The 72,089-nt window shown below is 35.6% G+C and overlaps 2 protein-coding genes across 2 annotated transcripts; one reads left to right on the plus strand and one right to left on the minus strand.

Annotated features, from left to right (window-relative positions):
* The first annotated feature begins 48,784 nt into the window (after positions 1-48,784).
* Positions 48,785-50,272, plus strand: LOC131874877 (F-box/FBD/LRR-repeat protein At1g13570-like). The gene is made up of 2 exons (XM_059218809.1): positions 48,785-49,702; positions 49,967-50,272. The coding sequence occupies exons 1-2, from the start codon at positions 48,785-48,787 to the stop codon at positions 50,270-50,272; spliced, it is 1,224 nt and encodes a 407-aa protein (XP_059074792.1).
* Positions 50,273-51,293: 1,021 nt separating this feature from the next.
* Positions 51,294-53,384, minus strand: LOC131056815 (uncharacterized). The gene has a single exon (XM_057991087.2). The coding sequence runs from the start codon at positions 53,382-53,384 to the stop codon at positions 51,294-51,296; it is 2,091 nt and encodes a 696-aa protein (XP_057847070.2).
* Between the last annotated feature and the right edge of the window lie 18,705 nt (positions 53,385-72,089).

The raw sequence follows: 72,089 nt of genomic DNA on the forward strand, positions 1-72,089 counted from the left end.
AAAGTTGGGAGGACTGGGTGCAAATTCAACTTGGGCCCTATCTTTTTTTCCTAAAATTTTGGGAGATTGTTATGACTATATTTAATTACTTAAATCCATAAAATTGGCTGATTTTGTTGAATTTTGATTCCTGGAAATTTTCAAAAAAGTTGGGAGGACTGGGTGCAACTTCAACCCGGTCTTTGGCTTTTTTCTCAAAATTTTGGGAGACTGTTATGACTATATTTAATTTCTTAAATCCAAAAAATTAGATGATTTTGTCAAATTTTGATTCCTCTAAAATTGAAAATTTTGATTCCTCTAAAATTTTGATTCTCTTTTAGATAATTTTAAATTAAGAGGTTTTTTTTTTTTTTCACATAATCCTAATTTTAAATTTCAATTTCCTAGGAGGTTGCATTATTATTCTTTCAATCAATTTGTTCATTTAATTGAATAATCATTTTTCCTAGAATTTTGAATTATTCAGTTGTTTTGCAAGCTTAAAATTTCAAATTCAAATTTCACAATTTCAAATTCAAATTTCAAAATTCAAATTTTTAATTTGCAATTCAAATTCCATTTTCCCTCCTTTATTCAATTTTCTATGCATGTATGGTGTGAACATTATTATGGTTAAATGACATATGAGTTTCTTATTTTATCATAAGTGCATCTGGAGTTATTATCTTATTTTTGCTAATTCAATTTCAAGTTACATTAAAGATGTTCATAATGTTCCCTTTCATGCATATGATGATAATTTAGTTCTCTCTTTCAGTCATACCTATGATTTACCCTCTCCCAAAATTGATCTCATTAATGAGGGCTCATTGGTGCAAAAAGGGAATACAAACACTTCTTTCAAAGATCTCCCTCCTAAAGGTGAATATTTATAGAATCGTATTGCTTCTTCTCCTAAAATGTACCTCTCTCATAAGGATTATTTGGTGCAAGTGGATGATATTATGGCTACTTATCCTAGTGATACCATACCTTATTTTCATTATCTTCCCTCTAAAGATGAAGCATTAATTACATATGATAGTCCTTTTTCCTAATGAGTGTCATGAACATAAAGATACCTTAGAACAAGAGGATGATATTATTTCTCGTCATAATGCTCTCTCTCCCAAAAATCAAGTGCCTAACAAAAATCAAATCGATTCCATTCATGTTCCTAGGAAACCAAACATTCTTCCTGATTATTATGTTATGCCTTACACATATACTAATGAGGTAGTTGATGAGAACATAAGTGAAGCATCATATGATTTCTTATTTCCTACATTCCTCTCTTCAATTCACTCATATATACCATCTCCTACCAAAGAAGTTCCTAAAAAAGAACTCTTAGAGGATGATTGGGGGTCCTTAGATTTCACTCCTACCTTTTCTAGAAAGTCTAAGATGTCTGGATTTCATATTTTAATTTTTTCTCTAACACAAATATTGAAATTGATTGGGCCTCTTTAAACTTCAATCCAATTCCTCCTAAGACTAAACTCTCTTTTGAACATACATATGGATGCAATGGACAAATTCTTGAATGTGAGCGACAAAGTCATGAGAAATCACACTTTCCTCTGTCAACATATTCTTCTCCATTGTCTTGTAAATCCACACCTTCTCATTCCAATTTTGAGTTACAACAAGAAAATGTGTTGACCAATCTTCTAAATTCCAAATTAATATCTCTTCTTTGTCCTAAATGAAGAAGAAAACATAAACAACATTCTCAAAATTCTTCTTTTTATAAATATCATCAAACCCATGGCCATTCTACTAATGAGTGTCAAGCTTTGAAAACAAAAATACAACATTACATTGATTCGAGCATGTTAAGAATAACATCTGACAATGAATGGCATATTCATTATGATCATTTAAATAACATTCAAGTTACTATTATGTTTTTGATTATTGGAAAACGGGTTTTGAAGGGCCCATGAAACCCTTTACAACATTAGACCAAAACATAGCCATTAAATCACAACAAAAAAGAAAGAGACAACAAACATAGGAAAGACTATTGACCAACAAATAAAAAGCCAACAACAGAAAGACAAAACAAAGAGGACCTACAAAAAAAAATCCAAGGCTAGGTAAAGTTATTAAGCATCTTGGCAACTTCCAACTCCAGTTGCTCCATGTTCTTATCAGATCGCTTAATTTCCTCAATCTCCCTGCTTTGGCTTTTCTCTTTTATGGTGCTTGCGTGAGTTCTTCTTCCATGACCGGTCTCCTTATCTTAAGGGGTGTCTTCATTCACCTCAGTGGTGTCCCCTAAGGCCTTTCCCCTTGATCACTTTCAAGCTTGCTGATAAGAACCTAAATGCTTTCAGAGGCAGCCTTTAAGATCTTATGATTCTGCTCCCCAATATTGTTATTATGTTCCTATTATGTTCCTATTAGGTTGCATTTAAGTTCCTATTATGTTTCTCCTTACTATGTGACATAGTTAGCCTACCTAATGGGGGCTCCTTGTCATTCATGGTGGTACAATTTCAGTTGCAAACATACTTAGTAAGCAATGCAATAGTCTATTTATTCTTGCCTCTATGCTTGTGGGGCAAGAACATTCCTTTTCCTCTTTCTAAGGTTTCACTATTTTCTTTATGGAGCACATTATTTATAAACTTGATGTCATTTCTTTCCTCGAGTTCTCCTTCATGCGAGTGCATGTCTATTTCGTGAGTGGGATCTTCTCCTTGCTTGAAATGGTACGTCTATTATGAACAATCTCTCCTCAGAGAACTTTTGTGAATCTTCTTCTTTCTCTCTCTTTACAAACTACCTCTTCTATTGTGTTGTTCATAACTTTATCTTATTTCTTGAATGGAGTTATCCTTCATGTGAGCGCATGTATGATCCTTGGTTAGGATGTATTCCTTTCTTGAAATGGTATATCTCTTACGAGTAGTACCTCTATAGAAGTTGTGTAATTATTATCATTGTCCTACACTTGGGGGACAATGATCTCTCTCTCTTTCTCTACGGATCCACTCTTTCCTATATTGTGGATGGTGCGAGTTATATTACTTGATGTCATTGTTTGTGTGGAATTGTTGTGGTTCACTCAAGGGTTCTCTCTTATACAAGAGGTGTAAGTCCTTGACTACATTCTCTTTCACACTTGGTACTGTACATCTATAATAAATTCACCTATCCCCATTGGGAGAAAAGTGACTCATCCTTCATCAAGAATACCTTTCACTTAGCAATAGGAGGATTGATGGAATTCTTGCTCTCTTCTTTTCTTCATTATAGAAGATATTATATTTGTCTAAGACAACTCCTCTTGGAGGTAGATGTCTTTTGAGCAAAGATCTCTTCTCCTCCAAGGATCTCCTTTACACTTATACCAAGATATCTCTTTTCAACTATCTTATCCGTTCTTGAAGAGTATTCCCTCTCTTGCTTGGATTTATGACATTATTGCATGTTGGATATTTTTTTGGCATCCAAAGGAAGGTATCTTTGTTCTACTTTCCTTAAGATATCAAGATTAAATTATTTTGACATCTTAAGGGGGGCACCCACACTGCTCCTTTTCTATTATATCTCTCATGCATTATATCTCTTATATAGTGGGTCATTCTCATGATGATATTTCACCACTTTTCTCTTATACAGTGGGTCATTCTCAGAATGAGATGTGGCCACTTTTCCCATATACATTTTGTCATTCTTAGAACGAGATGTCACCGCTTTTCTCTTATACAGTGGGTCATTCTTAGAATGAGATATCGCCACTTTTCCCTTATATAGTGGGTCATTCTCAGAATGAGATGTCACCACTTTTGTTTTATACAGTGGGTCTTTCTTAGAATGAGATGTCACCTCTTTTCTCTTATACAGTGGGTCATTCTTGGAACTAGAGGGCACCCTCTTAGATCGAGATGTCTCCAATTTCTTGACATTTGTACTATACATCATATACAAGTTGTAGCATACTCAAGCATAGACTCCTATGAGGTGCTTTGAACCTCACTTACACACATGCACATGAGGTTGAGTGAAACTAATGGTGTTCTCACTCTCATCCCTTACATGGATCACCTAGATAGGATCTAGGGGCCACTTTTCCATGTCCTTTTTTCCTCCATGGATCACCTAGTTCTAGGGGAGAGATGTCCATTGTTCCTTTTGTTTGCATTTCTTCCCATGGATCACCAAAGTGTGTATTCATGTTCTCTCTCATCTTCCTCTCATGAACTCATAGTTTTACTATTGATGGTTCATGGATGATATTATATTTCCTCTTTTATGTGATTATATGTGTTCATGTGATGGCATTTTATGTTTCAAGAATGATATTAGTTAATTAAAACATTCTTCATATCGAGGTCTCTTAGGATAGTTGACTTGAGGTCCTAAGATATTAGCTTTTGTTGCATGCCTTTTTATGTGCAGTTGCATATATTTGAGTGAGTTAAGATCCTAAGATTGGGGGCTTGGGTCCTCGCAATTAGCGATGTCTTATATTCCTTGTAGTATTGCTCTGCATCTCTCATCTTCATCTCTCTCTTTCTTCTACTTTACCACCAGTATTGGCATAAGCCATACTCTCGCTAAAGTGGGGGCTAAATGTAGTATTATTAAATTGTACCCCTTGCAATTTTGATCATGTTTTAGGCTACTTACCTTGGCGATATCATCTCCCACGCTTGATCGGGATCCATCTATGTCTCCACCATGGAAATGGGTCTTATTTCTATACTTTACAACATGTTTAGACCCTATTTCAAGCCCCAAAAATAGGCAGGACCAAGGCATGGCGCCCTGGTCCTCCTTAGGAAAGGGGCATGGCACCCTTGTCCTCCCTCTTTGTGTGGCCCCAAAATGGGCCCATCTGACCCTTGATCCTAATTTTCTCTTTAAGATTTAATCTCCCCTATGTTGGCCTTCTATGAGATGAAATTAATCCCCTTAGGAAAGTATCAAAATGGGTAAAGAAGCAAAAGGTCTTCATTATCATCATCATGCATTCAAGTCTCCAAACATTCATCAAGTCTTCTTCTTCTTCATGTGTCTTCTTCATCCATCTATTGGAGGAACATTACAACATTCATTTTTAATAATGTGTATGTGTTAAGGTTTCTTCATGTTACATGCTATTTCATGTAATACTTGTGATTACATTCAAGAAGCAAAGCAACCATCATCAACAAATCACAAATCTACAAGGTATACATTTCCATTATCTACATTTAAGAATTTACAATTACTTTCTTTCAAGGTTGATTCCTCAACCAGGGTTTGACTAAGGAAAAACCCTATCCACAACACTTCTTCCCTTCTTTTTTATGTGTAGGTTGTAGGTGAATGATTGTAATGTCTGATTTAGGCTTCATTTATAGAGACGGAAAAACCCTTTCCGACTCGCAGATTTTTCATAGTACTGGATGCAAATTCAACCTGGTCCCGATGAATTTTCTCCAAATTGGTAGGGTAGATCTATATCAGTCTAAATATCTCAGATATGAAGTTACAATGCAATCCCAAATCAGTAGCTCCTTATTTCACCCATTTTGTCTACATTTTTTGCATAGTCAACAAGTCAACTCTTCCACTTACAAAAGAGGATAAATTGCATTGCACCCTTGCAATTCACTTAGTATTTAGATCCTTATTTAGTCTAGGATTTGGATCTAATGAATTCAAATTCTCTTTTGAATGGAAAGTATCTCCCAAGTGAAAATCATCCTAGTGATTTCCTTTCTCTCTCCTAGGTGGGGAATCACTAGGGTTCAATTTTCCACTTTATAGTTATATATATATATATATATATATATATATATATATATATATATATATATATATATATATATATATATATATATATATATATATATATATATATATATATATATATATATTGTACCACCTGCCCCAAGAAGTTCAATAATTTTATTTATTTAATTATTCTTGAGGAGAAATAGATGAATGAACTCAATGGTTTCATCACCCTTGTTAATCTATTAAGTTCAAGATTTTTGCCTCAAAAAAATGTTGACATGATTGGCATAATTGATGTTGATGGACAATGTTGATGAACTGGTAAAGGACTGTTGGTAATGATATAGTGATGAAGAGATTGAGATTATTGTTTAATAACTTTGATCAGATATTTATGTTATCTTTGATGGAAAATTATGAGGCAACTATGTTTTTCATGTTTATTTTGGCATCTAAGTCTTTTTGGTCTACCAAAAATGTCTTATCAGTAATGAACACAGTGAACTAGGAATTAGGATGTTAACCGGTAAACGTGAAAATGTTTTAATTGGTTTTGGAGATTGCTGATGAGTCAAGTGTTGAGGTTTGGAACATGTTGATGAGTTAATGATGAACAATTAGTACCAAACTGGTATTGAGAGGGGGGGGTGAGTCAGTATAGGCAAAATACAAACTTTCCTTGAACTGGGTTGACTGTAAAGACAACACTTTGACTGGCAAGCAATAACACCGGTCTAAATCAGATTTCTATCGGTAAAACATAGTGAGAATGTGAAAGACATAAACTGATAACCCTTAGCTTTCCATACAATCTAATACCTCATTTCTGCTTCACCCTTATGCATAAACAGGTAATCTATCATCAAAATATAATGACTGCTAAACCATCACATGAAAGACATCACACATGACACATTGATTTTTCACATGGAAACCCAACTGGGAAAAACCACGATGGGGATGAATACCCACAAGCTATTTTTGAACTCTTTTGAAGTCTGCTCTGTTAGGAACCTAGTTCGCTTAGAGAATTTTACAATAGGTTCTGCTAGGAACCAATCCTGCTGGGGATCACCTGGTTAAGGGATGGCTAAATACCTGGTTAAAGGTTAGAACCCTGTTAAAGGTTACCTCGCAAGAGAATTTGAAGAACTCATTGAATTGAGTCACCTTGTTAAAGGATTTACACAAAAGCCTATTAAAGCTACTCGGTTAAGGGATTTTCCAACTCCTAAAATGGTTAGAAGTCAATAGGTAATATACTGATCTGATATCAACACTCAATGCCAAGGCAGATCCACTTTAGCTCCTTTTCTTTTACAATCACACTCTATAGGTATCAACACACTTCTTCGGTCTGGCAAGAATCAAGTATCACTCTCTGGGATACACACATACCATTTTCCAACAACTTCAAAGTAAAAAACATCATCAACCTTTTTAGGAAACAGTTAGGTTGGTAGCATAAACCCTAAACCCAAAACATTTAGGTTTTACAATCCAGTTGGTTCAATCCTAACCGTTAATCACACTGCATCGAATACAATAGTTTTGAACAGATCTCAAGACATTCTCCAACATTCATTCTTTGCCACTTCAGGAAGCTGATAACTCATCATGCACTCTCCATCATTTACAGAGACTTTGCACATTCCTCAGGTAGATAAGATCAATCTCCATGCAAGATCCTCAAGGAAATCCTTCACGTGCACAAGGCTAGCGTGGCAACACTTATCTGGTCTTCATTACAATGCTAACTCATCACAAGATGTCATCGGTTGAATCACACAATCTTGGAATGCATCAACCAGAAACCCTCAAGCTGAGACTACCAACCGGTAGTAATGCCAAATGAAACCCCGATACAAAACTTCCATTTACCAGTTCTCATTCCAACATACCAGTTCACCTTGAACAAACATACTGCTTCAATTTTTTCACAAATACCGGTTTACATCATCATACCGGTTCTCTTGCCAGTTTGCTTACTACAACATACTGGTTCATACTTCAACATATTGACATCAATGACAACATACAATATCATCATGTCATCATGCTCTGCACATATGCCAACAATCTCCCCCTTTGGTATTGATGGCAATATACAAAGATATCTTTTTGCTTCTGCTTCACATCTTCTCCCTAATATTGTAGATATCTTTCCTGCTTCACATCTTCTCCCCCTTTGACAATAATGCCAAAGTGGAGGCATACACATCTATGTGCCACTATGTTGCTCCCCCTAAGGAGTAGCATCCTGCAACACACCAATCCCGAAAAAGATATATCAATGTAAGACCTGACTAATGTGGAACACATACCTTTAGTTCACCTCTTGAAGGGGAAGCACCCCTAATTCACCTCTCAAATAGGTAAAGGTAGCCTTCGGTAGAGGCTTGGTGAATATATTTGCTAACTGCTTCTTACTGGAAACATTTTCCAATACAACTTCTTTGTTCTGAACCCTCTCCCTCAAGAAATGATACTTGAGTTTGAAGTGCTTGGTTCTAGCATGTAAAAGCGGATTCTTGAAGATGTTAATTACACTTGTGTTGTCACAAAATATACTTATCAGTTCAGATATAGGAACTTTGAAGCCATTTAATACATGCTTCATCCAAATTGTCTGGGTGTAGTTCATAAATGCTGCAAAATACTCTACTTCTGCTATAGACTGAGAGATACAACTCTACTTCTTACTCATCCGTGAGACTAGTCTACCACCAAGAAAGAATGAACCACTGGTTGTGCTCTTTCGGTCATCCACATTACCAACCCAATTAGCATCTGTAAACCTTTTCAAGTTGAAATCACTACCGTATGGATACCATAATTCATAGTCAATAGTTCCCTATAGATATCTCAAAATCTGCTTGACTGCTACCAAGTGGGATTCTCTTGGTCTTTTCTACAACCGTACAATAATTCCCACTATATGTGCAATGTCCGGTCTACTATGTATTACATAGTGAAACTTACCAATCATTGATCGACATTCCTTCTCATTTACCAATGCTGAGTCATCCTCCTTTGATAGTTTACAACCGGTCACCATCGGTTTACCAACCACTTTACTATCTTCCATGCCAAAGGTCTTCAACACCTCTTTGACATACTTGGACTGAGTGATAAAGATTCCATCTTTCATTTGTTGAATCTATAGTCCAATGAAGAACTTAATCTCCCCTATAAGTGACATCTCAAATTCCTTCTTCATCTCATCTGCAAAGTCATGACTCATCTTGTCATCTACACCAAAAATTATCTCATCAACAAATACTTCACAGATCAGAATCTGATCTCCTTCTATCTTTACTTGTTCTGTCAAATCCAATCTTTACAAGATGGGAGTGCAAGCATTCATACAATGCTCTAGGTGCCTGATTTAGTCCATACAAGGCTTTATGTAGCCTACACACCATGTCAATGTCTTCTAATAGGGAAAGCCCATCTGGTTGTTCTATATACACCTCCTCTTCTAGTATTCCATTCAGGAATGTAGATTTTACATCCATTTGATATACTTTGAGTCCCTTGAAGGTTGCATATGCAAGAAGCATACAAACTCCTTCCAATCTGGCTACTAGAGCAAAGGTTTCTCCATAGTCTTCTCCTTCTTCTTGAGCATATCCTTTGCACACCAGTCTGGCTTTGTTTCTTACCACTGTGCCATCTTCATTCAGCTTATTTTGGAAAACCCATTTGGTGCCTATGACAATTTTATGCTCAGGTTTGGGTACCAAAGACCATGTACCATTCTTTTCTATCTGGTCAAGTTCCTCTTCCATTGCCTTGATCCAGTCTTCATCTTTATGTGCTTCTTTAAATGTTTCAGGCTCAAATTCAGAGATAATGCAAGAATTTTCTCTGACCTTTCTTCTTGTAAGAATTCTTGCATCCTTATCTCCTATGATCTGCTTTGGATCATTATTCATCTTTACATACCTAGGAATGATCTTGTTTGTTTCTTCTTTCTTTTCTTCTTCATCCTCATCTTCATCAGCATCAGCATCTACCGGTGTAGGAGCACTTTTATTGGTGCTAGGCTGTTTTGCAACCGGTTCCTAGAAGGTTACTATTGGTTCCTCTCCTACTTTTTCACTATTGATTTCCTTAGGTTTCTCAGAGGTTTCATCAACTCTAATATTGATGCTTTCAACAATTCTTTGAGTCCTATTGTTGAAACATTTGAGAGTTTTTCTCTTTGTGGAATACCCTAGGAATATTCCCTCATCACATTTTGCATCAAACCTGCTCTGATGTTCACTCCTCTTGATATAACATTTGCTACCAAACACTCTAAAGTATCTTACCACTGGTGTCTTACCAGTCCAATACTCATAAGGAGTTTTATCCTTACCTTTCTTGATGAGTACCCAGTTCATAGTGTAGACTGCAGTGCTCACCACTTCTCTCCAAAAGGTGTGAGCAACTTTTCCTTGGATCAACATTATTCTGGCTGCTTCAACTACAATCCAGTTGTTCCTCTCTACTAGGCCATTCTACTATGGAGTTCGGGTGGCAGATAGTTGCCTCTTGATGTCATTCTCTTCACAGTACTTGTTGAATTCACCGAAAGTGAATTCTCCTCCTTGATCAGTTCTTAGGCACCTCTTACTGCTTTCTTTTTCAACCAGTGCTCTGAAGCCTTTGAACTTTCCAAAGGCTTCAGACTTGTCCTTCAAGAATGTGATCCACATCATTCTTAAGAAACCATCAGTAAGGATCATAAAATACCTATCTCCCCACACACTCCTAGTTTTCATAGGACCACACAAATTAGTATGCACAAGATCAAGTAAATTGTTTGTAGTGAAAGATTTACCTTTGAAGGTTGAGGAAGACATTTTCTCTAGTTGACACTCTTTGCACAAAGGATTCTCTGGTTTACTCAGCATAGGAAATCCTCTAGCTGCCTTGATCTTACTGGCCTTCACAATATTATCAAAGTTTACATGGCAGAGTCTCCTATGCCATATTCAGCTATCATCAAACTTAGCCATTAGACATGTACTGATGGTTGCATTCAGCTGAAATAGGTTACCTTTGGTATGCATACTGGTTGCCATCAGTTCACCACTCTTACCTTTTATTTTACACACTCCATCTCTGAATTCCAGAGTGAGTCCATTATCATAAAGCTGGGCAACACTCAAAAGATTGTGTCTGAGACCTTCTACCTGATGCTCTGCAAAAAGGATTAGAAAATCTATTTGATGGCAACACACACAAGAGCACAAGAAACAAACGTTAGTGTTAGCAAAAAAAGATTATCCTAAACAGGCATATCAAGAGAGATATTAAGCATGAAATAGAAAGCATATAAACATAGAATAAAATAGCTAATCAAGATGCTCATAGTTGCTCCTCCCTTGTTCCTCTCCTCTCCAAGTCCCAAATGAGTGTAGCTCTCAGCTTTTAGCACTAGCCATGGATGCCATATGGAGATTCAAGATGGTTGAATATGATAAGCAAATACTATGCAAGAGTAGATAGTGATGCTATGAAAAAGCTCTATGCTAATGCCAGTATAACAACAATAATCTAAATGCTTCTTTTTTTGATTGAGGAGAAGGGTTCTATTTATAGAAGAAATGGGGAAATGAAGGGTTAAGATTGAATGGTTTAATCAAGGGCCAAGTTTGAAAGTTGGGGATCCATGTGCACAATTGGCACCAATAAAATGGTGACAAGTGTCAACATAGGATTGGGTTGAGAGAAGAGGTTGGAGGCATTAAAGGCCTGAGAAGACCTCATGGTTATCTAGAGGCTAAGGGTCAAGTCCAAATTAAGATTACCCACTGGATTAAGAGTTAATCCAAGGATAAACCTTTGTGCAAATGTTTAAGAGATAATCATGGTCAAAGCATTAATGGCCTAATGAGACCTTTGGGTTGGGTAGAGGTTGAGTCAAAACAAATGTTTTAACCATGTGGGAGGGTTTGAGGTAACCATTAATGGTTATTGGAGACTTTGGGGATTAAGTGGTTGAAGGTTGAAAGCCTTCAATGGTTATCAAAGACTTTGAGCCATTTAGTGGTTGAAGGTTGAAAGCCTTTAATGGTTATCAAAGACTTTGAGGGTTTGAGAAGTGACTTCCCTTTTGCTTAGGAATGTGACAAAGTTTAGAGAAGGGGTTAGGTTATTTAGAAGTGATTAGAAAATTCTAGAGGGGTTTAGGCATGCAAGTGGATTTTGTAGGAAAATGCAAGTGGGAGAAATTTTGGTATTTTCAATTAAAATAAAATCATTTATTTCAATTAAATGGTGTAATTTGCATTTGGATAAATATTCAAATAAATATTAATTTATTTAAATGAGAAAAAGGAAGATAAAGCATTAAAATGCTTGAAGACTTTGAGGAAAACCATTAAAGGCTTGAAGACTTTAAGGAAAACCATTAAAGTCTTAAGAAGACTTTAAGGGAAGCCATTAAGTTTGAAGACTTTAAAGCCATAGAGTTTGAAGACTTTAAGGGAAACCATTAAAGGCTTAAGAAGACTATAGAAGGAAGCCATCAAGTTTGAAGACTTTAAAGCCATCAAGTTTGAAGACTTTAAGGGAAACCATTAAAGGTTTCAAGTGGGTGAGGATAAATAGGATTTTAAATAAATAATTTATTTAAAATAGTTGTGCAACTTGCTTTTGTAGGAAAATACAAGTGGGTGGAGGATAAAGGTGATTTAAATAAATTATTTATTTAAAATAATTGTGCAACTTGCATTTGTAGGAAAATGCAAGTGGGTAGGGGATAAAGGTGATTTAAATAAATGTTAATTTATTTAAATGTGAGAGGTGGGATTTTGGGGGATTTAAATAAATATTAATTTATTTAAATGTGAAAGAATATTTAATTAAATAAATGATTTATTTATTTAATTAATGGTCTGAATTTGGTTAAGTGAATTAAATCAAATAAATTGAATAATTTATTTAATTAATAGGAGAAGAGGGTTAAGATGAATTAATTAAATATTAATTTAATTAATTATTAATTGATGGTTAAATAATCAAATAAATACTAAGTATTCATTTAATTAAGTGGACAGATTTATGTGACTACACTACCCAATACACATTATCAACACTGCTTTTTCCATTCAGAGAGATGGACCCTCTGCCTTTTACCATACATGGTGCATCATTACCAAAATGAACCACACGACCGTCATACTCTTCCAAAGATAGAAACTTACTCTGGTCATGAGTCATATGGTGAGAACAACCACTGTCAATAATTCATTCATTGGAATTATCAAAGCGAGAGACAAGAGCCTTCTTGTCTGACACATCTTCCTTAACTGCTACAAACACAATATCTTCACTTCATCTTTTGATTCCTCATCAATGACTCCTTCATCAATAGCTACAAAATAGTTTCTCCTATTTCCTCCTTTGAACTTCCTGAACTTCTCCGATTTGTCCTTATTATCACCATTAGGATAGTTTAAAGCAATGTGTCCTATCCTATTGCAAGAAAATCATTTCAAAGGGAGTTTACCTCTGTATTTACCAGTTCCCTTAGGAAGTCTCTTAGCAAGAAGAGGTTCAAATTCCATCAGGATCTCCTTATCATCCATTTCTCTGCTTTGTCTTGGTTCACCATTGGTACTAGCTTCTTTACCCTTTCTAGATGGTGCAACAAATGCTCTAAAGGTTGATTCAGTCTTCTGAATATTGGCATCATAATTATTTAGCTCATATGCGGTCAACTTTGCAATGATGGAGTCTAGGGATACCTTTGTCTTGTCTATAGACCTCAACTCCTGAATAGCAGAAACCCTCATTGCATAGATCGGTAATAAGGATCTCAAAATTTTGCTAACAACAGTGGAATCTTATATTTTACCACCTGCACTCTTGATGTCTCCAACGATAATTTTGATTTTTATTCCATAATGTTGAATGGTCTCTCCTTCAACCATCCACATGTCTTCAAAATTTCCCCTAAGGCTCTCTTCCTTAGCTTGTTTCACATGCTCATCATCACCATAGATATTCTCAAGAGCATCCCATACTTCTTTGGGATTATCTTTATCCTGAACATCAATAAACTCAGTGTCGGATAGACTGCTGATTAGGGCTTCCATGACTTGCCCATTGTCCTAAATCTCTCTCTTTTGATCATCGGTTAGAGTACCGATAGGTCTAACATAAGTATTCCTAACATAGCTCCAGTGTTGAGCACCCATGCTTCTGATGTAAATCTTCATTTTGTCCTTCCATATTTTAAAGTTGTCTCTGTTGAACTTTGGACCTTCCCTCTTCATCATTAGAGTAGGATCTTTTCCTCAAGCGGTTAAGCTCACAACACAGAGGACCTGGAGGATGCTTTGATACCAATTGATGAGTTAATGATGAACAGTTAGTACCAAACCGATACTAAGAGGGCGGGGTGAATCAGTACAGGCAAAATACAAACTTTCCCTGAACCGGTTTGACTGTAAACACAACACTTTGACTGGCAAGCAATAACACCGGTCTAAATCAGATTTCTATCGATAAAACACAGTGAGAATGTGAAAGACATAAACCAGTAACCCTTAGCTTTCCATACAATCTAATACCTCATTTCCACTTCACCCTTATACATAAATAGGTAATCTATCATCAAAAAATAATGACTACTAGTTCAACATGTTTTACCAGTTTGACATAAAACACTAAACCATCACATGAAAGACATCACACATGACACACTGATTTTTCACGTGGAAACCCAACTGGGAAAAACCATGGTGGGGATGAATACCCACAAGTTCTTCTTGAACTCTTTTGAAGTCTGCTCTGTTAGGAGCCTAGTTTGGGTAGAGAATTTTACAATAGGTTCTACTAGGAACTGATCCTACTAGGGATCACCCGTTTAAGGGATGGCTAAATACCCGATTAAAGGTTAGAACCCTGTTAAAGGTTAACTCACAAGAGTATTTGAAGAACTCATTGAATTGAGTCACCCCATTAAAGGATTTACACAAAATCCTATTAAAGTTACTCGGTTAAGGGATTTTCCAACTGCTGAAATGGTTATAAGTCAACAAGGAATACACTAATCTGATAACAACACTCAATGCTAAGGCAGATCCACTTTAGCTCCTTTTCTTCTGCAATCACACTCTATAGGTATCAACACACTTCTTCGATCTGGCAAGAATCAAGTTTCACTCTCATGGATACACACATACCATTTGCCAACAGCTTCAAAGTGAAAAACATCATCAACCTTATAGGAAACAAATAGGTCAGTAGCATAAACCCTAAACCCTAAACATTTAGGTTTTACAATCCAGTCGATTCAATCTTGACCGTTAATCACACTGCATCGAATACAATAGTCTTGAACAGATCTCAAGACGTTCTCCAACGTTCATTCTTTGCCACTTCAGGAAGTTGATAACTCATCACGTGCTCTCCATCGTTTACAGAGACTTCGCACATTCCTGAGGTAGATAGGATCAATCTCCATGCAAGATCCTCAAGGAAATCCTTCATGCGCACAAGGATGACATGGCAACACTTATTTGGTCTTCATTACAATGCTAACTCATCACAAGATTTCATTAGTTGAATTGCACAATCTTGGAATGCATCAACTAGAAACCCTGAAGCTGAGACTACCAATTGGTAGTCATGCCAAATGAAACCCCGATACAAAACTTCCATTTATCAGTTCTCATTCCAAAATACCAGTTCACCTTGAACAAACATACCACTTCACTTTTTTCATAAATACCGGTTTACATCATCATACTAGTTCTCTTGCCAGTTTGCTTAGTACAACATATCAGTTCATACTTCAGCATATTGACATCAATGACAACATACAATATCATCATGTCATCATGCTCTGCACATATGCCAACACATGTATTTGTATCATTGTAATTTATCTTTGAATGGAACCGCATTATGCTTTGATTACCAAAAATTATGTTTATGATTTCTATTGTTTTTTCTGTAGGGCTTAAGAAGGGTTTTAGAACCGGTAACAAATTCCTATAACCAATAAAAATTTTGAGTTCGATGGCATATTACATTTGTGATATTTCTCCAAGATTAAGAGGCATTGGAAATAACAAATAAGAGAGAACAAAATGATGATAGGAATAAACTGTGTTCTATCAAGATGAAAATACTGATCAACTGGATCATCAATCAATTAATCATTACAATGAATATGAGCCTGCTAGTATAGGCAAGGCTATATGGATATGTGAGCACACAAACATGACATGTGGCTCAATAACAAACAAGGGTAGGTAGAAAATAGGTGTGGTAGGTAGGAGAAACAATATAATATTCCATGAGGTGGATCACCCATTGAATGTGGAATGTAACAACAAGATCACACCATAAAAGGTTGAAATTATCCTCTACACACTATCCCAATGTGGCACAAACACCCAAGTGTCTCATACATGAACTACTATGATATGCATGTACCTAAGTAAACTTAAGTAAATTTTAATAATATCCATGATGAATAATTATTTACACCAACACCCCCCCTTAAGGGTAACTTAGGGGAATGCACTTAAGTCTACAATGCAACTAAGCAATACAAGATGGGTCCCGACTACAAGGCCATGTTACGTATTGGGTATGTGCAAGATCAAGCGGGGCCAAAAAGTAGTAATAGAGAAAAAAATGCGCTTTCAACCGTTCCAAACACGCCAAAATCCGCTTTGACTTTTTGTTTGGGTCGGGCTAAATTTGAATTTGGTTTGGTAATACCAAACCAAATCGGATATCCGATTTGTGATGTCACTATTGTGATGTCACTAGTGTGATATCATACTTTTCAAATCAGATATCCAACTAAATTGGATATCCGATTTTATCAACATAAAAAATATAGTTTAGTAAAATGGCCATAACTTTTGCGTTTCTTATCAAAATTTTGATTTTTTATAGGCGTTGGAAAGGTAATTCATAGAACTATCAAATGGATGAGTTATTTTGATGATTTTATAGACCAAAAATTAATTATAATCATTTAAAGTTAGTCCTTGAATTTTAAAACATTAAATACTCACAAATTTTGCATACAAAGTCTCATTTTTTTTCCTATCACCTCCTTTATCTATCACTTGTCTATCTATACTTATATAATATATTTTATATATCTCTTTGTTCTCTACTTATGTCACTTGTTTTCTCATTCCATGTAGATAAATAAATTCCTAAGTTACATGCATCTCTGCATATATCTCCATCTTTCTATTCATATCTCTTCCTTTCCCACTCCATCATTGTCACTCCTTATTTCTATATTTCTCTCTAATAATCTCTCTTCTCTCTATTTATCTCCCTCCTTTACCTTATCCTACCTATACTTATATATTAGTTGTCTCTATCACCTCCTTTCTCTCCCTATCTTGTCCCCTCTATCTCTATATCCCTATAGATCTATCTTCATTTATATTTATATTTCATTGTCTCTAAATCTTACTTATTCACTCCATCTCTCCCTCCATTTGTCTTACTCTCTCTATCATGTTCTATCCATATCTATCTCTATCTCCATCTTCACATCTCCATCTCTTTCCCTATCAATATCTCTTTTATGTGTTCCTCTATCTTTATAAATATTCCTCTGTACATGATTAATCTACTTCTCTGTCTCTTCCTTTATCGCCCTCTTGAAGTATCTTTCCCTTTCTTTACTTTTATCACTTTATTTACTCGATCTTTATATATCTTGTGCTCTCTCCCCACATCCTTCTCTATAGTGCATTTATATATCTCTATATCTTCCTCTTTTTCTCTCTCCCTCTCTATCTATCCCTATCTATAATCTCTATCTCTCTTTCTCACTCTCTTGCACTATCTATATATCTCTATATCTCTATCTATCGATATTTCTCTTCCTTTATATCTCTCTATCTCTTCCTTTTTTAATCTCTCTCTTTACCCCTCTCTATCCATTTTTCTCCATCTCTTCATATATTTATCTTTGTCTTTACCTCTCTCTTTCTCTATATCTATTCACCTCCCTCTCCCTTTATCTTCATCTTTTATCTCTATCTTCCTCTCTCCTTTTCAATATCTAGATATGTCTACCTCTTTCTATCCATCCTTTTCCTTTAGTTTTTCTCCTTCTCACTTCATACTCATTAATATCTATATCTCTATTTATGTCCTTATCCTTTAGTTCTTTTCCCTCTCTTTATTTCTTCATCTCTCTTCACCTTTATATCTCTCCTTATTTGAAAATTAGTATATATGGTCTCCTAAGGCATTATATCATGTCCTAAGGGGTCATAGAACATCATATGATCCCTTAGGACACAATATGACCCCTAACGACACCATATGGTCTCCTAAGGGGTCATATGGTGTCATAAGGGGTCATAAAACACCATATGATCCCTTAAGACACAATTAGACCCCTAATGACACCATATGGTGTCCTAAGGGGTCATAAGACACCAAATGACCCCTTAGGACACCATACAACACCTAATGACACAATGTGGCATCCTAAAGGGTCATATTGTGTCCTAAGGGGTCATAGGACACCATATGACCCCTTAGGACACCATACAACCCATAGCACCATATAGTGTCCCAAGGGGTCATATGGTGTCTTAAGGGGTCAAAGAATGTCATATGACCAATTAGGACACAATATGACCCATGACGACACCTAAGGGGTCATATAGTGTCATAAGGGGTCATAGGACACCATATGACCCCTTATAACACCATACGATCCCTTACGACACTATATGGTGTCCTAAGAGATCATATAACACCATATGACCCCTTATAACACAAGAAGACCCATAACGACATGATATGGTGTCCTTAGGGGTCATATGGTGTCAGGAGACACAATATGACCCCTAACAATACCTAAGGTGTCATATGGTGTCCTAAGGGGTTATATGATGTCCTAGGAACCTTTAGGACATAATATGACCCCTTAGCACACCATACAACCCCTAATGATGCCATATGGTGTCCTAAGGGGTTGTAGGACACCATATGACCCATTATGACACAATATGATCCCTACCAACCTAAGGGGTCATAGGACACCATATGACCCCTAACGACACTATATGGTGTCTTAAGGGGTCATATTGTGTCCTAAGGGTTCATAGGAGACCATATGACCTGTAACAACACAAAATGACACCTAGCGATACCTAAGGGGTCATAGGACACCATATGACCCCTTAGCACACCATACAACCCCAATGACACCATATGGTGTCCTAAGGGGTCATAGAACACCATATGACCCCTTAGGACACCATACGATGCATATTGATACTATATGGTGTCCTAAGGGGTCATAGGAGACCATATGACCCATACCAACATAATATGTTGTCCTAGAGGGTCATAGAACACCATACAACCCCTTAGAACACCATACGACCCATAATGATGCCATCTAGTGTCTGAAGGGGTCATAAGACACAATATTACCCCTTAAGACATAATATGACCCCTAATGATGTCATATAGTGTCCCAATGGGTCATAAGACACCATATGACCCCTTAGGACACCATACGACCCCTAACAACACTATATGGTGTCTTAAGGGATCATATTGTGTCCTAAGGGTTCATAGGACACCATATGACCCCTAATGACACAAAATGACACCTAACGATACCTAAGGGGTCATATGGTGTTATAAGGGGTCATAGGACACCATTTGACCCCTTAGCACACCATATGACCCCTAATGACATCATATGGTGTCCTAAGGAGTCATATGGTGTCCTAAGGAGTCATAGAACACCATATGATGCCTTAGGACACCATACGATGCATAATGACACTATATGGTCTCCTAAGGGGTTATAGGACACCATATGACCCCTTAGAGGACTATACAACCCATAATAACATAATATGGTGTCTTAGAGGGTCATAGAACACCATATGACACCTTAGAACACCATACAACCCATAACAACACCATGTGGTGTCTTAAGGGGTCATAGGACACCATTTGACCCCTTAGCACACCATACGACCCCTAACAACACCATATGGTTTCCTAAGGAGTCATATGGTGTCCTAAGGGGTCATAGAAAACCATATGACCTCTTAGGACACCATACAATGCATAATGACACTATATGGTGTCCTAAGGGGTCATAGGACACCATATGACCCCTTAGATGACCATACAACCCATAACAACATAATATGGTGTCTTGGAGGGTCATAGAACACCATATGACCCCTCAGAACACCATACAACCCATAACAACACCATGTGGTGTCTTAAGGGGTCATAGGACACCATTTGACCCCTTAGAACACCATATGACCCCTAATGACACCATATGGTGTCCTAAGGAGTCATATGGTGTCCTAAGGGGTCATTGAGCACCATATGACCCCTTAGGACACCATTTGATACATAATGACACTATATGGTGTCCTAAGGGGTAATAGGACACCATATGACCCCTTAGAGGACTATACAACCCATAACAACATAATATAGTGTCTTAGAGGGTAATAGAACACTATATAACCTTTTAGAACACCATACGACCCATAACGTCACCATGTGGTGTTTTAAGGGGCCATAAGACATAATATTACCCCTTAGGACATAATATGACCCCTAACAATGTCATATAGTGTCCTAAGGGGTCATAAGACACCATATGACCCCTTAGGACACCATACGACCCCTTGCGACACCATACCACCCTTTACGATAACATATGGTTTCCTAAGGGGTCATATGGTATCCTAATGGGTCATATAACACCATATGACCCCTTAGAACACAAGAAGACCCATAACCACACAATATGGTGTCTTAAGGGGTCATATGGTGTCATCAAACACCATATGACTCCTTAGGACACAATATTACCCCTAACGATACCTAAGGGGTCATATGGTGTCCTAAGGGGTTATATGATGTCCTAGGAACCTTTAGAACAAAATAAGACCCTTTAGCACACCATACAACCCCTAACGACACCAAATGGTGTCCTAAGGGGTTGTACGACACCATATAACCCGTTAGGACATAATATGACCCCTAACAACACCTAAGGGGTCATATTACTTCCTAAGGGGTCATAGGACACCATATGACTCCTAAGGACACTTTATGGTGTACTAAGGGGTCATATTGTGTGCTAAGGGGTCATAGGACACCATATGACCCCTTAGCACTCCATACGACCCCTAACAACACCATATGGTGTCCTAAGGGATCATATGGTGTCATAAGGGGTCATATAACACCATATGACCCCTTAGGACACCATACGGCACATAATGACACCATACGGTGTCCTAAGGGGTCATATGGTGTCCTAAGGGGTCATAGGACGCTATATGACTCCTTGGGAGACCATACGACCCATAACAACATAATATGATGTCCTAGAGGGTCATAGAATACCATATGACCCCTTAGAACACCATACGACATATAACGACACAATGTGGTGTCCTAAGGGGTCATAAGACACAATATGACCCCTAAAAATGTTATATAGTGTCCTAAGGGGTCATACAAAACCATATGACCCCATAGAACACCATATAACCCCTTATAACACCACACAACCCTTTACGACACCATATGGTGTCCTAAGGTGTCATATGGTATCCTAAGGGGTCATATAAAACCATATGACCCCTTAGAACGTCATATAACCCCTTAGAACATAAGAAGACCCATAACGACACGATATGGTGTCCTAAGGGGTCATATGGTGTCATGAGACACCATATGACCCCTTAGGACACAATATGACCCCTAACGATATCTAAGGGGTCATATGATGTCCTGAGAGGTTATATGATGTCTCAGGAATCTTTAGGACACAATATGACCCCTTAGCACACCATACAATCCCAAACGACACCATATGGTGTCCTAAGGGGTCGTAGGACACTATATGACCTGTTAGGACACAATATGACCCCTAACAACACCTAAGGGGTCATATTGTGTCCTAAGGGGTCATAGGACATCATATGACCCCTAATGACACAAAATGACACCTAACGATGCCTAAGAGGTCATATGGTGTTATAAACGGTCATAGGACACCATATGACCCCTTAGCACACCATACCACCCTTAATGACACCATATGGTGTCCTAAGGGTCATAGGACACCATATGACCCCTTAGGAGACCATACAACCCATAATAACATACAATTGGTGTCCTAAGGGGTCATAGAACACCATATGACCCCTTAGAAGACCATACAACACATAACGACACCATGTGGTGTCCTAAGGGGTCATAAGACACAATATGACCCCTTAGGACATAATATGACCACTAACGACATCATATAGTGTCCTAAGGGGTCATAGGATACCATATGACCCCTTAGGACACAGTACGACCCCTTAGGACATAAAATAACCCTAATGACACTTAAGGGTCATAGGACACCATACGACACATAACAACACTAAATGGTATCCTGAGGGGTCATATGGTATCCTAAGGTGTCATAGGACACCATACGACCCATAGAACCATATTGTCTCCAAGCATATGGTGTCCTAAGGGGTCATACGACACCATATGACCCATTAGGACACAATAAGATCCCTGATGACACCTAATGGGTCATATATTATCGTAAGGGCTCATAGGACACCATATGACCCCTTAGGACACCATATGACTCCTTGCGATACCATATGGTGTCCCAAGGTATCGTATGGTATCCTAAGGGGTCATATAATGTCCTAAGGGGTCATATGGTGTCCTAAGGGGTTTTAGGACACCATATGACCCCTTAGGACACCATAAGACCTATAAAGACACCATATGATGTCCTAAGGGGTCATATGGTGCCCTAAAGGGTCATGGGACACCATATGACCTCTTAGGACATAGTATGAGCCCTAACAAAACCTAATGGATCATATGGTGTCTAAGGGGTCATACGATGTCTTGTGACCCCTTAGGACACAATATGACCCCTTAGCACACCATACAACCCCCAACGACACCATATGACCCGTTCAGACACAATATGACCCCTAACAATACCTAAGGGGTCATATGGTGTCCTAAGGGGTCATAGGATACCATATGACCCCTTAACACACCATACGACTTGTAATGACACCATATGGTGTCCTAAAAGCTCATAGAACACCATATGATCCCTTAGGACACCATAAGACTTATAACAACATCATATGGTGTCCTAAGGTGTCATATGGTGTACAAAAGGTTCATGAGACACCATATGACCCTTTAGGACACCATATTCTCTCTCACATTATTTCTTTTTCTCAATTACCCTCGATCACCTCTCTCCTCCTATGGGTTTATAGATACTTCCCTCTCCCCCTCTACCCACCCCCTAATTACTCTCTATGTCTCTCTTCACCTCTATCCCCATCTCTCTTCTCTCTTTGTTGATAATTTCCCCTCTCCCCCTCTCCTCCTACCCCCTAATAATCTCAAACTCTCCCTCTCATTCTCTGTTCACCCCAATCACCCCCTCCCTCTCTCTCTTCGCCTTCCACCTAATTACCTATAGCTCTCTCTCTCACACTCTCTCTTCCCCCCAATTAATCTCTCCTTCTCACCTCTCTCCCCCTCTCCTTTTTTTGATACTTCCCTATGCCTCTCCTTGTCCCCTCTGAATTTTGTTGCTAGAGATGAGAATGAAATGCAGAGAGACTAGTCTAGATCTTAGGGAAGAGAGAGTGACATAGAGGAGGAAATTATGAAGAGGTAGAAATATAAGCACCTTGTAGAGATTGAGAGATTTAATGAGGTATTCATTGATAGTTAGAGATATAGGTCTAGAGAGAGATGTATAAATATGGACAAAAGAGAGGGAGGAAGAAACAAATAGGTGGTGTGATAGGTTTAGGAGAGAGAGGTGGAGAAAGGAACAAACATAGATAACATGGTTTATCAAAATTTATCGAACTCATTAAAATTCATAAATTTTCTATTATTAATTAATTACTTATTTAGTTTATTTTGAGATGATTGTTACAAAAGTTCATGCAATAGAGAAATCATATGAAAAAGTCATGAGTTTTTTATGTTTTAAAAATGAAGGATGAATTTAAACGAATTATAATTATTTTTTAAAATAATTAATTGAAAATATACCTATTCCATATCATAGAGCTCTTAATTACCTTTCCAACGCCTGTAAAAAATCAAAATTCCGATATAAAACGCAAAAGTTATGCCCAATTTACTAAAATATATTTTTTTATTTTTTCAAAAATCGGATATCCGATTTTATCCAATAAAATCCGATATCCGATTTTAAAACATAAATTTTTCCCTCCATATTTTGGTTTGGGTTTGCTTTGGGATTTGGCTTGGAAGTGACAAGCCTGGAAAGTCAACTGAAAAAACGTGTTTTTCAGTATTCCTTGATTTTCCAAATTTTACATTGGTGGCTGACGACTTTTTTTACAGCCAAAATTGATAAAATGAAAAGGGTTTTTTAAGGACGTTCTCAGCTTTCCAACAATATAAGGCTTGTCTTATTTCGACTTTAATAACTAATTATTATTTATTTTCTAATTGAATTCTGACAAAAGTCCTGATTGATAGACTGATTGAAAAATACTCATAACTTTCAAACCACATAACATTTTTTGAATTTGAAACATGTGTCACATCCTATGCTTTGTCTACTATAGGGAAAAATTTTAAAAAGTTGAATTTCATAAGGTTTTGACCAAGTTAAGGTGGTCAGACGTAGGAGTTTCTGAATTTCTGAAAAGTTGTAGTAAAAAATTCATAAATAATTATTTACTTTATAAAAAATTATAAAAAAATATGTGTCACATCCGGACATGAGTCTAATACTTATATTATAAATCTTATAAAAAAATATTATGATTTGATTGTGATTAGGGTGGTTAGACATACACCTACTTCTTATCTTTTTCCTAAAATTTTTGTACCATTGCATTGAAATTTGAAATTTTCATCAAATAGAATTTTTTTTTTCAAAAAACAACTAGTAGCTTAGAAACTGCATTCAATTTCCTATAGATTCTCTTCTTACATATTTTAAAAATAATGTTTATAACTTATTCAATTTTTCATGTCAAGTTGTAAAACTCTAATTTTTTGAAATTTCATTACCACTTAAGGGCCTGTTTTGGCACACCATGATCCTGCACATACCCTACCCATATACAAATGAAAATGAAAATGCAAAGAAAACCAATGCAATATCTCACAAACAAAGAAAGAGAGAAAAACCACATGGTAAAAAACTCCCCCCCAAAAGAGAGATGAAGAAAGAACACAATGCTCTCAATGATGAATAAGAGAGAAGAAGAGACCATGAAGCGCTTCCCTCAATGTAAAATCTCTTGCAAAGATGGTCCAATGACGTTGACCAAAATACCTCCCCATAAGGAAGAAAGAGAGCCAATGCTGCACAAATAATGTCAAAGTGTGACAAAACTAGGTACCAAGTCAATACCAATGAATCACTCGCTGCAACAAAATGAAGATCGGGCATGGAGACAACCTACTTTGAGTATCATCTGGATACTCATAAATAGAAAAAATAGTGGTACAATCAAAAACTCATGAAAGCCATGCACAAATATGTACAATCTAAGTCTTAACTGGAGCCATGCACCAAGTCTCACAAGATATTCCTAATCTACGTGTACAAGAGGATTACATCAAATAGTCATCAAAGACAAGATACAAAGAGGTGTGGCACTTTATGATAGTGAAAGTACAACATTTCTCATGCAAGAGAATACAACATGAAGATGATTCCACCAAAGAAGCTCTATAGAATATTGTAGATGAAGATGCATCCGATAGGGATGTCGCCAAGAAAAAATATAGGAGCAATAGGCCCCTCCTGGCTGTCAGTCGGAAGTGTTGCATATAGGTATGTGATAGTTTTGATACTAATTGTTAAGTACAAATGCCAAGCTAACAGGATGAGAGGGGGGGGTGAATCATACAAACTTAATCTTCAATATATTCAACAGATTCAACCTCGGTAGCTCAAACAGATATATGTAATCAAAACTGTAAAACATGCAACCTTAAGAACACATAATCATAACAACACTCATAACACCAGATTTAACGTGGAAACCCAAATAGGGAAAAACCACTGTGGGATTTTGGACCCACTAAGAAATATACTCTTCTAGAGTATGCTTGGTTAAAAGAAAATCCTGTTAAAGATTACAAACACATTGCTAGATGTGACCCGGTTAAGGGATTTCCCTTAGATCTGTTAGGATCTTCACCTTGTTAGAAGTGACCTTGTTAAAGGGTTTCAAACACTCAATCAGAATGTCACCTTGCTAGAGGGTTTTACAAACAAGATTGTTAAGTCCACTCGGTTAAGGGATTTTCTGTCACTTTACAAAATAATAGTAATAAAATATATCTACAACTTCACATCAAAAATGCTAAAGTAGATTCTTATTTGCTCAATACAATCTAGTCATAGGACTTATCATGTCCCTCTGCTGGGCTCTATACTCGGTTTAATCAAATAGGTCTTCAAGCTTCTGTGCTCGGTAATCACTATGTAGCATCCCTGTGCTTACACTTGCCCGCATACATTGTTTATCAACAGTTCCTTATTTATAAACAATTGCTAACCGCATAATCTCCTTGATCACATATCCCATGATCAATCATAGCCATCAGATCTTTAAACTTGACCAGGTTCAATGTATCCTTCAATCTGAAAACATTTTACCTCGCCTTGGAACTTGCATACATTTCTTGGAACTTGTGCTAAGGTATTGTGGTTCAATCTGCACTGTAGATCTTCCTGCCCATTTTCCTTTACCATAGATTCTTAACAAACTTCATACATGGCATACCAATCATTTAATCTATTCCAGCTCATCAACTTCCTTCATTAAATAACGCATTTAATCATTTAATGCATTCTGTTATAGCTTGGTTGCAACTCGGTAAATACTAAACTTCACTCGGTAGACATTCCGCCTTCATTAACCGATAGCGATAACCTTAGGGTTTACCGACTAGGTTCTTTGCTCGGTAACATAGTATAGTATTAACCTTACAAACAATAGCATATGTTGGATATCAAAACAATCTAAACATCATGATCTCACCATTGTCTCACTCGGTAATAGTTGCCCATTGAATAACTTATTTCTCCCCTTATTCATCACAATCTTTCTGTGTCTTTTACCGACATCTTTATACTCATCAAATCATACTTCTTAAGATATGGCAACATCATACTGAATTAGAAAATCAATTTCTTGACATCAATGACAAAATAATAATATTAAGACAGTAAACATCCTTAATCAGTTATATCCATAATCATCAACAACCTTCTCAATATCCTAATTGAAATGCCAACAATCTCTTATTGTCTGTTATAATGCCAATAGTATGAAGTGACAAAAAATTAGTGTTCTCATTTTTGCTTCATAAATGATATTTTATTTTTAAAAGATTTAAAAATCTCAGTAAAAACAATTATTAAAATGCCCATTAAAAAAAATTATATTAAAAAAAATAAAGATTTTTTTTTAAAAAAAGGCATAAGTCATTCTTTTTTAAATAAAAATTTTGATATTACAAAAAAAATTAGTGAAAATTTATTAAAGAAAAAACTTTGAAAATGTTTTTTTTTTATTTAAAAAAAAAATTTACAAGTTAAATTTTTAAATTTTTTTTTTTTTTTAAATGAAAAAAAATTCTGCCTACGGGCCCCTCCACAGGTACACTGTGGGGGCCGCAGAACCTGCGTCACCTGCAAGTACATTGTGGGCCATAGGACCTGTGGTACCTGCAGGCTATACCTGTGGGGCCGCCCCCTCCAATAAAAACAAATAATTTAAAAATAAAAAACTCCCCCTCCCCAATTCAAAATTAAAATACGATTTTAAGTTAATTTTTTTTTAAATTTATGAAAAATAATTTAATAAAAAACAAAAAACAAATTTATTTTAAAAAATAAAAAATTCAGACCTATACCTGCAAGTCCGTACGGTGGGCCAGGAAGGGGAATTTTTTCAACTTAAAGGGGAGGAAGCTGATTTCAAGGAATTGACAGTTGATATTTGGGGTTTTTGGGCCTTCTGAGAGCAATGGTGATGATGGATTTGGCCAAAAATGCTCCAAAATTGCAGATCGTTGACGTGACAAGTCACCACCCTCCACCTTCAAACGACTCTAGATTTGGCCTCGGATGTCGGATTTGGATGGAACAAAAGACGATTTCGACTTTCTCAAGCCTCCTCAATCCATTGGTGACCTCATATTTGACCCAACAAGCTCCAATAATAACCTGCAATAGAAAGCTCCAAAATGCAAAACCCCAAATTTCTCTCAATTGGCAAACTAATAGCACTCTAATGGCTTTGATACCATGTGAGATTTTGCAAAGATCAAGATGCAATGGAAAGCACAAATAAGACAGAATAAAATGTTGATAGGAATAAATTGTATTCTATCAAGTTGTAAATACTGATCAACTGGATCATCAATCAATCAATCGTTACATACAATGAGTATGAGCCTGCTAGTATAGGCAAGTCTATATGGATATGTGAGCACACAAACATGACATGTGGCTCAATAAGAAACAAGGGTAGGTAGGAGAAACAATATAATATTCCACATGAGGTGTACCACCCACTGAATGTGGAATGTAACAACAAGATCACACCATAGAAGGTAGAAATTCTCCTACACACACTATCCCAATGTGGCACAAACACCCAAGTGTCTCATACCCAAACTACTATGATATGCATGTACCTAAGTAAACTTAAGTAAAGTGTAATAATATCCATGATGAATAATTATTTACACCAACAACATTATATTTGTAAGTTGGTGATGATGTGGCTGAAACAACATGAAGTGTTTGGATGATGTTTTGGTGTGATCAAAGAGAAAATTTCTTGGGAATGTGTGAAGTGCTTAGCGAAATGAGCTAAGGGTTTGAAAGTGTGTCATATTGAGGTGCAGTGATCATTCAATGACTATAATTGATTCATAATTGATTGTTAAGATCCATTTGATGATCTGTAATGAGTTATAAAGATTTGTGATGATCTATGTTGTAAGTCTTAGGGTTTTGTAACTGACTAAGTTGTAAAGGTTATTTAGGTTAGTATAGTTGATGTTTGGTATTTTGGTGATTTGATAAAAGAGTGTGAATCCAAACCAGTGTGGTGTATCTGCTAGAGTGTAGAAAATTGGAGTTGAATTGGATTTGAAGAAGCAAGCAGAGAGTGTTATTTCCAGATCATTCATCTGTTGTTCCTTAATAGTTGCAATAGTCGAAATCCCTTAACTGGGTACAATTCCACACTTTGATCCATTTTAAAGAATTAGGTACACATCCAAATTCCTCCCCCTTCTCTGCTTTTATGATCTCAGTTTCAGATCTTTAAGTTTGTGCAATTTCAGTTTACGTATGCTTCATTATTCATCTCCTAGTCTAGTTGATCAATCTTCCACATCTTACATTCGTTTAGAATAAGAGGAATAGAAACCCTAAGAGATAATAATTGTCTCTCTTTCTCACAAGAGGTTTCCAAAGTGATCTATCTCCCTAGGCTCTTTCATATTCCCAATGTGTTGGCTAAAGTGGCATTAGGTCCTAGTCACCCTATCTCGCTTTTTCCCGTACACATTTAGGTGAGCCTAATGCGAATAAAATCTTCTTTAATTCTGACTTATGTTCTTAGATCTGAATTTTTTTTTTAATTTCAAATTCAAATTTACTTTTACAAGTTTCAATTCCTTGCAAATTTAAAAAATTTAGAGGTCAATTTTGCTAAAATCGTTATTTTTCAATTCAAAATTGAACTTGTGGATAGCTTGATTTGGATCATTAATTTCTGATATTATTTAGGAACATATTTCACTCATAAATTTCATTTTCTAACTCAACATTTAGAATGCTTGTATTGGTTAAAATTGAACATTTCTTTCTATTTTACATATGTTATCATTTGAAAGATAATTTTTTTTGTTATGATTCATTCATTTCATAAATGTGATAATGGGTTAGCTTCACTTGCTTCAATATTTCCATCTCTTAATGAACCTCCTCCTATCTATAATAACATATAAGTGCCTAAAAGAGTTGTTACAAACCCCTTCGAAACTCTCCCATGCTCTAAGGATGAGGATTTGAAGGGTGATCTTGACAATTCTCCTAAAATGTGCCCTTCCAATATAGCTATCTTAGAGGAGGAGGAGGATATAATAAACACCTTTCTTATTGTTACTTTATCTTCCCTACATGATGCCTCTCTAAGTGAAAAGGTATTTATGGACATTGACTTATCTTCTCTTAAATTTGGTCTTACTAATTGGGGCATGTTACTGCAACAAGGGGTTATGAAAACTTCTTTCAGAGATCTCCTTCCTAATCATGAACCTTTGGAGAAACATGTTCATCTCCCTCATAAATAATACCCCCCTCATGAGGATCATTTTTTGAAAGAGGATGGTATTGTCCCTACTTTTCCTAGTGATGGCATTTCCTCTTTTGACTTCAACAAAATTCCCACTAGAGATGATGTATTAATGAGAAATTCTTCTCCTTGCCCCAAAGTTTTTCCTACCCCTAAAGATGGCTTAGAGAAAGAAGATGAAATCATAATCAATTTCCTTAATTCTCTCTCCCTTAAAGATCCTATTGAACACATTTTGAGGTAAGAAGATGATTTAAACACATGTAGTGATTCTCTCCCTCTTAAGGATGAATAATTAATAAACAATGTTATCCTTTCTCCTAAAATAGGCAATAACAATAAGGGCATCTTTGTGCAAGTTATTTCTAATACATTCTTCAATGACCTCACTATTTGTGATGAACCATGAGAAGAAGACTTGTTGAGTATTCTCTATCCTATGAGAGTAATCCCCTCGATAGGATCTTACCTTCCATTAATCTCAATCATTCTCCCTCTGAAAATAAGGCATCTCCTTCTCCCCAAATAGGTTGTATTCCTAAGGATACCTTAGTTCAAGAAGAGATTGTTAACATCTGTTTCAAATATCTCCCCCTCAAAGGTTAAAACTTAGAGATTAATGTTGATCCTTCTCCTAGAGAGTCTATTCCCCATGTAGATCCTTTGACGATGAAGGATGATATGACCTTTACTACTAATATTCTTCCTTCTAAATTTGATCTCATCCATGATAACATTTTTAATTCTTCCAACAATCTTGTCTATTCTTCTTCTAGAATTCATAAGGACACCTTTGATATTCCTAAAGCATCTTCGATCAATTTAATACATGTGATTGAGACACCTAATAAATTTCTCTTCAGAGTTCAAGGGGCTTGTCCTTCTCAAATTTCTCAACATAAGCCTATCTTAGTGGTTCAAGGTGGTTATGTGAATGATTCTTTTTGCACTCCTAAGAAAATGGTTATTATTGTGCAAGGAGGTTATCCTACTAAGAGCCCTTATGAGCATGCTAAGAAAATCATTAGAGAAAGTTTTCATGCAGTTCCTCATACCTACAATACAAGAAACAATAGGAAACCTAATTGCCCTCTTGTTATCCCAACTTCACTTCCTCCCTCTCAACCTACTCTTCCACAAGCACCTTGTATATCACAAACTCTTAGTACAGAGTATGATCTCATTGAACAAATTAAAGATACTCCTGCCAAGATTTCTATTTGGGATTTGGTTCAAAATTCACTTTCTTATGATGGGATGTTACAAGTTGCTTTGAAAACCTTAGATGTCCCACCTGCAGTGACACCTAATAACATGGATTCTTTTATTGATCCTTCAATCAAACCCAAAGCTCAAATTATATTCAGACAAGATGGGTTACCTTCTTGTGAAATCCAACATCAATATGATCCTCTTATGATTGTGGTTATTATCAACGATAGTTCTATAAGATGAACCCTTGTGGAAAATGGGTCTGACCTTAATGTTTGTGGTGTGGACTTATTCGATAAAATTAATGTGGATTATTCTCTTATCGAACTTGCTGCTATTCCTATTCAAGGCTTTGGTAATATTGCTAAACAAGCTTTAGATGTCATAACCTTGCCTATTAATGTAGGTCCTATTACTATATCTACACCTATTCATGTTATGCGTGGTAATTTGACATATAACCTTCTATTAGGGAGATATTGGATTCATAGCAAGCAAGTTCTCCCCTCAACTTTGCATAGGCAAGTCAAGTTCATTTATAACAATAAGACATATAGCTTGTTAGCTAAAAAACCTCCAGAACCATTAAAATTTGGATCTTCTCGTTCAACTACTTCCCATTCTTCTTTGAATCCTCCTACATCTTCAAATACATATATTTCCTTTAATGATCTTGTTCCTTCTAGTACTCTTGATTCTTCTACTCAATAAAAATCTCCTCTCGAGGATATCTTTTCTCCCGAAGGACTTCTCTCAGATGAAAATTGGGGATCTCTAGACTTTAACCCTACTTTTTTAGGAGAGTATAGAGTATCTTGGAAATAATTTAAGACTAAGAAGGAGAAATATAAGGAGGAACCTAAAGAGAAACCCGCTTTCTCAAAACAACTAAGTAACCGCTTTGTGGTTGCTTCTAATTCAAATCAGTCTTCACATCCTTCCTCTAATTCATAGAGCACTGAGACATATGAGGCATCACCGTCTCTTTATGGTTTTGGTTTTCACATTTTAGCTAAGAATGGCTATAATGGCAATGGTTGTGGCACAAATTAACAAGGAATTAAAGTTACTTTATAATATAATACACATGAAGATTCATTTGGACTTGGATATGATCCTTCTAAGCCCACCATAGGATCTAAAAGACCATCTCTCAATGTGAATGCTATATTTAGTAGTGATGATGATATCACCTCAATTGAATCATCCTCTACTTCTTTCAACACTCACCCCCCTCATAAGGAAATCTTGGTATTGAACAAATCTTTACGAATATCCTCAAGAGATTTCTAATCCCCCTTATGAGACTTTATCTTCTACTCATTCTAAAATCCCTTCTTCTAGGAATAAGGATCTAATGAATTACACTCATCCCTCTCTTAAGATTCCTTGTGTGCAAGAAAAGTATGACTTAGTGGCTTATTCTTCTCCTATAAACTTCTCTTTCTAAAGACTTTTTAACATTCATCATCTTATACATGTTTTTGATCTCACTTATAGTAGAGCATTTAACATGTCATATTCAAATACCTCATTCAATCTATCATGTCTTTAAATAAAATTAATGGCTATTATGTTTCTCATCATTTTGTGATATTGGTAGCTCACTTACTAGGGGCTCATTGTCATTCTTGATGGTACAATTTCACGTGCAATCATACTTTTTTGAAGCAGCATAATATCCTATTTCTATCTCATCTCTTCTCTCTATATATAGGGGGCAAGAGTGATTTCAAATATCTCTCATTATTAAGATTAAAATTTCCCCCTTTGTGAAGTAGTGTCTTCTATAAATATTTATTATTGATTGTGTATTCATATTTGAATTCCTTCTCTCATAATGGAACAAGTATCCCTAATGGGGATCTTAAGTACATATCCTTAATTGGTACCTCCTCCTTGGTGTTGGAAATCTTTCATCATTCATCAATTTCTTTTCTTCATTGAGTAGTATCTTTTATAACAAACCCTTCTATTTTGTGAAAGTGCATGTCCTTGATGAGGATCTCTTGCCTTGTTTTAGAAGAGTGTTGCTATGAATAATCTCTCTTTGATGTCATTTCAATCCTCCATACTTTTCCAATTTCCTTTATGGAGTTGCATTTTGGGATTATATCTCTGGTATTTGTTTCCATTTAAATCTTTCATCTTGTGTTAGAGATCTCTCAAATCCTCATACTCTTTGTTGTGTTGGAATTGAGGTTTAGTCCTCTTTCTTACCAAATTAATCTCCATTAGTTGTTGATCTTGTATCAAATCTTCTTGTGAGCATTTGTCATCAATCTTCTTTCACAATTCGATGTGGTAAACATGATACCATGTTTCAACTCACTAAATTAGCAAGACAAAACAAGGGGGCATATAGCTACCCTCAAATTTTCATCACCTTCCATAGTAAGCATTTAGGTGATTTTGTAGGGTGTGGTTCCTAATTGTCTACTGCAAATACCGTTGGGGGCTTCGTCCGACAACTTGTGGATATATCCTTTTTCATGAATGCTTACATCTCTTGTACTTTGGCTTGCACATGCACGTAGTGTCATATGACTGCTAAAGTGGGGGCTAAATGTAGTGTCGTAAATTGTACACCCTTTCTAGGGTGGTACAATTCCACACTTAGTTTAGCACCTACCTTAGTGTGTTTGCATCTTGCATTGTAATTTCCTTTTAAGAATTTAATTTATTAATTTAATTAAATCTAAAGTCATATTTCATCACTCCCCACATCATAAAATTGGGCCCTTTACCCCAAGTGTGCCCCTTTTAATTTTATTCCTCTAATAAATCATTAAATCATAAACCCTAATTATTTCTTATTTCGACCTTTAAGGCTTGATTTTGCATATCAAAACACCTCAAAATCACATATAACTTTAGGATTCACTCTAATATCATCATATCTAACGACCCTGAAAATTTGGTGAAAAGTTGGTTCGACCACGTGCAAAGTACACATGGTCCCCGACTTTTTTCTCGAAATTTCAGGAGTATAATCCTCTGATATTATAATGCTTCACCCCAAGAAATTGGTGGGAAATTGTATCTCTAATTTGGCCTAAATATGAAATTAAGATCTAGGGTTTCATACATAAGAGATCTCTTTCTTCATTTGAAGGCAACTAAGAACTAAGAGCGATGGAAAAAGCTTTTGGAGCAAGCATAAAGATCCTTCCATGTAGTGAAAGAGAAGCCTATGTGGAGTATTCAACAAAATTCATCAATCTTCATCAATAATTCATCAAGCATTCATCATCAATTAGGAGCCTTAAAGACATTGAAGAATAATAGGAGATCACCGACTAATGATTGGCTTGTACCCCTCCCTTAGGGGTTGGTTATGGTTTCATGTTGTTTCCTATCTTTATATGAGCTTCAGTACATCAATTTATATATTTACATTCATGCTTTAGATCACTTTTCATCATTGATTTAGATAATTTACTTTGTCAATTACAATCATTTAGGGTTTACTCTTTACGGTTGCTCTAGATTGTATGCATTCATCTTAGGGTCTTGCACACATGCAAGATTCCTGCACACACTATTTTACAATACATATGAGCTATTTGTGGAGATGTAAATCACCAAAATAAGGTTTTTACCAAGGAAAAAACTTATACCCACCCAAACCCCCTCTATTTTCAGTTGCAGGTGGATAAATAGGTACCCAGAAGGCTTCCTGGATTAGCAAAAGGTACCAAAAATGCCCAGAAGTCTCACACTCCCCCAAGTCCATTAGGGAGAGGGGTATGGCACCTTGGGCCTACCCAAGACAAGGGCATGGCACCCTGTTCCCCCATATTTTTAGTGATTTTTGAAAGGGTGGTGTCTTAGGATCTCAATATTTCAGCCCTTCAGTTGTAGCTTTCTGTCAGATTCTCGAGGAGAGGGCATGGTGCCCTAGTCTTGGTTAGTTTGATCCATTTTACAACATCAGGTACACATCCAAATCCCCCCCCCTTCTCTACTTTCAGTATCTTATTTTCAAATCTACAAGTTTGTGCAATTTCAGTTTGTGTAATTAGGTCCTAGTCACTTGTTCTTGCTTTTTCCTCTACACGGGAATGTGTGAAGTGCTTAGCAAAATGAGATAAGGGTTTGAAAGTGTATCAGATCAAGGTGCGGTGATTATTAAGTGGATGTAATTGATTGTAATAATCCATTTGATGATCTATAATGAGTTGTAAAGATCTATGATGATCTATGTTGTAAGTCTTAGGGTTTTGTAACCGACTAAGTTGTAAAGGCTATTTAGGTCGGTATAGTTGATGTTTGGTGTGTTAGTGATTTGAGAAAAGAGTGTCAAGATGAACCAGTGTGGTGTATCTACCAGACTGTAGAAAATTGGATTTGAATTGGATCTGAACAAGCAAGTAGAGAGTGTTATTTCTAGATCATTCATCGATTATTCCCTAACGGTTGCACCATTAAAAATCCCTTAACTGGGTAAGTTCTAATAGGCCATAAATTTTAAATCCCTTAATTGGGTAGCCCAACATCTGAGTCAGAAATCCTCTTGCGAGGTTGTTTATAATACAACAAAGCTCCTAACAAGTCTCATCATATCAATCCCTTAATCGGGTGACTCCTAACAAGGTATGCTTCTAACAAGGCATCATTGTAAGATCCTAACCAGGCTAGGATCCTAACAGGGTGTATTTTGAAAGAGTGCACAATTTTTGTGGGTACCAATTCCTGCTGTGGTTTTTCCCTATTTGGGTTTCCATGTGAAATTCTGTTGTTCATGAGGTGAATATTTCCGATGTGTTGTTTTGATTTACTTTCAGTTTATGCATGTTGATGAACACTTAATGAGTAGTTCTGATAAATCAGTTTAATAGTTGGATATCAGTGGTTATCAATACTAGTAAATAGTTTATTACAGGTTTGTTGATTTGGTGAATTTCTATAAGTTTAATTTTTAAGTCATAAATTATTGTTAATACTGATTCACCCCCCATCTCAGTATTAACTAGATCCTCTTAGATTAACAAAAAATGCTTCTCTTTTTCCACAAGATTATGAAGCTCACTCAATAGAACTCTTTCTTGTAAAGTTGTCTTGGGAGAGGCCCCAACCCTATCCATTTTAAATTAGATAGAAATAATTTGATCTTTAATGTCTTTCTTCTTAGAGAAGATGCTACTAGATTGAAACGTATTCTACTAAATGAGATTTATATTTATTCTTTTAATTTTTTGATCCATACCAAATATGACAGTCCCTTGAACCTCTGAATCCCAATAAATGGTTCAAATAAATTCATTTAGATTAGGGTGATAGGTCAAAATTAACTCACCTATGAAGGGGAATTTCACAAGAGGGTTTAAAAAGAGATAGTGGAGGATAATGGAATAACAATCATAACCAAAATTAGTCAGTAGAGAAAGGAGACTATGATTGATGAGATTCCAAGAGAATATAAGACAATGGTCAAGGAAGAATTAGATGAGACCATCTCCAAATATCTTATTAGACCACATAAAATTATCCTTTATAATTCCAAATTAATTAAACCCCCATGAAAAAAGATGGAGATCCTGCATACTATCAAAAAAGTCAGTGAGATTCCCCATTTTCTCTTAGGGGAAAGGGGGAGTGTTAAGAAATATTTCATATAAGAATCCAATAACAATATTAGAAAGTAGCTTTCAAGATAAGAAGGGAAGACCATAGAGGTCTCCTAATCACCTGATTATTAAGGGTTTATAAATTGGAGAGCATCCATTCCAAATTGTTGGCTGCATCATAAAAGAAGATATTAAGCTAATGTTTATCTGTAGAGTTGAAAACACTTAGTTAGGTTGTGGGGTTTCCATAATTTTGTTAAAAAACTAGAGGAATCAAACACATCCACAACTACAAAGTTAGAAAAAGGAAAAATAAAATTATTCTCTTTGACAATAGCATTAGTAGTCACCTTGGTTTCTTGAAGAAGCAAAATTTTAGGTTTGATTTCTTTTATGATATTTTTTATTATATTCTTCTTATGGAGACAATTTAACCCCATCATATTATAAGAGAAAATAATCATTTTTTATATTTTTGGGAAAATGAATGTTCCAAAGTACTCTTGCATACATTTTCCACATCTCTTGTTGTAATCAACAATCTTGTTTCTCTTTTGGGCTTGTAGCTAGGTTTCAAATATTTTCCTTCATTAGTAGTCTTCCTTAGAATCTTGAGGGAGGAAGAAGGTCTCCCAACAAAAGAAAGATGATCGAAAGGACCCATTAGAGAAGAAGTAAAGAGCATATTGGCCAAGGCTGAGTCTTTCTTAGAAGGTACCACATTAGAATGATCCAAAATTGAGACTTTTGAGAAAGGACTAGAGGGATATGGTTGACCACCAGAACGAAATCATTAGAGATTATGAGAATGGAGTCCTTTTGAAATGTTGACTTCAAAAAGTAAAAAGTATTTAGAATCCAACTTCATGAGTAACATAAAAGCGAAAGGAGAATGAGAACTTTCTGACTGACCATCACAAGAGTCAGAATTGAGAGCATCAAAAGAAAAAAAATTGAGACCAAAATATAAATAGGGGCCTCCTCATAGATTTTAATAATTGATTAATACAATAGAGGGAAAGAAGATTTCAAAAAGATATCTCTAAGATGGAGATTTGAGGAAGGAAAAGGGTGCATAGAACAAACAACTTAGTAAATTGCTAGATGGAGGACCAAACTAAAATTACTCTAAAACTAGAAGATTTCGAAACTTTTGGAACTAGTGGAGTAGAATGTAATTCCTTCTCCTTGAAGAGAAGGGGAGGGAGAACGTTCTTTCAACCAACTTTAGGGAAAGAATCACTTTGGTGGCTAGCTGAAGAGAAAAGCTAGTAGAAACAGATAGAATTTTTAAATTCTAGGATTTGAAACCAAGACCTAAAATGGGATTCCAACCTCACCAAACTTGATGATACCTTGTAATTTTCTATGCTAATAAATAAATTAGAAAAAATTAATCTATATCGATTATTAGTGATAGCATCAATAAATAGAAATCGACCAAATGAGTTGGCTATCTTAACAATAATTTCCTTGTTGGAAACTTGAGCTATATTGTCATTGATGCCAAAATTTTTCACTTGTTTGGATTCTATGTATGGTTTAAAAATAAGTGTTTAGATGTTGTTATGTTGTCTATTAGTCATATTGAGTAAGTATGAGGTATATCTAGAAGGCTACATTGGTGGAATTTAGAACATGTAGGAAAGATTATTTCTTATCTTTATGGAAGAATGCCACACATTTTTATAGTTCTTGATGATAATGAATTGTAGTTATGGATATAATGTCTACATACTATGGATGTTGTAGTATCATTTTTCAGGTCCTCAGTTTCTCAGATGATTAAGTTAGTTGTGGTGGTTTGTTGTTAGAGAGGTTGTCTATCAGGACTAGTCTAACAGATTGTATTACTCCATTGTGTTGATTCAAGTGTTATGTCTTGTAGAAAATATTCATATGGTTCTTTCATTATTATAGTTTAGATGTCATGTGTTGGTTTGATCGACATATAAAGCTATGATGTTTTGTGTTCGACATTGTCAGCTATGTTAGTCTCTATCTAACTCAATTGATCTCTCTTATTCCAGATATACTTTATAGGTTGAGTTAAATAAGGTTGATATGGGACTAAATGTGGTATGTGTAAATATGCTTTATGTATTTTGTATTGGGTGATATTTTAGGCTGACTGGTTAACGTGCGCCATTTTTTTTCTACATGTTATGCTTGATACCATCTTTTGCAGATGTTCTAGCATGTATAGTTCATTAGAATTGACTTAGGGAGATATGTTGTGATATATTTGGGTTTCCTTTATCTCATTGAGTGGATTGAATTTTTTGTTTTTGGTCCAAGTGGTTGACTTTATGTAATTCATGTATATTTTATGTGCAACTAGCCTAATTGAGGGTTTCAATGAATAATCTTGTATAAATGGTAGTGCGAATGTGTAAATATATGGTGATTTTTTTTTAATTGGATGTGGATTATGTGCAAGAACAAGTGAATAAGAAGAAGTGTAAATTTTATTTTGTGATAAGTCTTGATGATAATATCTTCAATGTGATAGTTTTTTGAGACAACAAATGCAGTGTGATGTGTTTATCATGATATTGTTCACTTGATAGAGCATTTTAAGGATAGTTTCATGATAGAGAGATCTTGTTCATTTCAATCCATTACTTCTCAGTACCTATTGGAAGATAATGAGTCCTCTAGGAACCTATGTAATTCTTTGTATCTTGCCCTAAGGTTGTGCGCCTTGGTTTTGCAAACCCAATCAGGTGTAGTGAGTTTCAGTGGCCTTGAGCCTAAAATATTATAATTAGATATTCATTTTGTGAGTGTAATTCTCATCACGTGGTTTTTCCCTTCTTGGGTTTTCCACATAAATCTGGTGTTCTTGTTTGTGTTGTGCTTTATGCTTTCATGTTTCATAATTGTATAGATAAGTTAATTATTATTTCAAGTTTAAAGGATTATAAGTAACTTATTTTAAGGTATGGACTAATTCACACTAGCTCACCTTAATCATATGGTGGATTCAATAATGGTATCAAAGTGAGGTTCCTTAGAGATAATCTTAACTAATTGAGGAAAGTTTGGTATGGTGCATGGCATCTATTTCAAGGCATGAAGATTTGATGACAAAAATTACTCTACTTGGAAGTCACAAATGGAATATCATTTCAATTATCTATCACTTGGGATATTGGATATTGGATATTATCAAAGCTTGTTAAACTACTCTAATTGATGGTCCCACTACTCCAAATGAGATCAAGATATTGAATCCACAACAAGATTGGGAGGGAGGTGAATTAGTCTAGATCTTTTAAAATATTGATCTATCAAAATTTAAGCAACATATAACCATTCTATAGTAAAAGTGAAAAACATTGACCATCAACACATGAACATCGGATATAAAAGAGCATAAGAGATGAAGACAATACAATAATAATTCTATTATCTTGAGGAGAATAAATACATCAAACAAAATAATTGCATCACCATTGGAATAACGATAGAATTGGCACCATTAGGGAATGGTATAAATAGAGATAAATAAAATGAATGAACCAACATAACCAAACCATATTATAATATATGATATAGTGTGGTTTACACCAATGTTCCCCTCCTTATTATATTGTTCCTAAAACTTGGGCTAGGGACCCCCCTTAAGGCTTACACAGTAAAAACTTGCCAATTACATAATATGAATACATTTTTTTGGAAGATCTTCTCTTGAAGAATCCAATCCTGAACCAAGTGAGGTTCCATCAAGTTGTTTCTTGACCCTTGGAAAGGTATAGCTTCGAGATGTGTTCTTAAACTCTTAGTCTTGAACTCTCGAATCATAGAGTCTTGAATTATTCAACAATGATCCCTAACAAATAGGATAGATCTCTATCATTGTCTAATGATCATGAAAGGGTATAATTCTCTAGCATATACTATGAATCTCACTTGACAACAATCCATATAGAGCTCAACACCAAATCTAAACCTGTCTCCAAAATATAACCTTCACAACACATGTATTTTTCAAATCTATCATCAAAAGGAAAATTGAAAGCAAGGAAAACAAAAAATGCTTCTCAAGCAAAAAACCATCTCAAAGTGAGAAGATAACTTGAGATGATGGAAATTCCTCCATCCTCTAATGCTTCCAGGCTCCAAAATTTTGATATTGTTACACTTTACCCTTCAAAATTAGCACTAGAGGAATTATTACAAACTCCAAAAACCTAATCAACAAAAAAGAAAATGAATCATATCTCCAAAATTTTGTATGCGCAAGATTTCACTTATTGTAGAGTCAACACTACCTACTACTTCACAAATAGCGCGATCCTCTCATTCGAATTTTTTTTTTTTTAGGTGGATTTTCTTTTCTAATTCATCTTATATTTTCCAAACAACGTCAATACCACAAACACTAAGAAGAAAATAGTGTAGTGTCTTCATCCCATTTATTGAAAGACTCACCTCGAGATAGTATTGAGGATCATAGAGTCTCTTGGCTAGATTTTTTATAATGGCCAGAATAACTACACCCACGTATTCATTGACATAAAATATTGACCAATAACTATACCATGTATTCATTTTCATTAAATATTGACCAATAATACATTCGTTTAACATGACTCCCAATATTAAAACAAGTTTTTCTTGAACCTCTCCAATCAGCAACAAAGATGACTATCCTCTTTTTATGTTGTCTTTTTATTTTCCTCCGATTCCTTGAATATTTCAAATGATATTTCTCCAAAAGGAAATACATAAGAATATCAAACAAATTGAAATCATTGTGATCTTCACTAAATATAACCATACTATAGTATTGAGTCTATACCCTAGACATGGAGAAATCAACAAAATGCTACCATTTATTGCATGATCTAGCCAAAGAAGAGGAGGACAAAAAAATGCAAAGCCTCTAGTACATAGTCTATGGTGACAACACTTACTTGTTTACAATGTGAATAGAAACTTCAAATAGGAATCTCACTTCTCTAGAACTCATAGCCCGCACAATCAGAATAGACGTCCTAATAGAAGCAAACTTTCTCAAAAAATTGAATGTTAATATGGTGCATCGAGTTAAAGGTCATCTGCAACCCACAAAGAAAAGAACAATGTCCACCACCACAATATCATTGAATAAAACAATTGTGGCACCAGATCTCATGCACTAAATTACAACTATATTTGATGTCTCCTTTCATTGTAGGTGTGAGCTGGTTCATTGCTTATGTCTTCTTTCAAAAGTGCTTCTCCTCTACCTTATATCCACACAACAAATAGATACGCTACTCCACACAACAAATGAATTCAACAATTCAATCTTTCGCTCCACAAATCAAAACTGATTCATAAACCTTTGTATTCACCTTGTTTCTGATATTTTTGTTTAAAACAAGCACACAACCTTGACAAGAATCCGTTATTATGTAGCTACTTTTATAACAGACAAAACCACCTCACCAAGAATATCAACATTAGTGTCAATCACATTCTTTAGTACAAATTTCAATGTCATTGCATATACCTTACACACCTGGGGCATTAAACGCAGCCTCAAATTTACCCGCTTTAATGCATTCATACCTAACCATGAAACATCTCGTCTACATGACTTTTCACACAGAAGATTGCTAAACTTGAACCGGCAATCATCTTAAATTTTATGCCCTTAGAAGGTTTCTTCATGCAGACTAAGACTTCTTCATGCAGACTAAGACTTTTTCATGCAGATTGAAGCTGCATGCGGAATGAAAATGAAAGAGTGTCCCATGCTTCCTCCAGGCAAGCCTTCTACACTCCCAACATCGTATCGCTGCTCTGACACCAAATAAAGGAGCATAAGAGATGAAGACAATACAATAATAATGCTATTAGCTTCAGGAGAATAAATACAGCTAACAAAATAGTTACATCACTGTTTGAAGAACGGTAGACCTGGAACCGTAAGGGCACGGTATAAGCAAAATAAATAAAATCAATGAACCCAACAAGAGAAAACCATGGTGAGAATCAAACTCACAATTTAAATAAAATTGATTACAGTGTTTTAGGCTCACTACCAAGGAGCAACATGCATCTGATGGACCTGCAAGGCTAAGGCACACAACCTTATGGTAAGATACAATGACTTGCACAACTAAAACTCACTGCTTTAGGATAAGATACAAAACGCTACCAAGGGATTCATTGTATTCTAGTAACAAAATAAATACTAGAACTAAAATGAAAATGATTCCATGATCATAAAATTATCCTTTAACCACTATGTCAAGTCACCAAAATCATGGAAAACACATTTGACGTCAACCATTGTCTTAAACACTATCACACTCAATATATTTGTTACAAGTCGTTTGCTTTTGGTCTCCTTATGATGTACAATTCAGTGCTTGGGTTTGTGACATAGCTTAACTACCTTCTATGGATTCATTAAAATCTTGCAGTTGTATTGAAAATAAGCAGGTTGATCTTTTGGTGCAATTACAATTGCATTTCTAACAAATGGTATTAGAGCCTAGCTCATGGGTTCAAACCCCTCACTTGTGCTAAGAAGATTGTTGCAAGGTTTGTGTCTTTGGTCTCCTTGTGTTGTGCAATGTAGTGCTCAGGTTTACGATATGGCTTAACCGCCTCTTTTGGAATTATTAAAATCTCATAGTTGTATCGGGCATTAATAGGTCAATCGTTTTGTGCAACAAAAATTTGTTTCTAATAATATTATCATTAAAGCTCTTCAACACCTAACTTTTGCATATTATATATGTAGTAGCAATTTTGATTGCAAATCATTCACATTTACTTCAAATTAGTTTACCCATATTTGATACTCAACTCATACATCCACACATCTATATATACAAGATGGATCAAGGAAACCCCACTCAAGGGTTAGCCACATACACAATATACAATATTACATAAACTAGGCCACCTAAATAAAAAATATCTAATGCGCTCCACTCTAAGTGAAAGAGGAGGCCCAAAGACAACATATTATGCTAATAGGTTTGTTTCCAATGAACTACACATGTTAACACATTCTCCAATATCAATACTAAACATAATATCTAGAAAATAATAAATCTAAAAAATAGTCGATCTCTAAGGAAAAATTATACCTTGTGGATCTACACCCACCATAGAGAGACCCATAGAAACATCCAAATGCAACCACAAGAGAAAATATAGAACAAGAGAATGCGATCTAGCTAAGATAATCCAATCATAATAGCAAGAGAACAACATAAATCAACATTTTGATCACAAAAAATCATAACTTCACCTAATAAACAAGTGAGCACCAAAGAACTCTCTAGAATTCTGCACAAGTAAACATATCCATCAAATCGTAACACAAGATTTCACATATGCAAAATCCACCGAGTGTTTTTCACTCTATTTTGATAAACACCCTCATTGTCAAAGAATATCAACAACAAACTTCTACAACTTGAGGACTTGAAAATATGATAATGTAGCATTCATAGAGCTTAGACATTATATTTAGAATCACAAAACATAACCCTCACTAACTAGAGTAATGCAAAGCATTCTACCACTCGGGTATTAAATACTCTTTCCTACATTGTGAACTTGCCACAATTGTAACTTTCTAGAGAAACTTCATACATATTCACCAAGCATTATATGAACATCTAAATGTATACACCTTTGATCATCAATTCTTGCATTAAACTCAACAACAACACTAGATAGAGAGATTGCATTAGCACAATACCATATCCAAATTAAAATCCATATGACACAAAATTTTTGACATCGATGACAACATAAATCAAATTTCCAACAATCTCCCCCTTTGTTATTGATGGCAACACTTAAAAACATGTACATAATCAAACTGTATTGAATTACCAAAAAATAGTTCTCCTTTGACATCAATGACAAAGGACACAACTCAACATGATATACTAATCTTTCTAACATTCCTTCTGATATAGATACCATCCTTCTACAACTACTTTCTTACAACCATAAAATAACATACTCCACTTTTCTTTGTGGGAGCAACAACAACATTAGTCTAGGAGACAAAGAATAAGCCTTGAATTTCCCCTAGAAAGATGTGTCATATTTATTCATCTAGTTAGAGAAAATAGGGGAAATGGTGCCTAATTTTAGTCATACATACTCAAAATTATCATTCACCAACTCCTTATTAAAGATGTATGCAACTTATTCTTTTGTAGAAATATAATCCAATCCAACTTCATTTTTTGCAACCCTCTCTCTTAAAAAATGATACATGATTGAGATATACATGGAAAACCCAACAAGTACCTTTCTCCATTAAGACCCTTCTTCATAGTACTTCCACAAACATATATGTGAACTAGCTTTATAAGTAGATAATTCAGTGCTCTTGAACCTCCTCTTTGTTTGTTTTCCTAGTTAACACTCCTCACACAACATTAGTAGGTTTGATAATTCCTGGTAAATCTATCACAACTTTAGTAGTACCATTCTTCACCATGTTATCGAAATTGATATGTCCCATTCTTTTATGCCACATCCAACATTCATTGCTCTATGTTAGCAAAAACCTGCTTCCACTCTTATCGTTTACATAGTAAAAATTTCCATTAGTTCTAACATTTTCTTCAACCACTCTCCCAAAATTTTCTTTACTAATCACACATCTGAACATACTTAATATGACTTCGTAATCTTTATTGCACATTTGACTAACACTCAACAAATTGCATCTCAAACCTTCAACATGATAAACATCATCAGTTTTATGTTTACCATCAATTGCAATGCTTTCTATCCCAAAAAGTAGGTGTAGTTTCTTCTCCTACAAACTTCACTAATCCTCCATCATACTTCTCAAGATTATTGAACTTATCTTTATCATAGGTCATATGGTGTGAGAATCCAGAGTCAATGATTCAAGACTTCGGTTCCACTTTGGTATAGATATATTTCAACTATGGTTTTGTATTTACACATTACAAAGTAATGTGTGACTATTATGTAGATAGAAGGTTCTTGGGTTGTCATTTACATAATGAAAAATATATTAGATAGAATGAAGCTTTTATGGTAAGTATTGTGAAGTTCAAATGGTTATTTGAAGTTAGAGCTATGAAACATTGCAAAGCCCTCAAAATCATTTAATATCTTTGGGTTCTTGAGTTATGAATTTTTTCAAAGATAATTTTTAAATAATTCCATGGAAGTTGTGGATGGATCACACATCATAACAATACATAAATCTCATGACATCAAACTTATGAGATGGGGTTTTAGGATATTAGATACATCTTGCAATTGTTAATAAACATTATGAAGAAACTTTGAAATGCTTGTCTAAATAATTTACATTCTAAGAATATTTTGTGAATTTTTTACCTTGTAGAAAGAGAATGTGGTGGTCGAATGTGGGGATTGTTAAATGGAATAATTGGAAAGGATTTAGCACATGTTCTTTGTTAATAATTTAATATAGTAGATAAATATTGGTCTCAAGGATAATCTAATTAATTTGGAACGTAACATTAGGATAAAAATGATTATTGGTGATTTGTAAATTTCAATATAGAATTAGATCTTAAATTGAATATTAGTTCAATTTCAAGCCAAGAAGTTGGTGCTACAAGAAATACAATACATGATTTGGGTTATTTTATTATTTGTTTTCATTTAATAATAGTTCAGCCACTCTTTAAGCTAAATTATAACTATATTGTGAGATTTGATTTTATTCTTGGAGTTGCAAATGAATTGATGATTTATAATAAAGATGACACATTTTCTTTAGATAGATATAATCTTATGATTTTTCTAGATTGTTTTACTCCTATAGTTTCCTTTATCATATCAATGTTGGCTTCATTATCTAGCCTAGATAAATGTAGGGATTAATGATAATGATTATTATTTTTGTTGAGTTGTAATATAATTAACTTGCGTTGGATATTTTCCCTAAACAATCTTTGAGAGTATAAAAATCAAGGATGTCAATTATCAATCATGCAAATGGTTCTTTAAAATTGTACAATAATATATTCCATTTAAAGCATCAATTTAAAGATGTTGATGTATTAAAAATGATTCATTTATTTCTTGATTTTTAAAATCCTTGTTTGATTGGGATATATTTATTTACACAAAGGCATAGCAACATATCATGTAGCCTTGTGCTAGGAAGTAGGTTGAATATGAATTCAAATTTTAAAAATAGTGTAAATTGAATCTTACACCACATGTCAATTCATCTTGAGATAGAAAAGGGCTTGTTTATGGTAAAATTGGAAACAACAACTTTGAAAGACTAAAATAGATTCAACGGCAAAACCCTAGCCTAACAACAACAAAGACCCACCATAACATATGAAGATTTACCTAAGATAATGCAAATCAATAAATCACAAAGATTATACCATCACATGTCCAATACGGTTTGGATCTCCATTCTTCCTATCTTCATTGATCTTGCTTGATATATTTGCTCTCATATTTTATGTTTGCACAAGAGCTCAACAAAGAAAGGAAATGTGGTTGATAGCTAGATCGCATATGAAAGTTTGAATGCTAGTCGAGGAGTTAGTGTTGATAATGAAGGAAGCATCTCCTTATATAGAAGACACTATAATAAATGGAGGGATAAGATTGAGAGGTCTAAAATATAAATAGTCAGCTAGGATTAGAGGGTAGGTAAAGGAAATAAGAAAATAATGAGAGGGTGGGTAGTGTAAGAATTAAGAGATGAATGACATGTGTCATGGGTAGAAAAGGTTAATGAATTAATTAAATAAATAAAGATTCATTTAATTAACAAAAGAAGTGGGATCAATTAAATAAATAAGTATTTATTTAATTTATGAAAAGGGCAATTTAAATAAATAAAAGTATTTATTTAAATGAGGAAAAAGGCTCGAAGAGGATAAATTAATTAATTAAATAAATAAATATTTATTTAATTAGTAGAAGAATTAGGCTTAAATAATTAAATAAATAAAATATTTATTTAATTAGACAAGACAATTTTAGGTGTCTATGGAGCTAAATCACTATCTCTAACAAATACACAGAAATAATAGATAAATGGTTAGAGAAATTGTATAATCTATAAGAACACATGAAAGTTGATAAGTAGTAGATACATAAAAAGGTGTATAATAAAGTAGGTGGATAATATAGAAAAAAGACCCAACTTCAAAATATATTATGTTATTATCAATATGTTTATGTATCAAAACATCCAATCAATATAAAGTCAAATCTAAATACAAAATGATATTACATCTCAATATCTTTCTATAATACTTTCAATTTTCAAAATATAATGACTTTAAATTTGACATAATATAAAAATATATTATTAATGTTTTTCAATTGAATGATCATACTCCCCCACAACCTCAAGTGACCAACTAAACAAGAGTGAAAACCAAGTGGATTGCAAACTACCAATAGAGTCGATGGCCATACCGAGGAAATCATGGTGGACAAAATTACTCATTACGACTCTTAAACATAGACTTTTAAAAAAGCTATTTATCCAGTGCCCAAAGACGTATTGCAGGGTGCGCCAGCTTTCTACAATCGCATTAAGTTGTCCCAAGTTAATGTCGAAAATCGTGGAAAGTGCGTGGCAAGATAAAACTAGGGTAAACGCGTAAATGAAAGTTGATTCCCACACAACACCGGTAATTGCCTAAATGAAAATGAGTTGGCAAGACGACTGTGGAACACTTTTAATTATTTCACGCTGGTGGCGTCGGCTTTGATCTTTTCTTTATTTTTCTAAAACCGTTATAGTATTTAAGAGACCCATTGGTTTCTCAATGCCCTAACCACTCACATATTTCTTCACGCGTTAGGGTTTGAGCTTTCTGAAGGGAAGTTATGGCTCGGAAGAGAAATTCACTACCCTTAAACGATCTGCCAGATAACATACTGTGTTTGATTCTCGGTAAAATCCCTTTGAAAGAAGCAGTGCGGTGTTCTGTTGTCTCCAAAAAGTGGAGATTCTTTTGGACATTCAGAAAAAACCTAAAATTTGCAGGAGATTTGTTCTCTTCGTCAAGTAGTGTCAGTCAAATTGAAAATAGAATAGACCGTATTCTCAAGCTTCATTCTGGTCAGCTTGAAGTTTTAGAGGTCAACAATGCTCGATTGTGTTGTACAAGTCAGAAGATTTCGGATTGGATTCACCAAGTTGCTTGTAAAGGTTTACAGGAGATTAAGATGGAAGGGAAGGTTTTAGAAATTTCTGAAATTGTTCCCACAGCCATTTTTTTATGTCAAAGCCTCAGATCTGTGACTCTGAGGAATTTCGTCCTGACAAACCTGCCTGATGGGTTTGGTGGCTTCACTGAGCTGAAAGCATTGAATCTTTATAAAGTTCAACTGAATGACAAGATCATTGAGCTCATGCTGCAATTGTGTCCAGGTTTGGAAGTTTTAAATCTTCATATTTGCAATGGATTTGAGAGATTGAAGATATGTTCCCAGAATCTCGTTGCTCTCTCTATTTCCTCTGAAATCAAAGCAATAACAGCAAACTGCCCGCGATTATTGAGCCTTATTACATTGCTTGGTGACAATGAGACCCTTAATATATTGCTTGGTAGGATGGAAATAAAATTGGATTTGCCAGTATGTTTAAGCCTATGTACAAATACACCACTTGAACCATTTGCAGGTTTAAGAACACTGAGAAGAATCACCTCTTTGAGAGGGATTGTCTGGTCCAGTCTAAAGATTCTAACAGAATTTCCAGATTTGGAAGAAATGTGTATAAACAAATGTCACTACTGGAGCGTAAGTTTTCTACGGACTATTTTTTTTTGCAAATATAGTATTTTCAATGTTTCTAACAAATGTTTCTAATGTTTCTAATGTTTTCGTCTAATATTTATTAGGGTTGTAATACCCATTTTGAATCGTATATGATATTACTAGAGGAGAGGAAAACTTGTTGATATGAACATTGAAACTGCATGTCTGGTATATTTCTTTCGTTTCTTCTGACTCAATCTTTCAAAAGTATTGATATATTTGCTTTGGTGTGATGGTGCGATGCAGGGAGACTTCAGTGGGCATGATGATGAGGTACTTATACAGCTGGAGAATCTAAAGAGGGTTCATCTGAACATAACCAACTTTAATGACCCCGTGCCTCTACTTACCTGTCTTTTTCGAATAGCTCCTGCTCTGAAAACTTTATTAGTTGCCCGAAAGAAAGGATTCGATGGTCCTAATGCTATGCGATATATCAACCTGGTGATGAATCTACAGAAACCATCAACAGAAACCAAAATTTTCTTATCACGGAATACCGCGGATGAAGAGCGATGCATCGACTGCAATCTTGTGTTTAAAAGTTTCTGAGAGAGAGAGAGAGAAAAAATCTTGCTGTGAAGTGGAACACAGTATTTATCTGAGCCTCAACGGAGGCTTTACTTAGGGTTTGTGTTTAAACTTTATATTGGTTTATATTACAGTTGGAACCATGAAATGGTATTATTACACATAGAAGGTGAGAAAGTTGTATTTTATGGAGAGGAGGACTAAATTTAATGTGTTCAAGAAGTCATTCTAATAAGATTTTCTCTTTAGCATTTATGGGATAAGATTAATTTCTCCCATTTCGCATGAGGAGAACTGCATGAGTTTTTTACATAGGTAAAATATAGATTTTTCATAAAGTAGATAATTAGAGTTTTTTGCTGTTATGTTGTCTTTTATTTTTAGCTTTTCTTTCATTTGTTAAAGAATTCTATTTATTAAAGCAATTGTAATGCATTCTTTAGCGATCATTTGATCAAGAAATTCGTGGAAACTTTTCAAACAATAAAAAAAATTATGTTTATTATTCCAATGCTTTCTAGTAATTTTTTATCTAGTCTTTATCATTTACCACTTTGTTTGAAGGTACTTTCAATCTTTTAGCTATCTTTTCACCCATATACTTTTTTTTTTCCAATTAGTACTTTCTTGTCGGAAAAATTTTAAAATATTTGTAAATGAGAAAATGTTACAACTAGCCTAGATATCTTAATACATCTATCTAAAATACGCTGAGAGATATCAGTCTCGAGGCGCCTATTTTAAATTGTTGTTGAAAATATTTAGGCACCTCGAGACTGATATCTCTTGGCGTATTTTAGATAGATTTATTAAGATATCTAGGCTAGTAGCATCCGCAACGCAACATGTAAAGTATTAATTTATCACCTTTTGTTTTAAATAAAGCATATTTATCCTTTACAAATCATGATGCCTATCCTATTCAATGGAGTGTACAATAGGAATTCATATTAAATGCAACATTTCATCTTTAAAAACACAAATTTAATCCCAATTTTAATAGAAGAGTTCAATTCAACAATGTATACATTACATAAAAATATTATGTTTCCAAATATTTGAGTCTTTCTTCCTCTGCTTTCCTTTTGGTGAGTTGCTTTCCTGTCTTCATTTTTTCATAATGATCATATGAAAATGGTGGTGAGATTCTAATTCCATCCAAGGCCTTAACACGTGATATAGCAACAAATGTTAATCCTGACCTTTCTCTTGGTCCTATGTCAATTGTTGCCTTTGAAAGAGTCAATCCTTGTGATTTATGGATTGTTAGTGCCCAAGCCAATCGTAGTGGCAATTGACGTGTACGGCCCCTTTGTATTGGTGAAATAGGAATCAAATTAGGAGATGCATCTTCAAAAGGAAGTCCAAAATAATTGTCAAATTCAACCATAACATATGTTGGTGGATCTGGTGGGGCACATCCAGGTTTGTATATGATATTTCGGATGTATCCTAAAGCTCCATTCACAAGACCTGCTTCTATCCATAAATTAGATGTTAACATGACCCTTGCATCCTTAGAAATTAATAATTCAACATCTAACTCATCATTTTGACCTCCTGCTGGATTAGTACTACCTTCTTTACTTGCAATGCTTCGGGCTATTGGTCTTCTTAATGCATATAACTTTTTTCTATTATGGTTATGCACATTGTCATTTGTTGCAAATAGATGAATATTATTATCAAACTCCTCCTTAATTGTTGGATGTAATGAAGCATCTGTTCTTGTCATCAATAATTTCCAATCATCTATACTTGGATGTGCATCTCTAATATTTGTGAGTAATTGGCGAAACCTTTGTTGGTCTTTAGTTTCTCCATCTTGTCTAAACACCTTATCCAAAGTAACAACTGTCTTAAACTCTTGCCATAATAATTTTGCATGCACATTACTATCATAAGGTGGTTTGTCACTAACAGGAGGTAGTTGTCCCAAATCTCCTACCAAAATGATTGATCTTCCACCAAAACTCATGTTTGATTTTTCAGGAAAAGCTTGACGTAGTCTTGAATCAATATTTTGTAACAAATTTTGTCCAATAAAACTCATTTCGTCAATCAATATATATTTAATATGTTGAATTTCTTCTTGGAGACTTGTGAGTCTTGTGCCTTCTAATTCAGCAAAATCTACAATAGGTATTCGTAGAGTTGAATGAATTGTTGATGCACCAATGTTAAATGCTGCAACTCCAGTTGGTGCTAGTAATAATAAGGGAGAACATTGTGATCCTGATGCATCATTAAGAGTTTGACGAATTTCATGAATCAGATATGATTTACCTGTTCCAGGTATTCCTTGAATTATCATGTATAGTGGCATGGCATTGTCAACTTGATTATAATGTGACATAATAATATCAAGTTCTTTTTTTTGCTTAGCACCTAAAGTTCCATATGATATACTTGACATCATATCATCAGGTATTAATAAGCCATTCTCTTTCATAGTGTTGATAAAATTTATTGCTATATTTGTGTAATCATCTCCTTGATATTCTGCACTCCATGGATTTTGTTTATCAATATCTCTTCTTCCCAACATATCTATTTCTGTTACATCCATAATTTGTCCACGATGTAGTCTTGATATGATCTCCCACTCATGTTCGATTGTATTTTGATTATTTGGTAAATCATCATCATCTTCAAAATCATTATGATCTTTAGTTTCATTTGTTATAATCCTTCGTTCCAAATGCCATGGATTATAGTTGAGTGACTCCCAATTTGATATAACTATGTTATCATCAAGTCCAATATCTCTTTGGATATTATGAAATGGCTTGTACAACAATAACTCTGACCAACAAAAATCAACCCATTTTTTTGATTGGCGTGTAGGTACGGTGGTAAATCTTGGAAACACCCTCACAATAGCTGCTATAGTCCTTGCTTCCCATTTGTTATCTCTTTTTCTCTTGGAATTATAAGTCCATGATCTAGCTGCATCTATAAGTGTGACACTTTCCATTACATATGGTCTATCCATGTATCCTTCAATGAAATGTTTTAGGTGACGTTCATCATCATTTTCTTCATTTGTTATTACTGGCTTGAACACCTCTCTTGAAACATTTAAAGTAACAAAAACTCTACTACTTTCTACCAATGGTAACTCTAGTAACATATGACATGTTTCTTGTGCTCCAATGTCCCTCTCAATGAGTGTTTCTGTTAGAAGTCTCCTATTTGTTCACATCGTTGTCTCATATAATTTCGAGCATATTCTCTTCGATGCTCTTTTCTTTGCTCTTCATTTTCAAAACTTGTCCTTGGACGACGAGGCATCCTACAAATTTAATTATAAATTATTACATATTTAAAAATATCCTTATTAATAATGTATACTACCTATTTTAAATATGTACATATCAAGTTAATATCAATTTAATTAAAATAAAAAAAATAAAAAAATATATAATTAAATATAAAACTAAAAAAGAATATAATATAAATAAAATTTATTTAAAAACTAAAAAAAATATTAACTTAATTATACAACTTAGGTTCATATCAACTTAATTATATACAAAATATATGAGAAATATTAACTTAATCATATTATTTAATTATATAAATTAATTTAATATCAACTTAATATATAAACTACTATAAATAATATAGAATTAAAAAATATTTACTTTTACTAAAAAGATAATAAAAAATATCATTATCCATTATATATATAATACCCATTTTACATTACAGGTAAAATAAAGTAAAAAGGACTTACATTTTTTAGAGTATTTATTTGCACCACCTTGCACTATATTCTGGGTAAATTTATTCCCACTATTTGCACTATTCGCAGTTGCTGGTAAATTTATTTGAAGTATTCGCACTATTCGCACTTGCTGGTGATAATTTTTACAATTCATCGGTATTTATATTAGTTTGAAACGTTATGACTATTTAGTTGTCGGTTCAAAAAATATAATATTTATTAATTATTAAATAATACTTGTTGGCTTTCAATTTATTAAAGTTAACATTTTTTTTTTAACACGGTCACGCCATCTCACTCCACCCCGTGCTGCCACTGTAGGTTACGCCTCTCGGCGTAAATATATGTTACATAAATTTTTTAGAGTAAACTTTTTAAAATAATTATAAATTTAATCTATTATAAATGAGACTATTTTAAAAAGTATATATATATTTTTTTATTGAGGTCTAATCCTTATGATGTTGAAGCCTTGGAACTTCACTAGTAGACAAATTTGCCTTTCAATTAAGAAATATTTGTGGTTTGTAAATATAATAAGCATATTTATTGTTACAATTTAATAATTGACATTGTTGAATAATAAAAAAAATTGATATTATATGTCTTTTATATAATGATAAAAAATAATATAAATTAATGATATAAGGATGGATAAGATCTCCTTTCTCAAGGCCTTTTTGCCACCTTATTTTGTTAGAGTAGAAATTTGTAACTAAAAACGGAAGGGCTCCATGTTCTTTGGTCAAAGGACATATTATAATTTATTTTAAGATTAAGAATGTTTGATCTCTTTAGGTGAACAAGAACATAAAATTTGTTTTCAAGGTTTATTTAGGAGTTGTGTTTTAAAATTATTTTGGTTGAATGCTATTATTACATTTGAAGGTGAGCAAGTATGTATTTTATGGAAAGAATGATTAATTTTAATATGTTCAACAAATCATTCCTCTACCATTTTCTCCCCATGTCTTTTAATTATTAATTTTATTTAGTGTTTTTTCTATTATATTTTTAAAAAAATTGACATTTAATTGTTGTGTAGTTTGAAAAAGAGTAATTTTAAAAGTCTACAAATAATTCTTATTTTTAAATTTTAAAAAATTGAATTTATTTCAAAACATTTAAATTTATTTATGAATGATAAATTTAGAAAAATTATGAATTTAATTTTTTTATAAATTTTAAAATCATTTGGCTAGTTATAAATACAATAATCATTTTTATGTTATTAAATAAATAATAATTAAAAACAAAATAAGATGAATTAATGATGTTAGGGAAGTGAAATATGAGTTATTTGTCTCCTTATGCAATGATCTTTTTATCTCTTCTCTCCTCTTAGGAGTAAGCATCTATAGTCCAATAATAAACAATCTTAGATTCTTGGCCAATATCTTCACAATTTATTTTGATTGTAAGACGATCTCCCCCCTTCAAAGTAGTGGAATGATGTGTGTTATGTATTAGAGAGATCCCTCTATGAGAGTATAAGATGCTTCAATTTTGTAAACTGAAGGACCTACTTTCATAGGGGGGATTTCTTTTTGAAGTGTTGGAAGAGCCATTTTCATCATTTTGTAATGGAAGAGGGGTTGGTGGTGGTGTCAAATATTGATATATTTTATATTAAATAATTCTAGTAAGTAAAATTATAATCATTTATATTAAAAAATATTAAGATATTCAATTAAATGTATTCATTCTAATTTAATTATTTTTATTTATAATAATAGATTATTAATTCAAGAAAAGTATTACATTTAATCATAAATATATTCTTCTTCCTCTTTGTATCATATGATCATTTAGGATAAAATGTAGACCCATCCTCTACTCTATTTATTCTCATCCTAGGCTAGATAGGCCCAAGGGGATCATTGTCCTACTTTTTACACCTTCTCCAAAACCCATATGTCATGCACTTGAGCCATTTGTTCCCATTGATACCTAAATACTACAATATGTTGAAAGCTTCAAATACTGTTAGACCAAAGAGATGTCCCAAACAATTCAAGATTGTAATTACTATCATATCCTCCATTTTTCAAAGCAATGTACACAATCAGACTTGAAAATATTTCTAATTTTGTTAGTTCTAGTGTACTTATTCCTTTTATTGGATCGACCCAATGGTTTATGCTCTAATGTCACCCTTTGCCTTGGAGAGAGTATGTAACACATACCTCCCTTGTATTATTCTTTCACCATTGTAAAATTTACATAAATTTATCCCAATAGTCACTAAATTGGCCAACCTGTCTGCCTTAGTATTATCTTCCTTATACGTTTGATTTATAATAGTCAATTTAAATTTGTTCATAATTATATAGAAACCTCTAAAATCACCTATACTTTCCAAATTGAAGATTTTACCTTTTGATTATATTATTAATAAGAAGGGAATCTCCTTCCACAACCATATTATCAATCCTTAATTCTACACCCTTCTTCAAATCAACAATTAAGTCTTGAAGCTTTGTTTTGTTATTAGTACCCTTGACTAAGGATTTGATGATCCTTCATAGAGGTTTAATATCTACATCCCTTATTGTGCATCCTACTATTGATAACCCATATTTCCCCTAGATACCATGTCAAAATTTAGTTTAAACATCCCCACTTGAGATGCTTGCCATACATCCTCCTTTCTTAATTTTTGATAAACCTCAAGGGCCCACTACCCAAGGTATATTAAAAACATACTATCATATCCTCATATAGGCATCTTATTCAAATAATTTTGAATTTTCAAGGGAATGTTCTCTAACTACTTTTACCATAACTACTTCTACTATGTTAAGAAAAGTAGAAAAGTATATCTGTTTCTCCTAAGAGATTCTCTAGTTGTATTCTTTCTAAATTTACTAAATTAAAGTAGAAGGTGACAATATCCATATGTAAGCAAATAGAGCTATGTTTTTTAATATTTGTGATGATTTGAACAAATTGATTATATCAAATTGAAGGGAATCTATCCATCTTAGTCTTGTACATAACCATCTCTAACACTCTTCAAAAAATGAATAAATAAATTATTTAGTATCCCTTTACCAACATTGCATAAGAAATATTTGGATGGACTATACATACCTACCTTAGAAAACTATTCTAGATTGTTAGAATTTTCTTCTACAATGCTACCCATGTTAATGTTCTAGATTTAGAAAAAAAAGCTTATTCCAATATAAATTTACCAGTGACTCATTTTATTCCATGTATTGTCCTCTTTCTAAATATTTATACCCGTCTCTTATATTATAGTTTTTTTTCTTAGATCTATTACAAATAATACTATCTTGTCCCTCTTTAAGATGCACTACCTTCTCTTTGAGAAGCTCTTGCATCAACAACATGTCCTCCCTTGGTAAGCCCATGTCATCAAAATTCTCTTAGTAATAATATATAACCTAACCACCCCATTGACGTTTTAAAATTTTCATAAAATAAATACCTAACACTTTGTTTAAGAATACTTTCCCCAACCATGAAGATTTCTTGAAAAATGTAGACTGAACATCATGAATATCTTAGGTTAAGTAGTCTGATATAAACTATATGCACTCTCTTATGAAGTTTCACATGTTGGCAATTGACACTCATCTCATGGTTGTTGATGCTTGATTAATGGTTTAGGGTTGTCATTGACAGCAACTCTTCTTGAGATTACTATCTGATAATCATGGATCTTAATATCCGGAAGCAGATGTGAAATGGTAGCCAGTTAACTGGTATTTCAGGTTGAACAAAGCAGTTTGGTCTAGAAGCTTTCCAGTGATTACAGTGTCATGAATCATGTATAGGATGATTGGGCCGACATAGAGACAATATTTTATCATCAATTTGGTGATCCACATTTATCTTTGGTGATCAGATCAAGCTGACATAAGACTACACATTACATTAGTAGGCCAACTTAGTGAATGATCTATTTTTGTGATTGCGGATATATAAGATCAATGTAGATGATATTTTTTATTTATGGTATGGTTGTATGTGTGTCAATGATGATTGATAATCCTTTGTAGCACATTTTCACATGCACATTCTCGATCGGATAGCTGGTTGAGGTTGAGAGCAGGGCAGAACAAAGTAGGATAGTAGAGGTGATACAATTAGTATATTTGCCACTTAACTGAAACTCATCCAAGCATTGTAGATGCCATTTTAGAGTTTATTTTCTATAATTCATCATTGTATTTGATTAGTAAGGCAGTGATCCTTCCAAGGTTGTAGCCCTTATTGTATATGAGTAGTGATCTCTAGGTAGTGTGCCTGAATGCAAGTACATTCCTCATTTTGTAATATTATCTTGCTACTGGCCATAGTGGAATAATATTGTGGGTTCAAATCCCATAATGGTTTTCCCATTTGGGTTTCCACATAAGAATTCTATTGTGATGATTTTGTGGTTGGTTACTTTGCATTTTTGCATTTCAATTTCATGTTTATGCTTCTGATGGTTTAAATTTAAGTCAAAAAATATATCAACCGGTAGATCACTAATTCACCCCCCTCTCAATGATCCCTAATTCCAACAATTAGTATCAAATTCCAGTTCCTTTGAGGAATCCTAACCACTTGAGGAAGGTCTAGGAGATTGAATCAATGGATTCTAGTTTTCAAAGATAGCTCAGTGTGGCACTTGAGGATCTTAATGCAACAAGAAATGAGATCAGTTCCTTGAAGAGAAACCTAAAGGTTGTTGATGAATTTATTAGTGACTTGAGGGAACAAGTGACACTTAAAGAGACAAGAGGAAGGAATTTATGGACAAACTAAAGGAGAAAGAAGATCAAATTATGGAAAATCAAGGTAAAGTTGGCGAATTTGACCATCTTGAGAGAGAGAATGTTGGATTTAAGAATGAGATCCAATCCATTATGATGAGGCTGACTAAGGAGATTGAGGAACAAAAGAAGAATGAAGAGAATTTGACTCAATCGTTAAAAGGAAGAGAAGATGAATGCTTCAGGCTTACCTATTAGAATAACCAATTGAAGTTGGAGTTGACACAATCAAGGAATAATGGTCAAGAACTTGAATGAAAGATCGTTGCCCTAAGAGGTGAACTTGCTACTACAAATGAATAAAAAGAAAAATTGAATGCTAGCTCAACAAGGCTTGATGAGATGTTGGAAAGTTAGAGACATGGAAAGGACATGTGAGGAATTGGATTAGAGAAAAAAGAATCCTCGGGATTCGGACAAAGCAATGCAAAACCTAATCAGAAGAAGAACAAAAATCCTCTGGTAAGACAACCTAATGCTCATAAATTTAATGGTATATTCTTTACTTGCAATAAATTTGGTCATATGGCAAATCAATGTAGAATTAGGATGAATAATGTAATGAATAATGTGAACAATGGTCCTACCTTTACCGGTCAATGTTTCATATGCAATAATTTTGGTCACAAGTAAAACATGTGTAGAGCAATAATAAATAATTTAAAAAATAAGAGATGCTATGCATGTGGGATGTTTGGAGATATTTCTAACCAGTGCAGGATGAGACCAAATAAAATGAACTTCAAATCGATGTAGAATTTTATTTATCGTGCATGCAATCAAACTTGTCACATTGTAAGCTATTGCAGAAGCAAAAAGAGTGCTCTGGTAGAAAAGAACAAATCAGATGAGAAAGGAAAGACAAAGGTAGAGGAGATCAGAGACAAGCATGAGAAGATAAGGGTCAGAAAGGATGAATCCAAAGTAGATAATGGATCTACACCCAAATCCGGTGTAGGATCTTCATCTGGTAACTAGGGCTTTTTGCCTTGGGGGAACTTTTCATTTAGATTCAAAGAACCCCCTCTTCGGTGATCTGCAATGGATTTCAGAAGGCTTAAATCATATATGCAGCTATTATCCAGAAGATTTAGTGAATATTTGATGCTCTGGTAAGCAACTCCATGAAAATCAAGGTAATCGGTTGTAGCATTTATTACAATGGAGAATTAGGTTTTTGAAGGATAAAAAGACATTTGAAAGCTTTATTTTTCACAATGTGATCAAGAGATAAGTGAGGTGCATAAGAGAAAAGTAATTTGGTGACCCTAAAGCGAATATCTATTCCCAATTGCGAATTGAGGTATTTATCTATTTCAGGATATCATATTTTGAAAACCCTAAGTTCAAAATGGCTTTTGTATCTGGAATTGCTACCCCGCTAGTAGCGGAAATCAAGGATAGGGTTTGACCCATTTTCAAAAAATATCCTTTCAAATCTCTCGAGGATGATCCTGAAGGAGCATTTTCCTCTGTACCCTACGATATTTTTCACAATGAGGACATAAGGGAATATATCCATTATGATCTTGATGAATGCAAGAGTGCTGACATGCTCACCCTATACAACAAGCATCTAGTGGACAACTTGGGAAATGTTGACCTGGAATATCAGCATCTGCAGGCCAAGGGTTTCTCTCAGTTCATACATTTTTTGTCTTTTGATGAGAAAGAATGGATCTTGTTCATGGTGAAAATGGATACAATAATAACAAAATTGAAAGGCTAAATGAATTCAACCACCAAACCCTAGCCTAACAATCAACAAAGATCCACCATAACATATGAAGATTACCTAAGACAATGTAAATAAAACAAAATCACAAAGATTATACCATCACATGTCCAATAGGGTTTTGATCTCCATTCTTCCTATCTCCATTGATCTTGCTTGATATATTTGCTCTCAGATTTTATGTGCACAAGAGCTCAACAAAGAACGGAATGTGGTTGCAAGTAGGATCGTAGTGTAGCCAAGTCCTTAAGATTAGTCATTAGGGTTTGATAATGAAGAAAGCATCTCCTTAAATAGAAGACACAATATGAAATGGAGGGATAAGATTGAGAGGTGTAAAAAGGAGGTCGGCTAGGATTAGAGGGTAGGTAGAAGAAATAATAAAATAATGAAAGAGGTAGGTAGTGTAGGAATTAAGAGATGAATGATATGTGTCATGTGTAGAAAAAGCTAATGAATTAATTAAATAAGTAGAGATTTATTTAATTAATAGAAGAAATGGGATCAATTAAATAAATAAAATATTTATTTAATTTAGGAAAAGGATAATTTAAATAAATAAATGTATTTATTTAAATGAGAAATAAGGCTAGAAGAGGATAAATGAATTAATTAAATAAATAAAGATTTATTTAATTAATAGAAGAATTAGGCTTAAATAATTAAATAAATAAAATATTTATTTAATTAGACTGGACAATTTTGAGTGTGTACATTTTGCCCCTCTTTGAGACAATGCGACTTGTCGCATTGTTTCAAAGAAGATAAGATGAACTGATACAGAGTTGCCCCAGTATGGGAATGATATGCCCCCTCGAGAGATTGGATGAAAATGTCTGAAAAGATTGCAGACAATCTCTCGATAAGAAGAAAAGGCTAGAATGGACTGACCGAATAAAGTGACAGAGTCACGGGATAATGAAGACTGACTCAAGAAATGAAGGCTATGGCTAGAGTAGGCTATAAGATAGACCACGGGAAAAAGACATCCTCATTGTCATCTACACCTTCACGAGATCAAAGTGCAGAGCGAGAAAAGAGCAGCAGCAGTCAGCAGCGATGGCCTTCATGCACAGATTCGATCGTGTTCGCCAATTTCAGAGACCAACAGAGGCAGGAGAGCCGGTAAGTACCACCAAACCTCCTCGTACTTTGACGCATTTACTTTTGTCATTAATGCATGCTAGTTAGAGCAATAAATGCGCTTAGGAATAGGGTACAAAAAGTTCAAAACTGTGTAACCACGTCTGCGTTGGTGTCAGGCGCGTCTATGTCGGTGCCAGGCATGTCTGTGTCTTGAACCGCGTCTACGTCAAATGCGGCCGCGTCTACATCAAATGCGGCCGCGTCTACGTCATGCAGGGGCGTTTGTGTTGCCAAGTCGCGTTTATGCATAGTATAGGCACGTTTATGTCATACAGGCGCGTCTGTGTTGTTAAGGCGCGTTTGTGAGTTAAAAGCGCATTATGTCCAAAAAAAAGCAAGTTTTGTCTTCTAGGTCAAATCGGCAGTTCTGTGATGAACATATGTTGTCGATTGGATAAGCTACTGAGGGGATACACTCAAGTAGGTCCTCTAGGAAGGCTAGGATAGATCAAGGCACTTTGTGATGAACAGGGAGCACCAAGATAGAGTACTTTGTGATGAACTGGGAGTACCCAAAGTATGAGCAGCACTTTGTGATAAACAGGGAGTGCGAATGTGAATAACACTTTGTGACGAACAGTGAGTGTCACACACGTAGTACTTTGTGATAAACAGGGAGTACTACTAGGATAGAAGCAACACTTTGTGATGAACAGTGAGTGTCACTAGGATAGATAACCATATGCATTTAGATGGTAGTTTGTGATGAACAGTGAATGTCACCATTACTGACACAAGTGATTTGTTTGACTGTAGGGGTAGAGGTCATGGACGCAGCTTTGTTCATTTATATGACATGATCACATCGCAGTCGCGGATTGGCAAGTTGGAGCATTGGTGGCAAGTGATAGATGACATTGATGTAGTCATCTGGAGACCATATCTGGGATGCGAGGAGTGGGAGGATGACGCAGTGGAGCTGCCCTACACCTTCCGGAGCAGGTACCTGATTGGGCGGACGCCCTATGTTTTAGAGAGACAGCTGGTGGACAGGGTATGCAGGCAGTATGGCAGGATCTAGAGGATGCCACAAGGCTTGGGTATGTATGCCCGTACAGTTAGGGATCAGGTGCAGTTTGGGCCTTTATTGTCATATGATCAAGCGCTGACACAGCTAGCAGAGATGGTGCCTCTACCCTGGGATATGTGGCCGAAGATCAAGGATGTCGGGATGGATGCAGAGTATGCAGCATATTGGGCAGAGCATCCATTCCCCTGATTGACAGATCCAGGAGAGCTACTGGAGGGAGATGGAGGAGGAGACGATGATGATGATGGTGGAGGTGATGGGGGTAGAGGCCGACGGAGGCGGAGGGGAGTATTTAGGGAGAGGAGAGTTGCACCTCAGAGAGAGGGTGGACAGGAGGGATAGGCTCAGGTGGTGAGAGGTCGTGGTGGATTGCCCCTACAGGTACCAGCAGCACAGGGTCCTAGAGCACAGGGACAGAGACAGGGACAGGTACAGGGACAGGTGCCAGCAGCACAGGAGTAGGGACGGAGACAGGTACAGGGACCTAGGCATATACAGAGACAGGTACCCGTATAGGCACCAGTACATGTACAGGTACAGGGGTAGGCACCTATAGAGGGAGAGCCACGAGCAGAGGCAGAGGGGGGAGATCTAGAGGAAGATGAGCTGATTGAGCTCAAGGAGATCTGCCAGGGCTAGGCAAATGAGATACAGGATCTGGAGAGGGAGAGGGATCAGCTCAGGATGAGGCTCAGGGATACTAAGCGGGAGAGAGATCAGGCGATTCAGCACTACACAGAGGCTGAGACAGCACTGAGGGCAGGGAGGCAGGTGGCGGAGGACGCAAGAGCAAGCTATGCATATGTCCTGCGAGTAGGGGAGGAGATTGCCTACTGGAGGGACCTTTATTATGGTGTAGTGCCAGTAGATCAGCGGGCGAGGAGCTTCCATAGACCATCGCAGACAGCGATAGCTATGGGAGGGAGCCGGAGGAGACAGGCATCGAGTGGTGGGGTTATGGGTCCTCCACCACCACCAGATAGAGGGGACAGGAGAGATCATCCTGGGGCAGGTCCTTCAAGGGCTCAGATTTCATCGAGGCCAGGCGGCTCCGAGGGAGGGAGTTCATCATAGCCTTAGAGGGCTCCCTATGTATTAGTATTGTACCATTTTTGTATGATGATGTAGACACCTGCGGGTGATTTTGTAGCCATATGATTTTTTGACATCATTGTACCATGACACTTTTGATTATATATATGAGATGATTCATTTTTGTGGCAACTATATGCATGTGTACCTATGTGATGAGATTTTTCATGATGTATGTTTTATGTGATGCTTATAATATGGATGCAAATATGTATATGATGCAATGCAATATTTTTGTTCTTTTGTGTTTTATATGTGATGTATGATGCAAATGTGAATGTATGTAATGCAGATGAATATGATAATGCAAATGTAAATTGTGCTAACAGGTGTTGTGTGCAGGATGTGATGCAGTTGTGATATCTATATGTATGTATGAAATGCTTATATGTGGTAATGCAAGTGCAAACTATATGAAATGCAAATGTTTTTGGTGTGTCATTATACTCAGTCATGTGATAGCAGGCTACACGGACTCAAGAAAGATGATGGAAGTCAATCAAGAAGGGGGATGAAAGACAGAAGATATGAACGTGAAAGAGCTTCTTGTTCGTTATCATCATTGAGCTTTATTATGGCAAGTAGGTTATGACAATCGAGGCATATGTTTGACCCAGAAAGTCATTGTACCTGTTTGCATGGAGATAAGACAGTCACAAACAAGGAATGCCCCAATTCATACTAGACTCACAGTGTCCTCATATCCTTGGACAAGTCATAGCATTACTTAAAAGACAATCCACAGACAGCAAATCGAAATAGGTGATGATACCCCATCCTCGCCTTTCTAGTCAAAGACATCCTGGAGATATAATCTCTAGTCAGATACATCCTAGAAAAGCTAAAAGACATGTCACCAAAAGAGAAAATCAAAAGAAAACCAATACTCGACACCAACATCCACTGTAGTCCTCAAGTTTAGTGTCTCTTGTCACTTGTATAAGTCAAATTTGATTGTGGTCACAATGTTCACTTTCACAAAAAGGATAGATAGCACTGAACCATATGTTGTCTGAGTTTGTTGAAAGATTTGATTTGTTGAAGCTCATTGTTGCTATTGTGTCTCATCTGAAACTAACTGAATCCATGAAGTTGATACCTTATTGCGAAGAAGACGGAACTTTATTTGCGGATCTATGATGCGAATGTTGCTTTATTGCAGATTGTGCGTGAATAGACTGAAGGAAGTTGGAAGAAACTATACTCCTCGAAACATGTGATATTCTCAGTTCCACACCCATCACTAGACATAGGATTTGCCTTAGCCACAGATAGGATCTGACTTATTATGGATAGAAAGGGAGGTTTATTATGAATGGCTAACCAATCTTGGGTAGATCAATAACAAGCCATGATAGGAATGGGTAAGTTTATTATGGATGAATAGGTTGTGAGTGTGTGCAAAGTGAAAGGATGAAAGTGAATCCTGAAGGAGGGAGGAGCAATGTCTCTACACATGGCGCTGGTGACCCAGTTTTCACCATGGTACTTGCCCAGGGCACCACCGAAGTGGTTTTCACCATTGGACGAAATTAGTTCTCTTTACTTTTTTCAATTTTTCAATTTTTTTTGTGTCACAAGGCGCCTGTTTGCTAGGTTTTCACCAAGTAACGATTTTTTGTTTTTATCATTTTTTTTTTTTTTTTGAATTTTTTTTTTTTTTTTTTGTATTTTTGAATTAGGATATCCCAAAGAGCTATGTGTAGAACCTATGAAGGTGCATGCTATTGATAGGATCCTCCAAAGGTTCACCTTCTGTAGTTGAGAGCTGATATGCCCCAGATCCATAAGCTATTGTAACAATGTAAGGACCAAGCCAGTTTGGTTCGAACTTGCCCTTCTTCTCTTTGTCTTGCTAATTCTTGGGGTTTTCTCTGAGAACCAAGTCACCTACCTCAAATGTGCGAGGCTTGACCTTGTGATTGTAGCTACGACTCATTTGTTGTTGGTAAGCCTTGAGATGATTAAAAGTAGTTTGTCTCCGTTCATCCAACAGTTCTAGTTCTTGTAAGCGAGAGACCCTATAGTCTTCATCAGTGATGATGTTTTGCAAAGAGACCTGTAAAGAAGGTAACTCGACCTCAATAGGCAAGATGGCTTCAGCGCCATAGACAAGTGAATAGGGTGTAGCTCCTGTAGGTGTGCAGACACTTGTGCGGTAGGCCCAAAGTGCAGGATTGAGTTGGATATGCCAATTACGGCCAGCGTCATCGACTGTCTTCTTGAGGATTTTAAGGATTTTTTTATTAGATGCCTCGGCTTGGCCATTACCTTGGGGGTAATATGGTGTGGAGAAATGATGGGAAATATGGAAGCGGTCACAGAGTTCATGAACATCTTGATTTTTGAAGGGACGCCCATTATCAGTAATGATGGAATCAGGAATACCATATCAGCATATGATATAGTTAAGGATGAAGGTAGCAATCTATTTTCTAGTGACTTGTGTGAGAGGCACGGCTTCAATCCATTTTGTGAAATACTCTGTGGCTGTGATAATGAATTTATGACCATTAGAAGGAGGGTGAATCTTGCCTATGAGATCAAGTCCCCACTGACAAAAGGGCCAAGGAGATGCAAGTGGTTGTAGTTCTTGCACTGACACATGTATGAGGTCTCCATGAATTTGACATTGCTTATATTTCTTGACAAACTGATAAGAGTCTTTTTCCATATTGGGCCAGTAATATCCAGTCCTAATGAGTTTCTTGGCCAAGGTAGGACCACTAGCATGTGGACCACATATCCCTTCATGCACTTCACATAATGCAATCTGAGCTTCATCGCTTTCTAAACATCTAAGAAGAGTGCCATCTAGACCTCATCGGTATAGGATATCGGCTAAAATGACATATCAAGAGGATTGGCGAATGAAGGTGCGGCGTTGGTTATTTGATAGATCAGGAGGTAGGATATTGTCACGAAGGTATGTGAAGATGGAACCATAGAATTGGGATTCGGGACCAACAATGCATATCATTTCAGTAGGAGTGATCTCATATGAAGGAACCAATAGGTTGTCCACCAAGAACTCATAGCAGGTCTCATTTTGAGGTAGATCAATCAATGAAGCAATTGTAGCTATGGCATCTGCAGCACGATTCTGCTCTCTTGGTATTTGCTCAAAATCTATCTTTGTGAAATGTTGTTTCAAATCATCCACCAGTTGCTTGTAAGGCATTAATTTTTCATCTTTTGTTTGGTAATCATCAGTTGCTTGACAGATGACAAGTTGAGAATCCCCAAAAACATGAAGTTCCTGGATCTTCCACTGAACTGCAATTCATAATCTGGTTGTTAATGCCTCATATTCCGCTATATTGTTAGTGCAAGGAAATGATAAGTGGTATGACTTTGGTATAGAATCGCCTTGAGGAGTTATGAAGAGGATACCAGCTCCTGCCCCATGTTGTGTGTATGAGCCATCAAAGTATAGTTGCCATGGCCTTGCGTGTGATATTGTTAAAATGGATTCATCTGGAAATTCTGAATTTAGAGGAACATCATCAATCATGGGGGCATCTGCTAATTGATCCGCGATGGCTTGTCCTTTTATTGCTTTTCTGTCCACATACTCGATGTCGAATTCACTAAGGATCATTACCCATTTGGCTAGTCGCCCAGTAAGTGTTGCTTTATTGAGAAGGTATTTTAATGGATCAATTCTTGCAATCAACTTAGTCTTATGAGTGAGCATATAATGTCATAATTTTTGTGAAGCAAAGACCACAGCGAGACATGCATGCTCAATTGGTGTGTAGTTTAGCTCATATCCCACCAATGTGCGACTGATATAGTATACTGCTTTTTCCTTGCCGTCAGCAATTTGTTGTGCTAGGAGTGCCCCCAGTGCTGTTGGAGTAGTTGATATGTATAGTAGCAAAGGCTGATCTGGAACTGGTGGCATCAGAACTGGCGGATTCAAAAGATAATCTTTGAGCGTCTGAAAAGCTTGTTGACAGTTATCATCCCATTTGAACTTGATATTTTTATGTAGCAGGTGCTGGAAAGGATTACACTTATCTGCAAGTTGTGCTATGAATCTTCGTATAGACTGGAGTCTTCCTTGTAAGGATCAAAGTTGACTGATATTTCTGGGTGGCGGCATGTCCAAGATAGCCTTGACTTTTGCTAGATTGGCTTCAATTCCTCTTTTTGACACAATGAATCCTAGGAGCTTCCCGGAGGTTACTCCAAAGACACATTTCTTGGGGTTTAATCTTACTTTGTATTTTTCCAACCGATCAAAGACGACTGAAAGTATGTCAAAATGTGTATCTCTATCTATTGATTTACCCAAGAGATCATCAACATAGTCTTCCACAATTATGTGCATGAGATCATGAAAGATAGTGGTCATTACTCTTTGATATGTAGCACCTGCATTTTTTAGCCCAAAGGGCATGACATTCCAGTAGAAAGTTCCCCAAGGACAAGTGAATGATGTTTTGTGTTGATCCTTGGGTGCAATCCTGATTTGATTATAACCAGAAAATCCATCCATTAAAGATAACATTTCATGACCTGCTGTGAGATCAACGATTAAGTCAATATTTGGTAATGGGAAGTCATCTTTTGGACAGGCTTTGTTGATGTCTCTGAAATCTGTACATATTCTAATGCTGCGATCTAGTTTACTGACAAGTACTAAATTGGAGATCCATTCAGGATAATCAATTGGGCGTATGAATCCGACACCCAATAACTTCTCCAGCTCTGCTTTGACTAGTAATGCCACTTGTGGATGCATTTTTCTTAATTTCTGTTTCACTAGCTTTGCCCCCGGTTTGACTGTCAAATGATGCATTACCAAATCTGGATCTAGTCCAGGCATATCAGCATATGACCATGCAAAGTTGATTTGTCATTCCTTGAAGAAACTTATGAACTGCGACCTTTCGGACTCTGTCAATGATTTAGCCAAGAATATGTTGTGTGGAACCTCTTCTGTACCAATGTTTGTCTTGATAGTCTCCTCTACCAACATGGATGACTTTTCCTCATACAAGGCTGGGAGAATGTCGAGCCTTCCATCTTCGGGTGCCTCAGAGAGGTTTTCACCCTCAGATACGTCCTTTCTTTTTACTTTTTTGGGATTAGATAGCGCCACAATGTGGTTTTCGCCACAAGACCCTTGATTTGTTCTCATTTTCACATTTTTGCAACTGGAAGGTCCGACACCCTCACCAAAATATGCCATGTTGTTGAGTTCTATGGTGTATCCTACTTTATGGTCCCCTCAGGGAAGATCATCTCGAATGCCAAGGTAGTCAATAATAGCTTTGTCATTTTGGAATGTGTCAAAGTGTGCTGGTCCCTCATAATCCCAGTCACTGAGTTGGTGGTGAAAAAGGGGAAGGCCTTTAATGTTTTCAGAGTTTGCAGGGCTAAGAGTGAAGATGTGGTTATATTCGGGTATATCAAAGCAATCGTCGAGGTCATCGATGGCACTCTCCTCATCAGTCTCGATCGCAAGCAAATCCAAATTATCGTCACAAGTAGCACATTCTGGGATAGGTGTTCTCATCCAATGTGATTTCAACCTAGAACCTTGAGATGAAGACTGTGCGAAATCCTTATGGGTTGTTTCTTGACCAACTCTGAACTTTTTATAAAATTCTTCTTCTTCTGTGGGTTCATCTGGCTCTCTGAATGTCTCGGTGAGCTCATAGTCACTGGAGGATTTGTCTGAACCCCATTCTTATTCGTTGGAATCTGTGGAATAGAAATCTTCTTGTTGAACTTTGGCAACTTTGGTTTGTGATGCCTCTTCTGTCCTTTTAGTGTGGATCTTGGAAGTCGGAAAACCAAGTCCCTTCGAGCGTTCCCTTTTTACAGTCAATTCAGGTTGTAAGGGCTCCATAACGCCTTCTTTGCGTAACCCAAGAGGGATTTTTCCATCATACCCAAATTTTTGTAGAATCTTGAAGCCTTTGCCATATTTCTCACAGGGTATATTGATCTGATCTTGTGTGTCATCTTCAATGTCTTTGTAGAGCATTTTATATAAACCTTCCTCTTCCAGTTCGCCCCATCTTTGAAAGGTAGTAGGATCCCATTTGAATACCATGATGGATATTTGCTTGTTAGGATGTGGCCTTCCATATTCTTTTGGAGAGCTCATGACTTGTCGTAAATACATGGTCTAATTTAAAGTGTATTCTCCCATGCCTTTGTCCTGAAATTTGCCTTTAAGTTCACCTTGTTTTGATGTTGAAGGTTTCAATGACTCAGGGTCAATGTATGCCGAAGAAGGAACAGATTCACGATTACTGGGAATGATGGTCTCAGTATGTGATCTCAGGTTATTGCAATATATGAATGGATTAGGATCACCGTTAACTGTTACCTCGACTCCGTTGTGAGGAAACTTAATGCATTGATGATATGTCGATGGGACTGCCCTCATTTCATGAATCCAAGGACGTCCTAGCAATATATTATAAGTGAGATCTAGATCTAGGACCTGACAAACCACATCCTTTGTGACTGGCCCAATTCTTAGAGGTAAGGTGACTATACCCTTGGATGAGCGCTCTTCATCAGCATATGCCTTGATGGTGATTTGATTTGTTGAATTCACAACTTTATCAAAATATCCCAATTGTTTAATGGTGCTCAATGTACAAATGTTTAGACCAGCTCCTCCATCTATCAGGACTCGCTTTATTCGATGTTTGTGTATGAAGGCTTCAACATGTAGTGGTGCATTATGTGGCTGACTTACAGAGGCGTCATCGACTTCTATGAATGTAAGGGAATGTGGAACGGAAAGGTATCCCACCATGACTTGAAACTGGTCCACGTTCAGATCAGTAGGAACAGCGGTGTCTCTCAAGATTTTATCAAGAATAGCTTTATGAGCGGGGGATATACGTAAGAGCTCAAGTATGGAGATGAGCGCGGGTGTCTTCCCTAACTGTTCTACAAGGTCATACTCAGGTTTGGTTGATGAATAAGCGGTATTTTTAGTGGAGGCACCTGGCAACATAATTTTACCTCGATGAGTTGTAGCATGACATTCAGAGGTATGTTCGAAAGAAGATCCAACACCTCTTAGGACAATCTTGGGTCTCTAAGGAGGATTCTCAAGGTTTTTGTTCTTGGTGGTAATAGTAGAGATATGATTGTCCATCGAGATATGAATGATAGTTGAATCATAGTTATAAGGTGCTCTAGTATAGTTAGCTTGATCATCTATGACTTTGGTTTTTCCCTTGTCGTGCTTTGGGAATGGTTCCTTAAACATCTCATGTTCTTGATTGGATGAGTGTCCCTCAATCTCAATGTCACCTCTATCAATGAGATCTTGCACAATGTTCTTCAGTCGATGACAATTTCCTGTCTTATGACCCTTGCTTTTATGAAATTCACAATACTTATCATCATTCCACCAGTTTGGTTTGACCTTTGGTTCATATGGAGGAAAATCTGGAACTGTGATCACTTTGTTTGCCACAAGCTTTTTGAAGACTGATTCAAGTGGTTCTCCCAATGGGGTGTACTTCCTTCATGGTCTAGAAGTTGTTTGAGTATTTACTTGATTGTTTGTAGAACTCGATCCCAAAAAGATGAATTTGGGTCGCACTGTATTGGCATCAACAACACCATCATTGACTGTGTTCTTGTTTTTATTCCAAAATCTTGGCTTGTCTTTTCCTTTAAAGTCATCTTTGTTTTCCTTGAATATCTTAATGACTCCTTGTTCAATTAGAACCTTTTCTATTGCTAAGCCCTTTTAAATGACATCCTTGAAGGTGGACAAACAAGCTTTCCTTAGATCATAGCCAATGTCCTTGTTAACATTCTGGGTGAACATTTCTACCATTTGTTTTTGTGGAATTTCACAAGAGCATCTGCTAGCTAGATTTCTCCATCTTTGCAAGAATGATGCAAAAGATTCTCCCTCTTTTTGCTTAGTGTTGCACAAAGTAGTGACTGATATGTCTGTCTCTATATTGTAGGAGAAATGTTGAATAAATGCCTCTGCTAAGTCACCCCATGACTTAATACCAGGTGGTAGTTGGGAGAACCATTCCATAGCTTGATCGCCTAAGCTTTGTGGGAATAATCTCATCAAATATGTCTCTTCTGCCACTACCTCAATGCAAGCTGTGAAAAAATGTCTTATGTGTGCCTTGGGGTCCCCTTTTCCTCTATACTTGTCAAATTTAGGCATCACAAAGTGTGCAGGAAATGGAGGCATTGGAATGCTCTCTTCAAATGGATAAGGACATATGTCTCTCATTGTGTATGTTGGCTTCGGTTTATTTATGTCCTCCATTTTCTTTTGTAAATCCCTGATTTGTTGCTCC

Source organism: Cryptomeria japonica, chromosome 4 (genome assembly GCF_030272615.1).
Source record: "Cryptomeria japonica chromosome 4, Sugi_1.0, whole genome shotgun sequence".
NCBI lineage: Eukaryota > Viridiplantae > Streptophyta > Pinopsida > Cupressales > Cupressaceae > Cryptomeria > Cryptomeria japonica.

What these genes read in the sequence shown, in the direction of transcription:
- LOC131874877 (XM_059218809.1), top strand. Translation starts at nt 48,785, where the DNA reads ATGGCTCGGAAGAGAAATTCACTACCCTTAAACGATCTGCCAGATAAC. An exon ending in ACAAATGTCACTACTGGAGC is followed by an intron (nt 49,703 to 49,966) that starts GTAAGTTTTCTA and finishes GGTGCGATGCAG; the next exon opens with GGAGACTTCAGTGGGCATGA.
- LOC131056815 (XM_057991087.2), bottom strand. Translation starts at nt 53,384, where the DNA reads ATGTTACTAGAGTTACCATTGGTAGAAAGTAGTAGAGTTTTTGTTACT.